At 46.2% G+C, this 72,089-nt stretch overlaps 1 protein-coding gene across 1 annotated transcript; it reads left to right on the forward strand.

Annotated features, from left to right (window-relative positions):
- The first annotated feature begins 14,690 nt into the window (after nucleotides 1–14,690).
- LOC144952333 (uncharacterized) lies at nucleotides 14,691–24,462 on the forward strand. The gene is made up of 5 exons (XM_078882701.1): nucleotides 14,691–14,867; nucleotides 17,345–17,834; nucleotides 18,359–18,427; nucleotides 19,972–20,091; nucleotides 21,855–24,462. The coding sequence occupies exons 2-5, from the start codon at nucleotides 17,357–17,359 to the stop codon at nucleotides 22,637–22,639; spliced, it is 1,452 nt and encodes a 483-aa protein (XP_078738827.1). The 5' UTR covers nucleotides 14,691–14,867; nucleotides 17,345–17,356; the 3' UTR covers nucleotides 22,640–24,462.
- The last annotated feature ends 47,627 nt before the right edge of the window (nucleotides 24,463–72,089 follow it).

The following is a 72,089-nucleotide window of genomic DNA, read 5'->3' on the forward strand; positions in this document are numbered from 1 at the left end:
CACAGCAAATCAAAACCGATCGTGTTTTGATAGCAGCGCCCGTCTTGTAGCGTCAGGAGTGCCCTGTTCATTCACGAGGAATTTTGATTGGCCAAAAGTAAATGCTTGCTCACTGTTAGATTACCTCTTTTTTATTTAAAAAAATGCGTCTTTTCCCCATTTGACTATAATTGTGCTATATTGGTATCATGTTAGAAGATCAAGAATCCATTTTTCAAGTGGCATTTTTGTCTTTGAAACAGCAGGACCGACACATTCTTACACAATCTGCTATGAGATTGTTCATCGCATGGCAGTCAAACTGATATATCCTGTATATTTATTTATAGAGCAGAAGTTTAGCCAAACTACATGCAAAACGAACTTTTCTTTTTTATTTTGAGTTGTTCTCGGTGACCCAGCTGACACCATCAGCTGGTTTAATCATAGGCGGCTGAAACCCATACGCAGGAATTTGGCGATTCCGACTCAATACTTTGATTTCTGCACCACTAGGCTCCCTCTGTTTGACGCCCTCATCCTGCAGTGGATTGACAAAAGTGTTTTGCACGTATGCATGCGAGTCCTCCATTGAGATATAATCTCACCATGTGAAGAGAGATTTGGGTCAAACAAGCGCCAAAGTGGAACAACCCTGTAAGTTCTGGCAAACGTGCATTCTGCCGCTGTGTATTGTTTAGCATGTGACTTGCAGTACAGGGCTCACCGGTTTCAACCCCCAGCTGTGCAGTAGAAACAACGAGGAAGTTTTTTTCTTTTTTAACATCCCCTCCTGTGTCCACCCGGAAGGAAAAATTGTTACGCAAGAGTTGATCGCGTGTGGGGAGCTAATGTGTGGGACGTCTTGCCATTGTTGAAGAGTAGGCCAATATAGCCTGTAGAGAGGATCTCCGCTGGCAGTGGGAAAGTAGTTGGTGAGCTGCCCCTTCATCTCATGTTCGCATAACTTTTGTACCTCGTAACAGAGCCTTTGTATCTATATCAACTTATTTTAAAATTTAATCACAGGTCCAATATTCCAAGCGGCCAGCCAAGGTATAACAGACGATAGTTAATATGGTTCTTCAATTGAACGAGGTTATAAGAACTTGGGAACAGAAATGATGGGAGGGGAATTTCAAAGTCAAGCAGTGTGAGGAAAGCGTCAAGGAGATACATTGTTGATATTATTATTATTAAATGATTTGTCCTACAGTACAGTGGTTGATCAAATACATTCTGACCGAGTCACAGAACATCAGATGTGCTGTATTAACGCCTTCACAATGGCAGTTTCCCCTTAAAGCGAGACAACCGGCCCCATGGCTGGAACCCAAGACATCGGGATTGTTGGCTCGAGCATTTTACAGTGGCTGCAAAATGTAAAGGAGCAGTCCTGCAATTACTTGTCCATGCCATTGCTGGGAGCTTTAGAGAGCCCCTTTCGAGAGTATACGGTCTACTCTTGCACGCTGTCCAGACGTTTTGAAAATTGTGGGAGTTCCGACACGTTACTCCACCGCACTCGACTTTGATGTACCCATTAAAACTGCTGTGTGGACAGATGCACGGAGATGAAAACAAAAGCATCCTATTAGTTTATCTGTCACACCTGGAGACGTAACCGTCCAGTGTGCTCACAATCACACTACGGTGGCATCCCCGGCGACCATGTTTTTATAACTCATGCTGAGCCCAAAGAAACACAACTCGCACTGAGAGCTCCTGCAGAGTGATCTCCCCCCATTTATGTGACAATAGTAAAACACCTAGGGGCGGTGGAGGAGAAGGAGTGGTGTTTGGATAAAACGGTTGTCATCAGCCATGAACTTATCCATCGCTGTTGGATGGAGGTCTCCCCAAATGGTCGCCGTAGCTCACGGTCCAGCGATGCAACAATCCATCTAGCACCCGCATGCGAGAAGATTTCATGGCTCCATCTCCCAGGTGTACGGAAGTATACATCGTTCATATTTATTAGTTTATTTTAAATTGAGTTTCACAGCTAAACGCAGTTGAATTTCAATGCAGCTCCAGATTTTGGTTGTAATTGCATTACAGTGCAGTTTGGCCAACGACAACCAATGTGGTTGAATTTCGATTTAAAGCTTTCGTGACTGCAGGGATTCATCTTCTTGGTTCTTTCAGTAAAGTCACGTAGAAGGGAAGTGATAAAATAAGAAAAATAAAACATAATAAAATAATTATCACGACGTTTCGGCCACAACGCAAGCAGCCGTCCTCAGGTGTGGTTGACCTTTTGAGAGACTGGCCTCCACCATAGAAATGTGGAATTGCCACAACTGCTCATTATCACCAATGGGAATGGGCACTGCTCAAAACTTGAGTATGGAAACTGTATTGTAGTGAACCATACATTTCAATTTCCTAAAGAGGAAAACATAATATAGCAGGTGACATTTTGGACAATGGCCGTTCTTAATCACCACGGTGGCGAGATATTAACTACATCGCTTGGTTTACAGGAGCTCGTGGGTTCGATCCCAACCCTGACACCTGATGTATATTTGGAGTTTGCGTGTCTCTCTCCCCGTGGTCGCGTGGATTTTTCTCCGAGTCTTCCGGTTTTCCCCTCTACATTTAGAATCACGTGTTTAGAGTATTCGGCTGCTGTAAATTTCCACGTAATAACCGATTTCGCTGAGCTAACATTTCTGACCAGGTCGCTTTTGAAAAGAGCTATATATCTTTACCTGGTAAAATAAAAAACATATAGTTTAGTTTAATCGCAAAGGCATCTCTAATAAAAAAAGGTATATTGCTCTCTGCTATAAAGAAAGGCTCATGTCCGAAATATTGTCTTAAATAACAGAGATATCTGCTACGAAGTAGAGCCATTTCCGAAAACGTTAGTTACTATACAATGTTTGCCTCGTTCGGGAAGTGATATTGATGAATGTGTTGAGTATCTTCATTTGCACTTGTGCACCACTGCCAACGAAGTGTCACTGCAGTGTCACAACATTTGTGACACTGCAGTTTTACATGTGAGAAGCAAAGTAAAAGTGTCTCCCTGCTCAAACAAGCATGGGACTGCTCATCTCTGTTGCCAGTTCCTGAGTAATTGCTGGAAATTCTAATTCCCATACGACAGGTTCCTTCTTGATAATTGGTCTTTTACCCTTTTATCTGGCAACAAAACTGACGCCTTTTTTTACAAGGGGTCATGTTTGCGTTGACCACAATACCTGCGGTCGGAATGCAAACAAAAAACACTACTCTGATAATGTATGCACTGTCCTTGAAATTGATTGGTCCACACCCAAGACAACTTTTCTTAGAACCTAGTCTCACATGGTGTTGGACTAGATGACGCCAAAACGTTCCTTCCTATGTATGGGACAGTGATACGTTATTAAACATGAAATAAAAGAAAGGGACAAAGTATGTATCATGATTCTTAAAATAGCAATTATTACTTTGAAATAACATTTCCTTAATTTTAAAACTTTAGATTGACATGTATTTTAAATAATTGGGCTCGTCAGCCCACGGAATAGAAAATGTAGACCAAGTTAGATCTGCAAAAAGGTAACCAAATGTTAAAATATGTGTGGGGGAATGGCTTGCCAGCTGTGTAAAGACGTTGTGTAGTTCATCTCGATCGCACACAAGGGGTGGGTGGCCAGCACCATGCCCAGCCGCCTTTATCTCCGTAGTGGCGATTTTTATACACTGCACCAAATACTCATTGGAGGCTGAGTCAACCTAGTGTGCCCAGGACCGATTCAAATAATCGTCCCTGTTGTTCGCTGTGAGCGGGAATCGAACCCAGTGCACCGGTCTTGTATCGCAGCACGCTAACCGCTGCACTATCGCTGTACACTACACGCAGACACACAGCCTGTACCACCAGCACCACGGCCTACACCGCTCTCTCTGCCACAAACACTCATGTACCCTCTTTCATGCACAAACACACCACCACAACCACTAAACCAAACATGACCATACCACAATCACATGCAATGGTTTTTGTTACACTGCCCACTGCTGACCACCACATAGCATAGCTTCGCAGTCGCCCTCTCTCCACAAAGGTCGCCCACACAATACACTATCCAGGTTCAAATATGATTAGCTTTTTTGTTATAAACCGGTGCAGTATGTGAAAATACAAACACACGTGTAGGTGTACACACTGCCCACCTGTCCATTCGCTGCGCTCATGCCGAGGTAAAAGCATCTCCTTACTCAAATGAGTTTGGGGAGGCGCTGATATATGTTGGCGTTTACGGCAATTCCATATTCCCATGACGGGGCCCAGTCTTAAATGGGATGATCGCTGTTATCTTCCCACAAAGTAGTGATAACTTTGTCAACTTGTAAAAGGATGATGGGTTTATTTAATCCGTGACTGCCATTTTAAACACATTTCTGCGGAGGGAGCTGGTAGGAACGTTGGGTTGCTCGGTCAATGGCCAGGGTCAACGGCGGCGTGGTGTATTCCGCAAATATGCCCGACTGTGAGGGCGGGCACATGCCGGCGCGAGTAGGTTAAACGTTGAGTTTTATAAGGGCACCACGGTGTGACCAGCCCCTCCCCACCCCCCACCCAGACCCACCCTCCCCACCCAGCCCCTCCCCACCCAGCCCCTCCCTGCACGACGGACACAATAATCCCCTATAGGCTGGTGTAACCAGGAGGTTCCTACCAGTACTTACGAGTCAATCCAGGCACAGCACAAGAAGGCCGAATGCACAGCCCAACAAGATTAGCAGAGGCCCATTTCTATAACCGTTGCCACAGAAGTAAAACACCTCATTCATGCAGTGATGCATCGATCATTCAAATATTGCAATTGAGAGACAAACTACCTTTAATAATGATCAGAGACACATTAAACCTTCTATCGCACCTCTATGAATTATTTTAGTGTAACAGAATAATGAACAGTTGAAAGGGCACAAGCAACATGACCAACCCCTATTTAAGGAAAGGGTTTTCAATCATCGACTACATACAGGGTGGTCACAAAGTCCCTTTGCCCTCCATTCTCAGCACACAGTTGGATTCGTGCCCAAGTTATCCTTGACATGTTCTTCCAAGTGGATGACTGCCCACTCTAAAAGCACTTCTGCACATCTGTTTTGAGTTCCTCAGAAGTCGTCATCTTAATTGTGAGATATTCTCCTTGATAATTCGAGGTGGGCCACATCATAACAGATCCTCTCTCAATTGATCGTCCACTGAAATCTTGATTCAAATATTCTCGAATTGCCGTAGCCCCATCATGCAAAATACACACTATAGATGAGATTATGGATTATCTGAGTAGACATAGTAGTCCATTGTTGATTAGAGATGTGATGATTGGACTCTCGGTAATATTTTGTGGTATTTTACTTAATTAGGGCATTCATCTCACTGAGCTATATCCTGTTTAATGAAAGGACATCGACTAACAGTTAATGAACGTGAAAGTTTGTCATCCTGTATGGCCCAGGAGTCACTGTGTTGAGTGAGCGACCGTTAAGGTGAGCGGTGCTCTGTGCAGCGATAAAAAATGTATGCAATACATTTAAGCCCCACCAGGGGTCATCAGCATAGTACAGTCCTGTTACGCATTTCTTTTGAACTACTGATTTTTATGTTTAGTTTGTTGTCCTTACCCCGCACATCTGATTAGCACGGTTGGCGACGTATGGTGTGAAAGAAGTTCAGCTTAAACGATTATCCGGCAGCTGCGGGGGGGAGTGTGTGCCGGATTTTAACAAACGCCGGATAATCACTAATTTAAAATAGCGATTAATGTTATTTAAACTAATCATTATTTAAAATAATCATTTAAAAAACACGAATCATTGTTTAAAATAGCTTATATTTGCACATTCTTGTATGACTTGTGTTTAGGTGTTATGTATACATTTTTTGTGTTTTACATATGTTGACTATATTAAATTCGCATAAACATACAAATAGACAGAATAAGAATCCTACTTTTAATGTTACTGTACTTACTGTACCGTACTTACTACTCCAATCTCGAAGACTCTGCAAGGGGTGATGCATATTGTGCAGCATTTTCATTGTTTAAGTTCTACGTAGTGTATAATGTACTCGATATCATATTTAGATGCTTTTTTGTTGTTACAGCCTTCAGAACGCGTTTTCCGGTTGGAAGCCGAATAATCGCACGCCAGATAAATATAATCGACGATCAACTCTACATACATATAGCCCTGGTGGCTGGTGGCCTGCACAATACCATTGTGCCTTGGTGTCACGGGTACAATGTAACCGTATCCACAGGTGTGGTTAACTTAAATGCAGTACATTTGATGTCTGTGTGTTGGTAGGGGGAGGGAGCTCTCTGACACTGTGGGTGACGGGCCAGTTTTGTTTCTGACGCCAGATGCAGTAGATCTGGGAGAACATTAAAACGGGCTTAAGGGCCGTCTATAAATGACGTCACGCACCCCGAGGGAGGGGGGAGGGGTCAGACATTTGTAACGATGTGTGACGAGGGGGGGGGGTTGGAGAAATGTGACGTCACATCAAAATGCGCAACTTTAAATAAATATAGACAACACGTTCTACTTAATTAAGTAGACGTTTTAATAAAGGTTTTCTCCTACAACATCAGAGTGCAGCGCCACATTAAATACGCACTACAATGACAATAGTTTAAAGCGATTTGAAGCATGTTTTATATTTTTTGGGGGGGGGGGGCAGAGCTTTGTGACGTCATATTTGAGGGGGGGGTCTATCTTTTTGTGACGCCGTGTGACGAAGTGGGGGGGGGTCAAAAATCGTCCAAATCGCGTGACGTCATTTATGGACGGCCCCTTAGGGGTGGCGGGGGCCTGTCACAGAGTTGCTGTAGAAAAAGCTCGGGCTGAACGATGAATCGATTTCAAATCGAAATCGCTGATTTGAAACAATGCGATTAGGAAATCGCAAAGGCTGCGATTTTTTCGATTTGAAAATTCCTATTCCTTATTGGAATTGTTTTAATATTATACCTTTATTTTACTTCACAATTGTTCTATGTTTGATTGTTCTCTTTCAAATAATTTGTTTTAATAAATACATGTTGGAAGCAATTCATATCTTTTAAGTTATCATCCTTGCATTAGAATATATAGAGCAGTTCATATTTTGATGGAATCATGTGGTAATGCTCCATCACATGTTTTAAATCTATTACACAGCGAATGTTGAACTGAAGCTTGACTTAAAACATTTTAATCGCAATATCTGTCAGAAAAATCGCAATTCGATATTTTCCCCAAATCGTTCCTCGTTCAGCCGTAGCAAATCTCCCCCTGGCAGCACCAACAGCAGTGAGCCGGACGGGCGGAGCCAACCGTAAGTGCAATGGGCAGCTCACACTCGTTTCACCATTTTTAAGATCTCGAAGTGTCGTGAACGGTGCGTTATTTAGTACGTGGAAGATGACAGTGGGGGTATCCTCCGCCATTTTTCTTTCTCACGGTGTCGAGCACTTTTGATCGGGGCAGCAAGCCACAAGTCAGGAGAGGCCACTCGGTAAAGCAGCGAGTGTCGTGTGGGTACCGAAGGGAAACGGGCAGGAGCAAGGCACCAGCCCTGGCCTCTCCAGTACTGCCAACTGAACTTTTTTGCACTTTTTGTACGCAGCATGGACGGGTGGTGCTTTTTCGGTAGGATTTTATTGTGATGTTTAGATTTGTGTACAATGAATTTTAGGTGTTTACAGCAGCCGCACCTTTACAGCAGCTGCACCTAAACAACTCTGGTACCTCCCAGTTTAACCAGTCTACACAACAAAGGCTCATTCCTAACAGCAGCCTCAGCCGCACCAACCTCACAATAATAATAATACAAAACTCCGATCCAGGTGCCTACCTTGGCTCTTCCCACCCTCAACCAGTATGTATACAAGGATGGGTCTCTTAGAATTTCTCTTACTTGATACAGCAATCGTGCTGTGACGGTTCCACCTGAAGACGGAAGCTTGTGTTGCCTCCGAAACGTCGTGATTTTATTTTACTTTTATTAATTTTAATTTTTACCTACGTGACTTTACCGAAAAAACCTAAGAATAATGATTTTAGGTGTATCTTGTAATTTTATTGCTTGTTGCGGTTACACCCAAATCAAGAGCCGAATGGCTCACAGGGTAAATCCTAATAAATTAAACTGAAAACTGAAACGTGCATGTATCGCTATTCCACTGCCATTGTATTGATATTGCACTGCCAGATGAGTGGGCTCGCTACGCAAGTGCAGATTTGTGGGGTTATTTTGTCCGTACATCACGAAGCTAGTCAGTGTGGGTGTTTGAAGGCAGAGAGCATCGGGACCCTACCGTTGCAGTGCTCCTCGTAGAGTGTCAGCCTCAAACCGCCACCAGCAGCTGCACACCGGCAATAGCTGCGACGCGTGTGGCGAAGACCTTCACAAAGTTAATTTGGAGCTTTCGTGACTGCAGGAATTACTCTTTGGTTCTTTCGGTAAAGTCACGTATAAAGACTCTCTGTGTTGCATTACATTACATTTCGAAATTTTGCTAGGTTGTTTAATTCAGTGTGTCTCTCTCCCTTCTAGATTTGAAGCTTTCGTGACTGCAAGGATTCATACTCTTAGTTATTTCGGTAAAGTCACGTAGGTAAAAAATGAAATTAAAATTAATAAAAAAATAAAATAAAAATCACGACGTTTCGGAGGCAACACAAGTCTCCTACGTGACTTTACCGAAAGAACTAAGAGTATGTCTCTCTCCCTGTCTCCTAATTTTTTCAAGCTTTTGCACCTTGCCACTCACCGTGCCACTCATTGACATGCTAATTTCTCTAACCCCTCCCTCTCTCTTCGCCCCCGCCCCCCTCTCTATTTAAGGCCTCGACACAGAGGCGTGGTTTCTCTGTGTGCCTATGCATGTGCCTCTCTCTATGTATCTCTGTGATATCTGTCTGCTTATATGTCTGTCTATATGTCTCTGGTTCTGTGTTTTATCTCTCTCTCAAATTTCGCATTCTCAGGAAGAACGTAATCAACCAGGTAGGGTGTTGACTGTTATGTTATCCGACTCTCTGTTATATTACATTACATTTCTAAGTATACTAGATTTGTGTTTCTATTTCATTTATACCTGATGATGATTGCTTGTGTTGCAATCGAAACGTCGTATGCTAGTATTTTAATTTATTATTTTCTCTTTATACGTGACTTTACCGAATGAACCAAAGAGTACATTCACAAAGCTCCACGGGCCTGTAACTTCCACCAGTGTCTCTGCCCCGTGGAGGAACATGTGTAGTGGCACTCTGGAGTCTGGGGAATTTTTTTCGATGCCGTCCTCGTTATATTCCAGCCGAGGTCATTCGTGCGTTGTGCTTTCGCATTCGTGGCACCATGTACCCAACGTTTCACGAAGCAATGGTGGGAATATTCTTCAGTTCGTGCACCTCCAGGTTGTTCCACGTGTTGTTCTGCATAGCGCGTGTTATTCAGAAGCTCCCTTCCCTTCATGTGGAGCGTAACGTCAGACATTGTGTTGAACAACGCGTAGTGGCACAACCAAAAACCAAACCAACATGCTCTGCTTTTTTTAAAAGCTAGAAATGTTGATTAGCCAAAAAGACATTCGACTACCTGGAAATTTAAGTTAGGAGAACACAAAAAACAGGCAGGGATGAGTCACCACTTCTCTGGCACGTCTGTAATTCTAGGTTCAAATCCGGATTTCAGTTTTAGTTTTGAAGCGGAGTGAATTACGGTCGTGGTCTGGTCACATTACTGCACAAGGGCATGCAAAACGTGCACGCCCTAGTGTGTGGATAAAAGACGGTCGCTTAAATAGTTCTCAGAAGTTGTTCGACCATATCATCTTTCGAGGGAAATCCGTTTAACATGGGTGATGCGCTTCTTTGCGATATTTTTAATGTGCTTTGTTTCATGACATACACTTATAGGAGTTTAAGTAAACAGATAACAGTTTTGAAAAACTGTTTAGAGCAGAGTCCAGGTTCAAGGTAAATGCACACATTGCCTTACACAAGAAGAACCTGTACCTTTGATTACAATCCAGTGTGAAAATATGCTATGAGCTATAACAGCACAGAGTTAAAAGTAGAGTGCCTGGAGAAACACATGGAAGCCTGCAAAGGACTAACACTCAAAACTATGCGTAGGCACATCAGCCTACTTGATGCCCTATATTCGGCAAATATCAAATTGATGAGGTAAAATTCAACTCACGATCGTGAGAGACGACGGCTTGGGGAAGTCTTTATTCAACATGGTTGCTGCTGATGATATCAAACTCTCAGGACGGACACTTGTATGTGTACATCAGGCAATACAAATCTGGTCAAACATTTGAAGCAACGCAAATGAGTGTCATCTACTGAATGGAATGTGACTGAGAGTGTGTTCACCGAGAAGATGGAGTGATGAAATCATTGCATGTGCAGACTTGGAATGTATTAGCTGCGTGAAAGGCGAACTGGAAAGGAGCTTTCACACGTTACGGTCCACCACACCACTTGCTCTAAGGCCACACACCCTTGCTCCCCACCTCCTCTACCTCCGCTTACCATGCGATCCATGATGAGGATCGTTGGGACCAAGATTGACGAGTTTTCCCAATGGCAGTGCTGGCCTCATGCCGTGCTTATGCCCACATTAGCCTATAATCCCCACGCAACTCAACATGTGCACAATATCAAATTCCACACTCGGGTATACTTTTAACGGCTTTTATTGTCATAATCATGCAGAATTTTACACACGCGATGCATTGATGATGCACCCAGGCCACACGAGCCACTCTTCGACTCGCACTATCTTATCGTTTCAGGAAAACAGTATTGTCCTATTCCAGAACTCCCTGCCCTTTCCACCTACTGCCCTTGCATGCCCGTGTCTCTGGGTGCACCATCACATACAGTCGACCAAACAGAATTAAAAATTTTCCTTAGAAAATGACCCGGATTCTCCTGGAGGTGGTCTCGCGTCAAACTCACCCTTGTTTATCACAGGGTCCGGGGGCCTCTATCTCACACCAAACTTTACCAATTCTCTCTCACATGGGAAACCCGTGGCCAGGTCACTCAATAGGTTGCCGGGATGAAAACTCAGGTGGAGAGGTTCGGTTTGTGAGTGCCATTTGACCTAATTGCAAGTATGTGTGTGCAGGTGGTGTTTGTGCAAGTGGTGTGTGCCGTGTGGAATGGCATATCCTGGGGTCTTGGGTCCGATCTCCGCATTCGTCCTCTCGTTGCCAGCATCCCCGGGGGTGTCACCTTTTCTGGGGAAAAAAACACAGGCACAGCATAGTTTATCAAGGGACCGGGTTCCCAAGGCATGGGAGGGTGTGTTTCTCATCAGCCCTGGGAACCATTAGTGCGACAGTTATCGTCCTTGCGATTTGAACCCTGCGACCCAAGTTCGATTTCTGATCACAACCAACAGCAGTGACAAATCTGTCATGCACTTCCTATGGGTTGATGTGCGATGTATAAGCACCGTGGTGCTGGCCAACCACCCCCTTCCTGATGAAGTGGAAAACTGCCCGGAAGTGTTGCTGCACACAGGCAAATCCCTGCACATGTCCCCTCACTGACCTCATCCTTGAAATGATGACTTATTCTCCTTCTCATCATTATCGTCATTCTCGTGATTTTCCTTGCTGGGAAGATCACGAGAATGACAGAGAGTGGTATCCAACCTGGAAGAGACAGACACACGTGCCATTGTTATGCCTTGTCTGCCTTTCCTTCATTACTAGCTGTGCTTATGCTTTCCCACTCCAATGCAACTCAAGAATCAAAGCATTTCCATGCTAAAAAGAGCAGTACGGTCAATGGTAGAAATTTCGCTTTCACGTGATGGGTCAACTTATATTTGGCGACCAATGTTAGAGGTTAATTGTAAGTTCATAATATTTATGTTGTTGACAGTACTTTGGCTATGTACATGTATTACATGAGAGCTGAGCTACTGTTAACAACAGAAGCTCAACACAAAAGCTGAGATTTGCATACATTTCTAAAAGTCTTCTCTAGCGAATTGTATATATAACAAAAAATATAAGCGCTTTTCAACATTCCGGTTTGCTGAAAAACCAAATAAATTAGCATTTTTGCCCATGTGACAATTTGATTAGATTGGGTCTGTCAGTTGGTGAAGGGTAAAGCTGAAACTTCGCATATACCTAGACGATATAACATTAAAGTGTTTAATAATAAATCACAACATTGATCGAGAAAGCCTACGTAACACATACAATGTTCACCTTGTAATGCGCACAGTACTCGCTCACACGCACAGCACGACTCAGTTCTGAGGCCCTCTATATTAAGGTGTTATTGGTCAATTAATGCGTGGGTTTACATATGGGAGGAAACTGGAGACCCGGAGAGAACCCACGCATGCGAGGGTTTATCATCAGCAATTGTTTCTTGCTGTGGTTGTCCCACCTGATGACGGACGCGTGTTGCGCCCGAAACGTCGTGATTTAATTTATTTTATACCTACGTGACTTTACCAAATGAACCAAAGAGTATAAATGAACGTAATTGGGAGAACAAGGCAAAGGGTCTCTGTGGCGGTCATCCTCCACACCGTCGGAGTCCTCACGACAACTCCACACTGCAGCCAGTGTGGCTCTATACAAACAACGTCGCGTGATTGTCGTTGATGGCTGTTCAACGACTTACATTTTTTTCGATTCAAAGCTTAAATATACGCTCCAAGCCTGGGGTGTTTCATTCAGACGCTGTCTTCCCGACAGACCTGTACTTCACCCGAGGACGGCTGCCTGCGTTGTGGCCGAAACGTCGTGAGAATTATTGTATTATGTTTTATTTTATTATTTTATTATTTCCCTTCTACGTGACTTTACCGAAAGAACCATGAAGATGTTCACCGACTTGTTAAGTGGAGCAGAGGTCTCCGTGCGAACTTACTACACACAACGGCCACCGGAGGTCGTTATCTTCACGGCGAATGTGCATTTGTGTCTTTCGTTAACATAAAAAAGTCCTGGCCACAAAAGCTAAGATTGTGGAGAATAATAGCCATTTTCTATACTTTTGAGGGATAAGCAATTAGGAAATAACACTTATTACCCAGTAAAAAATAATAAATTTGTTATACAGTGTTATTGATGGAGTGGATTATTAACTTTGCTTTTGTGTCCTGGTAACAAAAGCTAAGTTTGTGGAGAATAATAGCAGCCATTTTTGTACTTTTGAGGAATAAGCAATTAGGAAATAACACTTATTACCCAGGAACAAAACATAATCAATTTGTTATACAGTGTTATTAATGGAGTGGATTATTAACTTTGCTTTTGTATCCTGGTAACAAAAGCTAAGTTTGTGGGGAATAACAGCCATTTTTTGTACTTTTGAGGCATAAGTAATTAGGAAATAACAATTTTTTTTGTTACAAATTGTTTTTATCACCGCAACCCCCCCCCCACCCTTCCCATAAAGTGCCGTGCACGAACCATTGAATCCAATTATTTTCTCCCTGGATTTACAAAATGTGTGTAAATGTAACACTTAATAACGTGATTTAAATTACACAAATGACTTAAGGAGTTTAATGATTCCGATAAATACAGATTACCCACTGCACTTGTGAAGATTACTGAAGATGTCAACGCCCAGCCCATGACACTGGGCGCTGCCATCACGCGGTGACGCCATCAGATTGACATCTTAACCTGTCAAATAAATAGATATTTTTTAACGTTTCAATTCAACCATTTCACATTCTTCATTTTAAAATATTCAATCTTACTATGTCCCTCAAATATGAATTGCCTAACTGCGAATCCGCGCTGTGGTTGGTTACGCCTGTAAATAAATAACAGCGAATTAGCGAGCTAAGAGCAGATAGCGAGAGGAAATATAGATAGAGAATAATTATATTTATTTTTAAAAATCTTAATTCGCGTTATGTGTTTCCCAACATTTGAGCTGAGATTTCAGGCAAACCCCCTTGAGTTTATCTTCTTGGTTCTTTCGGTAAAGTCACGTAGAAGGGAAATAATAAAATAATAAAAATAAAACATAATCAAATACAATTCTCACGACGTTTCGGCCACAACGCAAGCAGCCGGCCTCAGGTGAAGAACAGGGCTGTCGGAAAGACAGCGTCTGAAGTTTGTCATGTTTGTGGGGTCCCCTTGAACCCTATATGGAGGGGGAATGAGGGGGCGTACTCGAGGGACGCCGGTATTGCACCACCGGTTGGCTACGTACGGCACGAAAGAAGTTCAACATTCACGCTGAGACAACAAACAGCGATTTAGCGAGATAAGAGCAGATAGCTACAGAAAAGCCAGATTACAAAGAATATTTTTTTGTTATATTCAATAGCGTTACGTGTTTATTAAGGTTACAATGGTTCTAGATTTGAAGCTTTCGTGACTGCAAGGAGTCATACTCTTAGGTTTTTTCGGTAAAATCACGTAGGAATTTTTGTTTTATATAATAAAATAAAACAAAAATAAATGAATTGAGTTATTTTCATTCATTATTATTTCGAGTTATCTTCATTTATTATTATTTTATTATTATTATTTTACCTACGTGACTTTACCGAAAAAAACCTAAGAGTATTACAATGGTTGCTTTTTTTTTAATAAATGCGGAGTCCCCTTGTTCCACTTGGGACCCCTTTGCAATTCACGGTCCGGGGCGCCGCGCTCTTCATCCACGGTCCGGGGCCCCCCGCCGATCTCATCCACGGTCCGGGGCCTTCGTCACTCCGAGGGAGTCCGCGAGAGGGGAAATCCGGAGGTTGAAACGAAGAAACGCAAAGGGGCCCATCCATCCCGCGTCTCGCAAACAACTCCACAGCCATCGCCACCGCCTCCTCCTCCTGCTGCTGCTACTGCTGCCACTGCTGCCCAGGGCCTAGCGACGTGAGTGGTAGACGCGGGGCCGAGGCGCCGATGTTAATAAACAATTCGCTGTTGCAAGGCGCTTCAGGGGGTAGTGAACCCGTAGATCGATGGGCCCCACCACACTCCACTGCTGGATGATGGGGTTTCGGGGCGGTCCCATACCCACGTCGTGTGGAGGGGGTGGGGGGAAGGGGGGGGGGTTGTTCGACCATACTTCACCACGTTGGTCCAGTGCGTGTTGGCTAAGGCGGGGGGAGTGTAAAAGTCCAGTGCGGTGTTTTTTGTTGTCAGATGTGTCTCTCTGCAGCGGTCTATAGCACCGGTATATTCCCTCCACACTCAGAATCAACGTACGTTTTAGAATGCTTGGCTGCTATAATTTGTAAATGTCCACATGATGAGCCGCTTCATTGAGCTATGGTTTGTTGGCCAAGAACGATGTGTATTCCTCAGTGGGCCCTATATGGTCAAATGTTTAAAAAAATACATTGTTTCATCGTGTTATAGTGTGTGGTGTGGTTTCCCTTCCAAACACTAGCCAGGCTTCAAATACTGCTTAGCTTCCGAGATCGAGTCTCGGCTATTGTGAAATGCAAGCGTGTTGATGATGCCTGCACAACACAAACCCGATTCGATTCAAATTCCCACTGATTCTGTGCCGCGCCTGGAGGTCATGTGGCCACATTTGGACGCCACCAAGTCCAGCATATAATCCATATATGTAGTAGGTTCAATGAGACGTGGACGACGTAGTCGGAGGCACACTTATTTATTATAACGTTTCACTCAGCACAGGCCAATGTATACAACACTCGAAGGGGTAACGGCCCCTTCACCCGTCTAACAGGGAGACCCCACTATCTCTAACCCGGCTAGCCTACTCCCAGGTTCTCCACTCGAGAGCTAGGGGAGGCTAGTTGATCCAGCTCTGGCCAAGCTAGGATCACGGCACCCTTAGTCACCAGACCGGCTCTTACAAGAGCATCGGCTCTGGGCTCTCGGGGCCACGCCACTGGCTTGCCCTGGTCGTGTCCTTAGAAGGACGGCGATCCAGGGGAGCCCCAGGGCCTATCTAGCCGGTCTTCACTCTTCTCTGGTTTAAGCTAAACGCTGAACATTTAATGGCACCGTCTCCTGCGTGGACGCTCTTTCGGACCCATTCCATTCCTTAGCTGCCACCGTGGTATTATTCTTGACCACCAGCCATCAACTGTTCCAGCGATATTTCCTGCCAAAGCTCATTTGGTTTTCTTCACTGTGTCAATTATATATTTAACCTGCGTGTTCTCGAATATATTTGTTTTATTTTGTTACTGGCAAATGAGGTTCCAATGGTGTAAATGCTTACCCCGAGCTCTCATACTCTGATGGTTCATTGTCCTTGAGTTGTGCGCCTTTTTGCGTCATCTGGTCCAACACCATGTGAGACTAGGCTCTAAAGAAAGCTGTCTCGGGTGTGGACCAATCAATTTCAAGGACAGTGCATACATTAACAGAGTTATGTTTTTTGTTTGCATTCTGACTGCAGGCATTGTGGTCAATGCAAACATGACTCCTTGTAAAAAAGGTGTCAGTTTTGTTGCTAGATAAAAGGGTAATAAAACAATTATCATTAACATTTTGTTTTGTTCTTGTGCATCTCTCCTTGCAGTGCATACTTTTTTACGTTTTTGATCCAAACAGCAGGTAATCCTCATAGATTAAAACAAATATTTTTCTTTACGTTATTTAAGACAAAGTTCTGTCTTCTAAAAGCACTCCAACATATCGATTTTATTATTTTGATTCTGATCAATAGCTGTACTGTTTACATGCACCAATATGTTTTATTGTTTCGCTCTGACAGATATCTCCCAATTGTTGAGTGAATTTGTGCGTGATTCCTGTTTTTCTCAAAGGTAATCTGATGCATTCTCTATTAAATTTTGCTTATATTTCCTGCAGTACATTGACTGACATTATAATTATAATCGCTATGGGAACCTCATTTGCCAGTAAAAATATGATAATTGTTTTTTTATCCTTCTATCTGGCAACAAAACTGACACCTTTTTACAAGGAGTCATGTTTGCATAGACCGCAATACCTGCAGTCATAATACAAACAAAAGAACATAACTCTGATAATGTGCACTGTCCTTGAAGTTGATTGGTCCACACCCGAGACAGCTTTCCTTAGAGCCTAGTCTCACATGGGTTGGACCAGATGACGCCAAAAGGCAGTGCACATTATCAGAGTTATGTTCTTTTGTTTGTATTATGACCGCAGGTATTGCGGTCTATGCAAACATGACTCCTTGTAAAAAGGTGTCAGTTTTGTTGCCAGATAGAAGGGTAAAAAAAAACAATTATTATAATCGCTGTTGTCAGCAATCTAAGGTGGACAATATTACCATTAATATTGATACCTCATCTTCGTATCTTATATAACCATGAATAACTTTGGCGACAGCATCTCACATAAGGCATGATTATATCCAAACCATCTCTCTGCAGCTGAATCGTAGCATGGCGTGCGTGGTGGCCACCCCGGCGCTGGAGCCAAGCGGGGACTTCCCGGCGTGGCTGGAGGCGCAGGGCGTGAACGAGGAGGTGGCCCGGGCCATGGACGCGGAGCTCGGCATCCGGGACTACGGGGTCCTGCGCGCCTGCGTCGGGGACGGCCTCGTGCGTGCCGAGCTGCTGGCCGCGGCGCGCGACCGCCTGCCCTTCGGCTTCTACGCCGTGCTGCGGCAGGTGGTGAAGGCCCTGCAAGGCGCCGAGCACCACGACGCTGGGACGTCGCGCTGGGACGCCCCAGGCGACGTGACGCTGGGAGGCCTGGTGGACGTGCTTCTCGCTCTGTTCAGCGGCTTGAGCCGGGAGCTGCTGCTGTCCGTTCAGAGGTTGGGAGGTGGCGGTGGTGGTGGTAATGATGATGGTGATGGTGGCGATGGTGATGATGGTTCTGACAGCGGTGGTTGGGATGGTGAAGATTGTGGGGATGGTAAGTACTCTAGTGATGTTGTAAGTGGTGGTTGTATGGTAGTATAAGCTGCATTGTTGATTATGGTGGTTTTGAGGGCAGTGTTGGTGACAGTAGTACTGGTGTAATAGGAGGCAATTATGGGAAAACAACGGATGTAGTTTTAATTCCTATAAAAATCACCACACTCATCATTGACACTTGCTTACAACAGAAACATATATAAAGTAGGCTGACATAATACAGCTTACGACCCTCACTACAAAGGCAGAACCTTCACGTAACACGATCTCCGTAACGCTATTGAGACATCGAAGTAAAAAGGACGTCACGATGAACAAGGGATTATAACTTTTAAATGAAAAAGGTCTGTGTCAACGCGCCCTTAGAAATTGCACACGCATTAATGCAATGAATATCACGTCGCGATCTGCTTTTCGCTTGCAAGTTTCAGATTTACTGCAATACACCCGTCATTGGACGGGCAAAAGGGGCTAGTAAATAAGGTTTATTTTTTTTGTCATCTCTTCGTGTTTGTTGTACAGGTCAGGCTGAAGAGGATCTGGTCGAGGCCTGGGACGAGATCAAAACTGAACATAAGGACTCGGATGAAGGTAAGTGTTCATTTTATAAATTCACTTTGTTATAGTACTCTACAGTTTACTGTAATACATAAATACATGATATTATATTGCACTGCACTGCAAAAGTAGTAAATGTATACAAGTTATTTACAGACCTTTATCAATCCACTTAGCTTGTTTGCCCGTTCAAGGACGAGTGTATATTGCAGTAAATCTGAAATATTAAATAGAAAAATTGTTCAGCTCTTGATTATTAATGAGGATTGTGGTTGCCCCATGTTGAGTGATGTCATCCGCTAATGGTTATTGGGGAGGGGTGCAGCATGTGGAGTGACGTCACCTGCTAATGGTTATTGGGGCATGTGGAGTGACGTCGCCCCCTCATGGTTATTGGGGAGGGGTGCGGCATATGGAGTGACGTCACCCGCTCATGATTATTAATGTGGGGGGGGGGGCTAATGTGGAGTGACGTCACGCACGGGACACACACACAGCCTTTCATGGCTCGTTATATTAGTTGCTGCGTTAATTTCTTTATTAGCTTAACTTTCCATAAAGAATGGTCAAAATTCTAGCTAATTTGCGTAAACAAATTTTCGTTTCCGCTCCACCTTCATGCTGAGTGACGTCACCCGTTCATGATTATTAATGACGGGGGGGGGAGGGGGGGGTCCATGTGGAGGACCCCACCTGTTCAAGATTATTAATGAGGGGGGCTGGTCGACGGCGAGTGACGTCACGCGCGTGACACACAGACATTCTTGGCTCATTATATTAAGTAACTATCTGTACTACCCGGCTTCGCCCGGGACTTGGATTCACGACGCCTGGCCGCCTTTGTCTCCCCAGTGGCGATGTTCACACACCACACCAGTTATTCGTTTGAGGCTGAGTCGACCTAGTGGAGGGCCCAGGACCGGTTAAAATAATCGTCACCGGTGGTGGCCATGAGCGGGAATCGAACTCGGGTTGCTAACCACTACACTACAATGCGTTATGCTTCCACGTGCTCGGGTCACATGACAGATGTGATGTCACAGCTCACTTGCCGTGCAAAAATATATGCATTATTGAGCTCCCCCTCCCCCCTCAAAAAAAACTAAAGTGTATTTTTTACATTTTTGCATGTGTACAGTCTGGAAAGTACCCACATGGCAAATTTCAAGTTTGTTGCATGTCGGGAAGTACGCTAAACATTTTGAACAGACACACATATTCACAACTTTTTACTTTTATATATATGGAGATTACTGCGTAAAGGCCTCCCCATGTCGTGCCGGCCATGCTGGTTATTTGTCCATACTTCACCACACTGGCTCGTGCGGGTTGGTGAAGGGGACACCCAGGACGGGGTCAGATAACACTCATCACACGACCCTACCGCCCTAAACGAACCTAGGGCGCCTCAACGCTCTTCTGTCTTCGCGCCTTCCTCAAATTTCCTTCTCCATCACCAATCAATGAGACTCACTTTGGAACCTTGACCCTGACTATAATCTTGAGCCCCTGGGCTCAGCGTTCAACCTCTCGGCGCTCCCAGTTGAGCTCACGGCCGCATTCGTTTCTGCCTCTAGGAGTGACCCAAGTGTCGGAGCAGCACGGAGCGAGACCCGGCTTCTCGGGGGCCCAGCTGAAAGGGGTGATGATGACGAAGACCACAATGATGGACGTTCCTGACGATGAGCAGCTCACTTGTGAGTGTGGCTGATGGTTTTTTATTGTTATCTTTTCGCCACAATTCTATCCAGATTGTGCTATAGACATCTCATGAGATGGAATAATCTTTCTGGTTCTCTCGCAGAACAGCAGAGAACGGCACACAAAACTAGATACCAGCATTTTTTATATTTGGTTCAGGTACACTCACAACATTTTGGACAGAAATACGGATATATTTTTGTATTGTTTTCCTCCATTCATCAAGGTAATATAAATTCTAATTATGCTGATGGCAGAACCTTTAAATACAAAGTAGCGAATGAACAGTAGGCTCAGTGCTTAATGTGATTTAGAATTTAGTAAAACTCCTCTTATCCGGGACGAAATGGGGGGCGATCTTCGCAAATCCTGTTCGTAACCTAACCAGTAACCAACGGGAACTATTCACTAGAAGGGCATCCCAACTTCCAAAGTGCAGCTGCATTCTTGTCACAAAGCTACCTCTGCAATCGCAATAGAGACAGCACTTTAGTCTTGGTAGAGGGCAGCACTTTCCCACAAAGGGTAATGTTCGTCATGACAGTCAAACCGATATGTTTCATTCTTAGAGATTGAATTTGGTAATACCGCAATTTTTATCGTGCATTTTTTATTTGAAAACATTTTAACCATAACGCCAGCGCACGTGATAACTTGCTCTTTTTAAATCGCATCACAAAATATTTTTACGTCCACTGCAGTATTGCAAAAACCGGCTGATATTTTACGGTTAATACACTCACAGTATTAACCAGGGCGGCCTGCCAAATTTTAACCTTGAAGCTCTACAACAAGTGGCATTTCTCCACCTAAATGCATTGCTATTGGATTTCATGTGACACCTTGCCGTTAAACTCGACTCCATACTGTGATCAACCCCATGCGATAATGTTGTTTTTTTACCTCTGTTAAACTTGCATTTGCTGTTTTCTTATTGTTCTGCCAACATATTGCCCTCATTGTATTTCCTGTTAAAGCACACAGCTTTCACTTCCACTTATTATTGATAATATAACTCCCCTTAAGTCCAGACTTGAGTGGTCTGAGAGCCATTTGGTTGTGAATCTGATTGCTGACGTGTTGATGTGCTGGATTGTCAGTTATAGGGTTCGTTTAACCATACCCTCACCACGCTAATCAATGGGGTTGGTGAAAGGGGGGTGGGTTGGTGGCAGGACCACTCAGATATCACTTGCCACTGATTTTAACTATGGCTGGAAATCCAGGTGTGTTAACCATTCACTACTCATACTCTTAGGTTTTTTCGGTAAAGTCACGTAGGTAAAACATTAAAATTAATAAAAATAAAATAAAAATCACGACGTTTCGGAGGCAACACAAGCTTCCGTCTTCAGGTGGAACCGATACAGCTGTCGTGGCTGTGACGGTACAGCTGTCGTGGCTGTGACGGTTCCACCTGAAGACGGAAGCTTGTGTTGCCTCCGAAACGTCGTGATTTTTATTTTATTTTACTTTTATTAATTTTAATGTTTTACCTACGTGACTTTACCGAAAAAACCTAAGAGTATGAATCCTTGCAGTCACGAAAGCTTCAAATCTACATTCACTACTCCACACGATCTTCTCTGAGACCTACTTTAAATATCTGTCACATTTCAGACTCAGCTGCCAGAGATTGGATTCTAGGATCATTGTCATCATTAGGCTCATCTCTTTGTGAAACTTTCTCTCAATTATCAGCCATGTCAAACGTGCCCTTCAAGACAGTCAAAATCCCTTCTGTGCTTTGCATCATCAGCTGAGAATGCGGAAGGAGAAGGAGGAAGCGGCGGTGACGACCTGGAGCTGAGCGTCAACGACAGAGAAAACCTTAACCTCCCAGACGCCCATTACAACAACGATGACGACAACAATTACAACAACGACGCTTACAACAATGACGACACTTACATCAACGACAATGCTTACAACAATGAAAATTTCAACAACGAAGACAATTACATCGACAAAAACACAGCCACCGCCGAAACGAGCAACTCGCAACCCGCTCTGTGCAGTGGTGGCCGCGATGGTGATGGGTCCAGCGACAGTCCGTCGCAGTCCCAGGCTCCTGAGAAATCCACGACAATAGCGCCGGCGTCGGCTGAGAAGGCGCGTCCACACCAGTGCCTGCACTGCGACAGCCGCTTCTTCAAGACCGACGACCTGAAGCGGCACATGCGCACGCACACGGGCGAGCGACCGTACTGCTGCGAGGTGTGCGGGCGCGCCTTTTCACAGTTGTGCAACCTCAAGAAGCACTGGATCACGCACACTGGCGAGCGACAGTACCGCTGTGCGCTGTGCGGCCGTGCCTTCAAGCACTTCTCGGGGCTGCGGTTGCACGAGCGTACGCATACGGGCGAGCGGCCGTACGGCTGCGACGTGTGCGGCCGCGCCTTTGCGCACTACTCCAACATGAAGGCACACCGCCGCACGCACACGGGCGAGAAGCCCTACACGTGCGATGTGTGCGGCCGCGCGTTCTCGCAGGTAGGAAACATGAAAATGCACCTGCGCATGCACCACGGCGGGCAGGTGTGACCCAGAGGTCGCAAACGGGTTTTGATTCCTTACCCGTACCCGTACCCGGCCGCACCAGGGTCGCAAATGGGTACCCGTACCCAGCCGGGTACGGGTACCCGTTCCCTACCCGTACCCTACCTGAAATGAGTGACAAACGGTTACTCACCAGTGACTCACGGCCTACCCGTACCCGTACCCAGCCGCACCAGGGTCGCAAACGGCTACCCGTACCCGGCTGGGTACGGGTAGCCGGGTATCGGGTAGGGTACGGGTATTGGGTACCCGGTTGCGACCTCTGGTGTGATCTGAGCTCACGGGGAGTCCAGTCGCCGGTACCGCAAAGGGAGGTTTGGGTTTTGGTATCGGCACGTGTCTTGAAATACTTAGTATTCTCGAGATGCTAAAGAGATAGCGCAGGTGTGAGGAGTCTTTGCCATATCGAGGGTTGAATAGATCTTTCGAATACAATTTGGAGGGAGTTGCCAGCACTGAGACGCCATTGGGAAAGGAGGAAGGGATTTGTTTATTTTCGGGATCTGCGTGCGTCGAGACACTTGGTTGGGATGAGCTGCCGAGGATGGGGAAGCTGTTCCTTACTAAGGGCCAAATAGGACCTGCAAATACCTTCACAGGTGGGCCACACATGAGAACACACGCCTCAGTCACGTTTGGCTCTTCACGAGGCCAGTTGTAGTTACAAGAAGTGACTTGAGTGCGTTTAAAATTATAGGGCTGTTTAGTTTTGTGGGGTGGCCCTCTTTGTATATTCAGTTCCTTCCCTTTACTGTATTTTTTTACCACCCCTGTGCAATGTCAAGCACTCTCCTGTTATTTATCTTGGTTTCTTCAGTTCCAGTGTTTAACTGTTATATATGCATTGCCAAGCTCAATCAAAAGTTAAAACAAACAAAACTAGATTTGCACAAATGGACACAGTGTTGCTATGGTTTTATTTTGCAATTTACTACAGTATTTAACTTAGTGCTTCAGTATATTGTGTTTCTACCATTATAAAGCAGTACAGGTGGTGCCCGATATGTCGTCTCGATATACCTCGTGTCGCACTCACGTCGCTGACTTTTTGAGGAGCCCAACGTAAAATTTCCCCGCACACAGAGTCGTGTTACGGCTTTTCCAACTAATTTCACCCGAGTTGAAAACACTGTCCAACTCGTATTTCGCACGTGCGCTGCCACCTTTCTCAGTCCCATCGTGTTCTCCAACTAATGTAGCAAGTGCTCCTTGTAATCGACGTGGACCAGAGGTCGCAAACGGGTTTTGATTCCTTGCCCCTACCCGTACCCGGCCACACCAGGGTCGCAAACGGGTACCCATACCCTACCCATACCCGATACCCGGCTACCCGTACCCGGCCGTGTATCGGGTAGGGTACGGGTATCGGGTACCCGATTGCGACCTCTGGCATGGACTTTATTGCAAAACATCATCGCGAACCTTCAACAACGAGTAGCACGCGTAGTGCTAGTGACAGTGCAGGTTGTGAGCATAAGAAAAAGCGCAATAGTGTTACGCTCGATGTTAAAATGGAAGTGATAAAGTGTTGTAGGAATGATGAACGGTGCGATTGATATCGGGCGCCATTCGAATCTTCCTCCCAACGAGTGTATGTACGACAGTGAAGAATGCTGATGAAATAGAAAGAAAAAGCTCGGAATGTTTTTAAAGCATTCGGAGGTTAAAATTACACGGCAAAGAAGTGCTATCGTGGGAAAAAATTAAACGATTGGCTGGCCTTGTGGATCAAGGATCTGCACAACGAGAATACGCCGTAATTCTAGATTTGAAGTTTTCGTGACTGCAAGGGTCCATACTCTTTTGTTTTTTCGGTAAAGTCACGTAGGTAAAAAAGAAATAAAAGAAATTAAATCACGACGTTTCGGAGGCAACACAAGGAAGACAGAAGCTTGTGTTGCCTCCGAAACGTCGTGATTTAATTTATTTAATTTAATTTTTTACCTACGTGACTTTACCGAAAAAACCAAAGAGTATGAGAATATGCCGATCAGCTTAGCCCTCAAACTTAATTTGGAGCTTTCGTGACTGCAGGAATTATTCTTTGGTTCTTTCGGTAAAGTCACGTATAACGATAAAAATAATAAATTAAATTAAATACTAGCATACGACGTTTCGATTGATGATTGCTTGTGTTGCAATCGAAACGTCGTATGCTAGTATTTAATTTAATTTATTATTTTATCTTTATACGTGACGTTACCGAAAGAACCAAAGAATAAGCTTAGCCCTCGTTCAGGAGAAGGCCCCAAGCTTGTATGAGGACTTGAGAAAGGAGTTGGGAGAGGAAAAGGCAACGAAAGAGAAACCATTCAAGGCCGCCCGTGGATGGTTTTACAGATTTCAGGCACGATATCGTTCAAGGACGAGAAAATACGGAGAGAGTCGGCCGGTGCCAACGTAGATGCTGCTGTGCTGATACGTTTACAGAAAAACTTAAGAAAATAATTTAAAAAAATGTGGGTATGGTCGTAGATGGGTGTTTAATCCTCTCCCAACACAACTCATCCACTCAAGGTAACAAAAACTATAGCTTAAGGTAAAATCGTGTTACAATACTGCTTAATATTGTGCTTTACGCAACAAAATGTTTTTCTGTTTAATTATTTGCTTTACAATGTCAAATACGTTTTCTATATGAAAAAAAATGATTCGTTACAAATATGTGTACATTATGTGTTGTATCGTACAGGTTATTCTGTACATGTCAAGTACGTATTTTGGTGGCTAGGTATGAAACAACATTTGCCTAAGTTACGGTCCCTATCTCTACCTTATTCCATTGTTTCTTATGGGAGAAATTGCCCTGCTTTGCATCACATAGTCAATGTTTACGCTCTTACAGTCCCTATCCCCCCCATTAACATGTATTTCTATGGGGGGGAGGGGGAAGTCCACGATATACATAATTTCGTTAGAGGTCGCATCTTTCTGGTCCCTAACCCCGACGTACATTGGGGACCCCTGCTTTCATTGGTTAAAAAAGTTCAAAGTTCATTTATTAGGTATAGCCCTGTGAGCCATTCGGCTCTTGAATCGGGTGCAACCGCAACAAACAACAAACAAAAACATGAACAACCCCAGCAGGCACCCTGGTTAATGCTGGTGGCGTATTAACCACATATACACTCTATGGGAACCTCATTTGCCAGTAAAAATATGATAATTGGTTTTTTACCCTTCTATCTGGCAACAAAACTGACACCTTTTTACAAGGAGTCATGTTTGCATAGACCGCAATACCTGCAGTCATAATGCCAGATAGAAGGGTAAAAAACCAATTATCATATTTTTACTGGCAAATGAGGTTCCCATAGTGTAGATGCTTGCCCCGAGCTCTCATACTCTGATGGTGCATTGTCCTTGAGTTGTGCGCCTTTTGGCGTCATCTGGTCCAACCCATGTGAGACTAGGCTCTAAGGAAAGCTGTCTCGGGTGTGGACCAATCAACTTCAAGGACAGTGCATATTATCAGAGTTATGTCTTTTGTTTGTATTATGACTGCAGGTATTGCGGTCTATGCAAACATTACTCCTTGTAAAAAGGTGTCAGTTTTGTTGCCAGATAGAAGGGTAAAAAAACAATTATCACATATACACTGTGCGCTGTCTGTTTCACAGCATATGTTAAGAGATCCTGTGACGTTCAAAAGGAGTAGGCCATATGTGCCGGAAATTTGCCATATTTGTAAATATTACTTGCAAATTACGAAATTGGAAAATAAACACGGCAACATCGCCCCCCCTACTTCCAGGCTAATTCCCAATTTGCAGGTCCGTGCTACTTAACACCTTGTGCCACACAGGGACAGCTGCTACTGGGGGGTGCCCTTGGCTAAACTATGAGGGCACTAAAATGGTTGAGATAAGATATGATTTAAGGTGCTTTGAATTGCTGAGGCATTTCAGCGCCCTGTAAGTGCAAATCCGTATGCTTACATTTCAATTTAAGATGCAATAATTGTCTTGTTTGGTGTTTTTTTTTATACTTTTTTTGTCCGAAGTCACAATGCCAAGCGGTCGGCAACAAACAGCACTATCAATGTAAGAGCTTGGGAAAAGTGAGGGTTGGGAGAGAATTCCAGAGTGGGGCAGTGCAAGGCAAGAAACGGAAGAAGTGTTGTCACCTGGTACATAATCACTACAGATAAGATAAACATTCTAGCATCAACCACTGCACCACAGGTCCTCGATATTGTTGTTGGACTCGATGTATGTACTTTGAAATTCTTTCGCACCGTACGTAGGTGCGGGAAGTTCAAGTTAACAGGAAAAGTAACCATGGTAGTAGTGATCGAGTGAAGATGAGGTGACTGATCCCTGGTTAGCGAATCGGTGAGTTCTGGATCATCAATACACCTGTTTGCTTTACTCGAAATTCTGTAACAGTTGCATTGAGGTAGGGACTGGGTGCTTCACCCCACAAATGACGGCGTTCTAAGTGAGGTCGAATACGAGTTTGTGTTGTAGTAATTGTTTAGAGTTAAGGATTTGGCGAGGAAGAGAAAATCACGCCTCTGCTTTTTCATCCATGCAATTTTCTGTGACTCACCTAAAGGAAATATGCATAGAGTAATTTGAAAATAATAAATTCTAACATGCACATTTTGATGATGCTGATAGGCTGCATATTGGCCGTTTTACGTGTGACATATATCGATTATTGACATTTAAATGTGTCAATTACCGTACTTGTATTTATTAATTATTATTGAAGAATGAACTGTGTCATAATTACTTATTTAATCTTCATTATTGATGCAACAATCAATACGGCTTGAGCCTCCAGCTGAGAGATGCCACTTGCTGGGATCTCGGGTTCCCGACAGGAGGCCTTCCAGCAGTGGGTTGACGTTGGCTAATAATGATGGTTCCCTAACACATTCCTGCGGAAGGAGCTGGTAGGAACGTTGGGTTGCCAGGGTCAACGGCGGCGTGGTGTGTTCCGCAAATATGCCCGACTGTGAGAGCGGGCACAAGCCGGCGTGAGTAGGTTAAACGTTGAGTTTTATAAGGGCACCACGGGGTGACCAGCCCCAGCCCCTCCCCACCCTCCCCTCCCCACCCAGCCCCTCCCCACCCTCCCCTCCCCACCCAGCCCCTGCCTGCACGACGGACATAATAATCCCCTGTGGGCTGGTGTAACCAGGAGGTTCCTACCAGTATTATACTCCTACAACAGTTACGCCAAGCACATGAGCTAGATATACCTCTGAATTTAACACGTACCGCACTCAGCGCCCAGGTAAACACAAGTCCGGTCATAGTTTAACAATTGAAGAAAGAATCAAACACAATTACAATGTCGTCATCGAACTTGATTTGGCGCTTTCGTGACTGCAGGAATTACTCTTTGGTTCTTTCGGTAAAGTGACGTAGAAAGAGAAAATAATAAATTAAATAATAGCATACGACGTTTCGATTGCAACACAAGCAATCGTCATCAGGTACAAATGAAAGATTAAACAAAACCTAGTAAACTTAGAAATAGAATGCAATACAACACAGACAGTCGGCTAACATAACAGTCAACACCCTACCTGGTTGATGACGTTCTTCCAAAGATTGCTACATTTTATTATTTCTCTTTCTACGTGACTTTCGTAATGTCGTCATCGTCATTACCCATGGGCAATCCACTGCTGGATGAAGGCCTCCCCATGCCGCCATCTCGCGATCCTGTGATGTCTTCGCCGATCACCTGCAAATAAGCTAATTCCATTTCTCATTAGTGGATGTTCTCTTTGATGCATTCCATTCCTTGGCTTCCACTCCATTATTATACTTGACCATTGACTGGTATCTATTGTAGCCTACTTTCCTTAACAGGTTGAATGATATTCTTGGTTCTTTCGGTAAAGTCACGTAGAAGGGGAATAATAAAATAATAACAATCAAACAATAAAATTCCCACGACGTTTCGATTGCAACACAAGCACAGCAAGAAAATGTTCTTGCTGTGGTTTTCACACCTGATTATGATTGCTTGTGTTGAAATCGAAACGTCGTGTGAATTTAATTGTTGTATTTTTAATATTTAATTATTTCCCTTCTACGTGACTTTACCGAAAGAACCAAGAATATGAATCCCTGCAGTCACGAAAGCTTGAAATCGAGGTTGAATGATGGCATAACCTGGGCATGTTCTCTAAATCGCGTTGTCCTCTTTCTGTCTCAAGGAAATTCCAAGCATCTCTCCATGCTTTGTACAATTTTTAAGTTTTCTATACCTTGTCAATGACCATGATGTTTCCCAACCGTGTGTCATAGCAGACAGTATTACCTGTTTATGCATATGTTTTAATGAGTGCGAACTTTAAGCACATTGCTATGTTACTTTGTATAATCAAGTTCATCTTGACAAAATCACGTGAACCATGGGCTCTATTATTACGCGTGTTTACTGAGAAGATCCTGAGTCTCGTAAATATTTTTGCAGGTTTGTCTTCCAAAGTTTTCACAGTCGGGGTTGGTGATTGCTACCTATATTACAATTGAGTCATCTGTGGGTCATTTTTCGATTTTGGACCATGACATTTGCCAATGATTTCCCGAGGTCTTTTTAACGTTCAATGTGAAGCTGAAGGAGCGTAGTATTTATGGTTAATACCGCAGTATTAATCATGGCGGCCGTTGGAGTCGAACCGTGAACCTCTGCATCGAGCGGCGGCCATGCTACCGCTATGCAAAGCTGAAAATGTATGTACGTATGTTCAACTTCTTTGGCACACTTGCTTGAAGGCTGAGCAATTTACTTCTACAAATCTCATAGGACATTTATTTGAGTAATTTTTCATAAACTGCTTCGTTTATTCCTCATTCCTATTCTTAGATCTACATGATATACATTATAACACGCATAGCATGTTTCCTGCTACTGTTTAAATTTGCATTTAATGAAGGTGTGCGGTCACGTGGTGCCTGGGACCCATGACAGCGCGTTCGGTAATATGTACCGCAAAACAACGAGTGCGCAGTTTTTTTTTCTTTTGGAATAAAACTGAAAGTCATTTCGTTGAAATGATTTTTGTTTGCGGAAGATTCTGACCAGGAATCTTTTTCTCGTGTTTTGTACGACGGTTATCGTGCGGTCGTTCTATGTAACGTTGCAGTTAAGTGCGAGGCTCTAGTTCGGTGATTTTTCTTACAACCTGTGGTCTGCAGGGCCACTGGTGGTCAGCAAGAATGTGGGAAGTGCTCCGGCGGATCCGTTACGGGTACGATTTTGTTCACAAAGTGCCATACTTTTTCTTCTTGGTTCTTTCGGTAAAGTCACGTAGAAGGGAAATAATAAAATAATACAAATACAACATAATAAAATATATTTTATTATTTTCCTTCTACGTGACTTTACTGAAAGAACCAAGAAGATGAATCCCTGCAGTCACGAAAGCTTTAAATCAAAATTTAACTGCCATACTTTTTTTAACTGCATTGTTGTCCGCGAACATTTTTTTTTTAGGATTGACTTTTGTTCGCTTGTACACACATGTTGGGAACCGCCGCTCAATGTAATGCTCACCCTATTAAGTTTTGATTGATAATTGCGAAGTATTTACGAACATTATCGTACTCGTTGCTGAACGAAAATGTTGCATTTTACCTCCTTGAAAGCACATTTTACTTGCATAGTGTCAATGTTGGAGAGCAAATCACTCGACCTTATCTGGAGCGCTGATCTCTAGTTTGAAGGTAAATGTAACAGTGCAGCCCTGCAATTGCTTGCTCATGCCACCGCTGATGGAAAGGTCTCCAACTAGGGGAAGCTCGTGGAGAGCTCCTCTAAGATGGTATTTGTCTTACTGTTCCACATTGGCTCACGCTTTCCCGCACCACACGTGACCTGCCTATCGACTAACTGGTGTACTCATTTATACTCATTCATCCACTCACCCCACATACTCACCCGCCCATTCGCCCACGTATTCATCCGCACAGACATTCGTGGATTTTAGAATCTTGTACCATTGTTTTAAGGGCAGGTCTCTGGATTGCAAGTCCAATGTGCTAACCATCATGACACCACAAGCAGCGTGCCATATCTTGAAATGTAAACAGTGCTGTATTCTAATGGGTGAATTGCTACACGGCTCGTACACATGCAGACTACTGTCATGATACTAAATTTGAAGCTTTCGTGACTGCAAGGAATCATACTCTTAGGGTTTTTTTCGGTAAAGTCACGTAGGTAAAAAATAAAATAAAAATTAATAAGAGTAATAATAGAAATAAAATAATAAATCACGACGTTTCGGAGGCAACACAAGTCTCCGTCATTAGGTGGGACCGTCACAGCCAGATTTACTGTATCAAGTGAGGCCTCTGTCATGATGGCTCTGAGAGTAATGATGGCTCTGATAGTAAAGTCTTGAGATCTGAAACTAATTCTTTCGATTCGCATTCGCTGACACCCCACCGGCCGTTGTGTGTCGTGAACTGCTCGATTATTACGGTTTCCACCTCTGAGGTACAAAAAATAAAATATCAGAAGAGTGAAGAAATTTTGATTTAAAGCTTTCGTGACTGCAGGGATTTGCCTTCTTGGTTCTTTCGGTAAAGTCACGTAGAAGTAAAATAATAAAAATAAAACAATAAAATACAATTCTCACGACGTTTCGGCCACAACGCAAGCAGCCGTCCTCAGGTGAAGAACAGGGCTGTCATTCGGACGCTGTCTTTCCGACAGCCCTGTTCTTCACCTGAGGACGGCTGCTTGCGTTGTGGCCGAAACGTCGTGCAAATTGCATTTTATTATGTTTTATTTTTATTATTGTATTATTTCCCTTCTACGTGACTTTACCGAAAGAACCAAGAAGACGAGTGGAGAAGTATGCATGTAAATACAGTGTCTTCAGTGGTGTGTTTTTAGGAATTTTGACAAAAGCCCGGACGGAGCCGTGGTGGCGGGAAGCAGGAGGTCGTGGGTTCGTTCCCGACTCTGACGCCTGCTGTATATTTGAAGTTTGCGGTGGCTCTCTGTCCGTGGTCGCATGGATTTTTCTCCGGGTCCTCCGGGGTTTTCCCTCCATATTTAGAAACATGCATTGAAGTGTGCTTGGCTGCGATGCATTATTTCCGCGTGATAAGTCACTGCGTCGAGCTATCATATGTTGCCAGGTCGCTTATGAAAAAGAGCTACGTAGCTCAGTGGGCCATACCTGGTCAAAACACATTCCTCCTGCGGAGGGAGCTGGTAGGAACGTTGGGTTGCTCGGTCAATGGCCAGGGTCAACGGCGGCGTGGTGTATTCCGCAAATATGCCCGACTGTGAGGGCGGGCAAAAGCCGGCGTGAGTAGGTTAAACGTTGAGTTTTATAAGGGCACCACGGGGTGACCAGCCCCTCCCCACCCAGCCCCTCCCCACCCTCCACCCAGCCCCTCCCCACCCGGCCCCTCCCCACCCAGCCCCACCCTCCCCACCCAGCCCCTCCCTCCCCACCCAGCCCCTCCTGCACGACGGACGGACACAGTAATCCCCTGTGGGCTGGTGGAACCAGTGGGTTCCTACCAGTAAAATAGCTATATAGCTCAGTGGGCCATACCTGGTCAAATAAACATAATTTACGGGTTTTTTTTTAGAAAACTTCCGCATTGTTTCAACTGCCGCGCCTGGAGAGGTGAAACCGACGACCTCTGGTTTGCAAGTCCGCTGTTCCAACCGTTACACCACGTCAGTGTCACTTATGTAATTACTAGAATCAATTAAAAGCTCATCAGGGCCAGCGTTTCCCCAGTGGTGGCGCTAGACATAATCAAATTAAGCAAAAAGCACGTGGCCATAAATAGCTCAAGGCGCCCCGCATTCATATATATCCCGTATAGAGATGCACCAAATGTCAGCTCGAATTCAGATCCTACTAAACAGTACGAAAATGGAGCCAATTAAAATATCATTCTCGTCTGCAGCGCTATTCTCATTTCACCACAACTTACATTGCTCTGCGATCTGCATCGCTATTTTTTTACATCTCAACTCACCACGTCTATGTCCTGGCGGGTGCATTGCCTAGCGGAAGCGCTTCTTGTAGATATTCACGGTTGGAATCTAATGGCTGCCCTGCTTAGTACTGCAGGTGCATTAACCGTAAAGATAACACTCCATCATCTACTTAAGGTGGACATCAAAGATCCGCTGGCGTCATTCGCAAGAGTAGGCCATTGTGTGCCAATGTAAGATTCCGCATTTGAAAATTACCCGTAAATTATTAAATTGTAATGATACATAGTAGTTATGGCCCCCTATTGGGAGACTGAATCCCCATTTCACTCTTGCAAATGACTCAAAACTTGTCAGTTCTCACCTGCTTTGACAAAATAAAGTTGAACTCTTTGTCTGTATCCCTTTTGTCATCTGACTCAGAGTTGAAATGAAGATCGCCAAACACAAAGTACCGATGGGCAGCAACCACCACTGTCAAGAGACGCTATCAGTGCAGTGGGGGCGGGGGAGGGCATTGCACCCCCCCCCCCCCCCCAAATATTTACACCACCCAGGCCAGGGGTCCCGAAACGTGCGGCTCTTGAAGGACAGCTTCATGACGTCATTAAACACATTCCTGCGGAGGGAGCTGGTAGGAACGTTGGGTTGCTCGGTCAATGGCCAGGGTCAACGGCGGCGTGGTGTATTCCGCAAATATGCCCGACTGTGAGGGTGGGCACAAGCCGGCGTGAGTAGGTTAAACGTTGAGTTTTTATAAGGGCATCACGGGGTGACCAGCCCCTCCCCACCCAGCCCCTCCCCACCCAGCCCCTCCCCACCCGGCCCCTCCCCACCCGGCCCCTCCCCACCCGGCCCCTCCCCACCCGGCCCCTCCCCACCCGGCCCCTCCCCACCCAGCCCCACCCTCCCCACCCAGCCCCACCCTCCCCACCCAGCCCCTCCCCACCCTCTCCACCCAGCCCCACCCTCCCCACCCAGCCCCTCCTCACCCTCCCCTCTCCACCCAGCCCCACCCCTCCCATTTTTGGATGCACGACGGACGGACGGACGGACGGACACAATAATCCCCTGATTACTGGTAGAACCAGGTGGTTCCTACCAGTAACCAGGACCGTATCGCATTCACGTGTATTGTGGCTCTTTAAATCGTTTTTTTTATATATACCGATTTTCTTTAGAAAATTGCTTTTTTTATTTTGGTTTCCCACTTGACCCAGGCGATGCCCCCACGGTTGATCTCATCGGCACCTCTCGTCATCTCACGTCGCGTTTATAATTCTCAGTGGTGGTGGGGGGGGGGCAATTAGTTTCTACTTAGTATCCCCAGTAGACCAGTACCACCATGCACTTCGTATTACTGTGAATACTGGTAATATACAGGTTACATCAGTTTTCATGCCGTTTATACACAAAGGCGCTTGCGAGCCGTATTTCTGATCACAATAGGGCCAAGCAGTGTTAGCGAGCTCCTATTAAGTTTTATACTGAAGTGCTGTACTCAGGCTAGGGATGGCATCCATATGTATGAAGGCGGTGTTGTTGTGGCCAAGCATCTCACACCCAGCACCGTCCTGCTCCTCGTTACGGCTGAGTTCACCTCGATGATTTCCAACACACTACCACCAATATCGCTCACATCCCACGTGTGGCTACTCAATAAAAGACAACGATCCCTCGTGCAGTTTGTTAGGGCAAGTGCTGTGAACCAATGCCCTGAACGGCACACCAATGGGTGGGTGGCCAGCACCACGCCCGGCCGCCTTTGTCTCTCTCGTGGTGATATTTACACGCCGCACTAGTTACTCATTTTGAGGCTGAGACGACCGAGGGGAGGCCCATGACCGGTTCAGATAATCGTCACTGGTGACCGTGAGCGGGAATCGAACTGGGGTCACCACCACTATCACCAACACAACGATCTCGAACAACCACCATCACCAACTACTCACTACGACCACCAACACTACCACCGCCAATACCACCACCAACACTACCACTACTACCACCAATATATCACCACCACCAGAATCAATGACCAAGTTCGAAGGTTTATGAACCGATTCCAATGAGAATATTTCGGGACGAATGCACTGATTGGCACACGCGTTCAAACCGCACGGCGGCAGTCATAAAGGTAAATCATTCAGTGCCATCCTTACAGTGTGTGGTTAAATACAAAGGTAAAGGTGGAGCACTGCAATGGCTTTGCTCACGTAACTTCTGTCGGAAGGGTTAGCAGCCTTACTCTTCCGCACCGGGCCAGACGTTTTAAACTAAACTTTTTATTTGATCAGGTAAGGCCCACTGAGCCATATACAGTAGCTCTTTTTAAGAAGCGACCTGGCCACAAAAGATAGCTCAACGAAGTGGCTTATCGTCGTGTGGAAATGTAAAGCAGCCAAATACTCTAAACGCGTGGTGTTGATTCTAAATGTGGAGGGGAAAATCCGGAGGACCCGGAGAAAAAGACCACGGGTAGAGAGACACCGCAAACTCCAAATATACATACTCTTAGGCTTTTTCGGTAAAGTCACATAAAATAAAATTAATAGAAGTAATAATTTAAAAAAATCTAGTATTACTTCTATTAATTTTATTTTATGTGACTTTACCGAAAAAGCCTAAGAGTATGTATATTTTGAGTTTGCGGTGTCTTAATAATATTTATATTATTACTTCTATTAATTTTATTTTTATTTTTTTACCTACGTGACTTTACCGAAAAAGCCTAAGATGATGAATCCTTGCAGTCACGAAAGCTTGAAATCCAAATATACTGCAGCAGGCATAGTCAGGGTCGGGATCGAACCCACGACCTCCTGCATACCAGGCGAGGTAGTTAACATCTCCTAGTCACCGTGGGCGTACCCACACTTTACCCCACCACACGGGACGTGCTGATCCGACTTACTGTGGTGTCCGCCATTCATTCTGCTGGGTAGACGCACTGGAGGATGTTTTATTTTATTTTATACGCTTTCTATTAACTCACTCTGTTGTTGTCGTTGTATCCTCAAATCTTGTAACTCAATTTTAACCCACTTCCCAATGTGGTATCGGCTGAAAACTTGGTATACTTATGTCATACTGATGACAATACCATATTCTATCATTAAAAACAATTTTACACGATCTTTTTACACGATTTTTATGAACTCACTCTGTCTGTTGTTGTTGTATCCTCAAATCTTGTAACTCAATTTTAACCCACTTCCCAATGTAGTATCGACTGCAAACTTGGTATACTTATGTCATACTGATGACAATACCATATTCTATCATAAAATAAAATAAAAACATGTAACGATATTTTTACACGCTTTCTATTAACTCACTCTGTTGTTGTATCCTGAAATCGTGTAACTCAATTTTAACACACTTCCCAATGTGGTATCGACTGCAACTTGTTATACTTATGTCATACTGATGACAATACCATATTTTAGCATAGATTTTTTTTTAAATATATATTTTTAAGCATTATTTTTTACATGTTATGTTTCGGCTTGGGTCTAATTGTCCACGCTCAACTGACGTTGGCTGTAAATCACCACGGCCCCCTTACGTTATGGCAAGCTTCGGGGGCCACTTCCTGGAGTCGTGGAGTTCTGCCATTACTCGTACGGTACATTTCATTAAAGCGTGTTTAAAAAAAAAGTATTTTTAAATATTACTTTTTTTTTTTAAAGGAGAGAGATAGAACAGTGTAGTAACCATTACACTACTGTGGCAAGTCCTCTTCGTTGCTCAATGAAAAATGTAGAAATGTTGTTATGTTGTGCTCAATGCTGGACATTTCTACACGTGCGGGCAAAAATCGATGACCGATATTTTTTGTTGTGCCGGGTTCTTTTTCTTCATCTGGTTACTGGTCGATACAAAACGATGTTGGCAAACACTTGTTGCAAATGAACCAACCATCGCAGTCTTCATTTACACCAATTTGGATTTTATAAACACGTCTGAGCTGATGTAACTTCATACGTAATGGATTTGAAAAGCCACGGCACTCATCGTCATTGTCAGCCGCGGTCAATTCACCGATGGCTGAAGGCCTCCCCATTCTGCCATCTCTCACGCACCTCCTGCGATATCATAAATCCACCTCGCCGATTAAGCTTGCTAAAGATGTGAATGCCGGACTACGGTGGTGGATAAAGCACGCGCGTTTTTTTGTTTGTTGGTAAACGTGCATTTGGTGCGCTGTACGAAATGTTCGTTTGAACAGGTGGCAACATGCCCTGTGTAAGGATTCCTATAAAACGCGTGCCACATTCCGATAATTGGAATGTGGCACACGTTTTATGAACGACCCGTGCGAGAATGAGCGATGCACCCAGAGCCAGGACTTGAACAAAAGATCCCATTCGGCAGCTGACTTAGTGACCTTGGCACAGCCATTATGAACCTGGTGAGAGACAGACACCCAAAACCTGTGCTGGAACTTAGCAGTTCCTACCGGCTTAGCAACTGGCAGAGCCATTATGATTCTCCCGAGAGAATGAGAGTGAGTGAGTGAGAGACACCCCAACACGGGGCTTGAACTCAGGCTTTCAGAGTTGCCGGTCATTTGCCCTGACCCAGCCATTATAAATCTCCTGAGAGACACAGAAAGAGAGAGAGAGTGATAGAGACACCCCAGAAGCCAGGGCTTGAACCGGGGTTCTCAAGAGGTGCCAGCTAATTGCTCTCGCACGGCCATTATGAACCCCTTAGGAGCTGCGTCGCTGGCTTTGCAGTTGATTAAGCGTGCCGTGGATGAGGCCCCGCAGCCCTTGAATGTCTCTCCGACGATTGTTTGCTACCATATGGCCCCGTGGTAATGAAGCGCGGATGAACTTTGAAAAGCAAACAGCAACACAGATTGATAAATGTTCATTAAACACAAACATCTGCTGCCTGCCAAGAGGAATGCAGGATTCGTTGCAGGGAATACATCACAGGCTGCGTGACCCCACGGGATGGTAATTTTCCGTGCATTTTTCTTTTTTATTTATTTGAGCAAATTAATGTTTTTGACAGCCCCCAGAATTAATTGACAGCAAGCCGAAATTGCGTCCCTCCTCCTATCACGTATATACTACACCTTGTACGATGTTGCGTTGAAATGTTTTGTATGGTTTAGATACACGTGAAAAAAATCGGAATGAGTTTCAGATAAAAAAAAACATTTCAGACTGTTAAGGTCAATTTCAGATTTATTTTTGTTCTCCGATTTTTTTGGATTGCTCAAATCATTTATATTGTTCAACTGTTTCATGCGTGTCCATGCCAACAAAATTGACATCGCCTCATGCCAAACAGATGCCAAGTGTCAGGAAAAGCATGGATGTGATGTCATGTCAGTGATGTCACTTACCGTGACGCCATATTTTCGGATCATTCCAAAATGAAATATATATTTTTTCGGATAAACATCAGTTTCATATTTCGGCTAAATTTTTTTCTAAAATGTTTGGATTAATAAAACAAAAATATAATAAATACAGCCCTAGTGTGTGTCATTGGTTTTGCACATTTCTATATTGAGACCAGGGGTCAGTAACGTGCGGCTCTGGAGCCTGACTATGGAAGTCCAGTTCACCATGGAAGTCTAATTCACTATGGAAGTCCAGTTCACCATGGATGTCCAGTTCACCATGGAAGTCCAGTTCACCATGGAAGTCCAGTTTACTATGGAAGTCCAGTTCAACATGGATTTCCAGTTCACCATGGAAGTCCAGTTAACCGTGGAAGTCCAGTTCACCATGGAAGACCAGTTCACCACAGAAGTCCAGTTCCCCGTGGAAGTCCAGTTCACCATGGAAGTCCAGTTCACCACAGAAGTCCAGTTCACCATGGAAGTCCAGTTCACCGTGGAAGTCCAGTTCACCACGGAAGTCCAGTTCACTATGGATGTCCAGTTCACCATGGAAGTCCAGTTCACCGTGGAAGTCCAGTTCACCACGGAAGTCCAGTTCACCGTGGAAGTCCAGTTCACCACGGAAGTCCAGTTCACCATGGATGTCCAGTTCACCATGGAAGTCCAGTTCACCATGGAAGTTCAGTTCACCATGGAAGTCCACTTCACCGTGGACGTCCAGTTCACCGTGGAAGTCCAGTTCACCATGGATGTCCAGTTCACCATGGATGTCCAGTTTAACATGGAAGTCCAGTTCACCATGGAAGTCCAGTTCACCGTGGAAGTCCAGTTCACCGTGGGGGTCCAGTTCACCATGGATGTCCAGTTTACCATGGAAGTCAAGTTCACCATGGAAATCCAGTTCACCACGGATGTCCAGTTTACCATGGAAGTCCAGTTCACCATGGAAGTCCAGTTCACCATGGATGTCCAGTTCACCATGGATGTCCAGTTCACCACAAAAGTACAGTTCACCACGGAAGTCCAGTTCACCGTGGAAGTCCATTTCACCGTGGAAGTCCAGTTCACCGTGGAAGTCCAGTTCACCATGGAAGTCCAGTTCACCACGGAAGTCCAGTTCACCATGAAAGTCCAGTTCACCGTGGAAGTCCAGTTCACCACGGAAGTCCAGTTCACCATGGATGTCCAGTTCACCATGGAAGTCCAATTCACCGTGGAAGTCCAGTTCACCATGGAATATGTCCAGGTCACCACGGAAGTCCAGTTCACCGTGGAAGTCCAGTTCACCATGGAAGTCCAGTTCACCATGGAAGTCCAGTTCCCACGGATGTCCAGTTCACCATGGAAGTCCAGTTCATCATGGAAGTCCAGGTCACCACGGAAGTCCAGTTCACCGTGGAAGTCCAGTTCACCATGGAAGATGTCCAGTTCACCATGGAAGATGTCCAGTTCACCATGGAAGTCCAGTTCACCATGGAAGTCCAGTTCACCATGGATGTCCAGTTCACCATGGATGTCCACTTCACCACAAAAGTACAGTTCACCACGGAAGCCAGTTCACCCCGGAAGTCCAGTTCACCATGGAAGTCTAGTTCACCGTGGAAGTCCAGTTCACCATGGAAGTCCAGTTCACCATGGAAGTCCAGTTCACCATGGAATTCCAGTTCACCACGGATGTCCAGTTCACTATGGAAGTCCAGTTCATCATGGAAGTCCAGTTCACCATGGAAGTCCAGGTCACCACGGAAGTCCAGTTCACCGTGGAAGTCCAGTTCACCACGGAAGTCCAGTTCACTATGGATGTCCAGTTCACCATGGAAGTCCAGTTCACCGTGGAAGTCCAGTTCACCACGGAAGTCCAGTTCACCGTGGAAGTCCAGTTCACCACGGAAGTCCAGTTCACCATGGATGTCCAGTTCACCATGGAAGTCCAGTTCACCATGGAAGTTCAGTTCACCATGGAAGTCCACTTCACCGTGGACGTCCAGTTCACCGTGGAAGTCCAGTTCACCATGGATGTCCAGTTCACCATGGATGTCCAGTTTAACATGGAAGTCCAGTTCACCATGGAAGTCCAGTTCACCGTGGAAGTCCAGTTCACCGTGGGGGTCCAGTTCACCATGGATGTCCAGTTTACCATGGAAGTCAAGTTCACCATGGAAATCCAGTTCACCACGGATGTCCAGTTTACCATGGAAGTCCAGTTCACCATGGAAGTCCAGTTCACCATGGATGTCCAGTTCACCATGGATGTCCAGTTCACCACAAAAGTACAGTTCACCACGGAAGTCCAGTTCACCGTGGAAGTCCATTTCACCGTGGAAGTCCAGTTCACCGTGGAAGTCCAGTTCACCATGGAAGTCCAGTTCACCACGGAAGTCCAGTTCACCATGAAAGTCCAGTTCACCGTGGAAGTCCAGTTCACCACGGAAGTCCAGTTCACCATGGATGTCCAGTTCACCATGGAAGTCCAATTCACCGTGGAAGTCCAGTTCACCATGGAATATGTCCAGGTCACCACGGAAGTCCAGTTCACCGTGGAAGTCCAGTTCACCATGGAAGTCCAGTTCACCATGGAAGTCCAGTTCCCACGGATGTCCAGTTCACCATGGAAGTCCAGTTCATCATGGAAGTCCAGGTCACCACGGAAGTCCAGTTCACCGTGGAAGTCCAGTTCACCATGGAAGATGTCCAGTTCACCATGGAAGATGTCCAGTTCACCATGGAAGTCCAGTTCACCATGGAAGTCCAGTTCACCATGGATGTCCAGTTCACCATGGATGTCCACTTCACCACAAAAGTACAGTTCACCACGGAAGCCAGTTCACCCCGGAAGTCCAGTTCACCATGGAAGTCTAGTTCACCGTGGAAGTCCAGTTCACCATGGAAGTCCAGTTCACCATGGAAGTCCAGTTCACCATGGAATTCCAGTTCACCACGGATGTCCAGTTCACTATGGAAGTCCAGTTCATCATGGAAGTCCAGTTCACCATGGAAGTCCAGGTCACCACGGAAGTCCAGTTCACCGTGGAAGTCCAGTTCACCATAGAAGATGTCCAGTTCACCATGGAAGTCCAGTTCACCATGGAAGTCCAGTTCACCATGGAAGTCTTTTACGATGTTATTTTATTAAGGAACGTCTCGTATTAACATGCATTGCAGCTCTTCAAATATAGTTTTTTTGTTTGTCACCGAATTAGAAAATAATGTGTCTTCTTCTTGTTGTTTCGGTTATTTAGAGCAATGATTGAATGTCTATTGTTATCAAAGTTTACTTTCTCACTCAATAATTTCCACAATGCTGATAGGCCGATTTGCAGTTGGAATTATCGATGTGTGGCACGACCACGAACAGTACACCATGCGCGAATAATCCTAGATAATAAGTGTACCCTATTTTCCCTCTAATCCCATGAACAGTTATGGGACAAAATGAGGCGAGATAGATCTGGCGTCAAGGTCTGTTTTCCGCCCGATTGTCATCAAAACATATGAATAAATACAGATCGCAAACAATAGAGGCCAGGGTGTAAGAGAGTGCTTCTGAGGAAAACTGAACTTTCAAACAGCAGAGGGAGCTCTCACTATTCGATGGAAAACTCGAGTCTTGTGACAACATCATCGTACAGTATAACCTTACTGTTTCCCGCTCTGGAGGATTGCCCTCGGTGGGCCGAGGCGTTAATTTGACGACCTGCGAAAAGCACATGCAGGAAATAATCGTTCGTGTCGAGGTTTTTGAGAGAATGGTGACTGAACAGATAAGCGGACAACAGTCGATGCGTGGTATCTCCTCCACGTACCTCTGTCCCTCAACATTAATTTTTTTGCATTTCCTGTCAACCGCAATGCGTTCTGGAAGTGCTGCTTTATTTAATGTACATATACAGCACTGTATGTTTGTGAGGCAGGGTGGTGCAGTGGTTCACAGCAATAAGGGCCTGAATTTTCATCCCGGAATCGCGTGCCTTTCTGCGCGAATTCTCCCGTTTCCTGCCATAGGCCAAACAAAAAAGAAACGCACAATATAACTTCCACGAGCCAAACATCGAAAATCACCTGCAAATTACTCAATTGGGATTTTATACATGTCAAAATCACCGCCACCCCCCCCCCACACACCCCACCTCTACGACAAAAACTTGGCAGGGCCCTTCTGAAAGAGGCTCGTGAGACTGAAGCCGTCTTGGCTAAACAATCGGAATAACAATACAGTAATTACACTCATACAGAGTACTCACTTTCACCATTTCGGGGTTCCCACGAAGGTTCTTGGGCCGACAACTGCTGATGCAGAACGCTCATGCAACCCTCATCCCGTGAGCACATTACCACCCCTGCGATAACAGCGCTGCATTGGCTTCCAATTAAATTTGGGGTACAAGTTCAAGTTCATTTATTAGGTATAGCCCTCGGCTCTCGAATCGGGTGCAACCGCAACAAACAAAAAACAAAAACATGAAAACATCTTAAAGTGAATGTGACTAAGTGCAAACAGAAAATCCAAGAAAAGACAGCAAAATATTGCAGAAAAAACACCATACACCAACGCTGTGTGCAAAAATCCCAGTAGGATGCAAGTCAAACAACAACAACAACCACAAGACAACTTAGATTAAGGCCATCAGTCTTACTCCGTACTACAACAAACAAACATGGCCAAACCAGTAAACTTTTCGAAATCACCAAAATAAAGCAATGAAACAGTGATCATAGGAACTGACAGAATTTTCACAATAAACAACAAACAACATGTACCACCAAAACCCTGCAGCCATAGCTGGCTGCACGAGTCACTCCACAATAGCAGGAGCATCAATCGGAGTATTATAATTTTTCAATGCACCTTTGAGATCAGCACACTAAATCAAAACACAGGTCATACTTTGCAGCGATCATCCGGAGCAAAACATTTTATTTTAGGCCACTGAATAGCAGAGGTGGGACAAAGTCATTGTTATGCAAGTCCAAGTCGAGTCGCAAGTCATCAAATTCATGACTCGAGTCTGACTCGAGTCCAAGTCACATGACTCGAGTCCACATCTCATAGGTGGGACAAAGTCATTGTTATGCAAGTCCAAGTCGAGTCGCAAGTCATCAAATTCATGACTCGAGTCTGACTCGAGTCCAAGTCACATGACTCGAGTGCACACCTCTGCTGAATAGCACTGGCAGCTAGGGGTGTACAACTCCTCTAGAGCAGTTTTGAGTGAAGATCTCATAGGTAGTGACTCAAGTTGCAATGTATTGGCAATAGCATTCCAGACCCTGGAGGCATCAATAGCAAAGGCCCTTCCTCCAGTATATGTACGGCAATAGGGAATATGAAGCTGGTAAATGAGTGTAGACCTTAGGTCAAATTTGTTCTTTAAAGTAATGCTGCTTCCATACAAGGGCCTTCAACGGCCTTGCACCATTTTACATTCGACAACTCATAGACCTGCCGCACACACCGTCACGAACTCTCCGATCCACTTGATTTACATCTGCTCCATGCAAGGGTGGCACAGTCGGGTTTTTAACAATCGGGTTTAATTGTCGTTTTAAATCCTTTATATTAAGTTCGCTTGCTTGCTTGCGTGCTTGCGTGCTTGCTTGCTTGCTTACGACCGTGCAAATCTTTCGGTCGTTTTTTAACCCACTTCCCGTGATCCAATCGAGCTGACATTTTCCACACAGACTCGTTGTGCGTGACAATTAATTTTCGTGAAAATTTTTTTTCCAAAATATTACATTGTTTAGGGAAATTTTTTAAAATATTTAATTACCAATTGCTTAATGCTGGCAGACAATCATCTGACCCATAGGTGGCATCCATCTCAAGCCAGAGGACGAGAGGACTCTAGCCGCCACGCATATTAAGGATTTAGAGTGAAAAACTTTGTTTTTACGGGTTATTTTTTATATTAAACCCGATCATCTGAGATTGGGAGAAATCCGGTTTAATTGGTTCTAATTGCGGCATCCGAGCGGAACTTCTCAACGATGGGCTTCATCCATTCCAAGCTAAGGAACTCACTGGCGCCCACGATTGTGGAGGAGAAGCTCGTGTTCATCAAGACCAACCTGCCCGCCGCATTCTACGACTACCCCGTGCCCGACGGCCCCCCCCCGAGTACGATAGCAGCACCGACGAGGAAGCAGCCTAAGCCTTGGATCAGAGTTTCGTATTCATTAAACCAGGTTTTAATTCCCCGAAATCGGGTTTAATTGTATTAAAGAAAAAACCCGATGCCTGCCGCTGGAAAAATCGGGTTTTTGCCACTCATGGCTCCATATGCCGAGAATGAGACTCTGCACCTAAAGTGACCGATCTTTTGCATGTGCTGCGCCAAGGCTCCAGAAGTGCCTGCCACTCGTGATTAGACAGGCGAGGTCACTCGCCCTGTTTAGGTCTTCTCTAAAGACTCACCTGTTTCCTCCTGGGGGCCTGTCCATAAATGACGCCACGCACCTAGGGGGGGGGGAATGGGGGTCAGACATTTGTGACGATGTGTGACGAAGGGGGGGGGGGGGGGGTTGAGAAATGTGACGTCACATCAAAATGCGCAACTTTAAGTGAATCTAGACAACACGTTCTACTTAATTAAATAGACTTTTTAATAAATGTTTTCTCCTACATCATCAGAGTGCAGCGCCACATTAAATACGCACTGCAATGACAATAGTTTAAAGCGATTTGAAGCATGTTTATTTTTATTGTGGGGGGGGCAGAGCTTTGTGACATCATATTTGAGGGGGGGGGTCTGACTTTTTGTGACGCCGTGTGACGAGGGGGGGGGAGGGGTCAAAAATCGTCCAAAATCGCGTGACGTCATTTATGGACGGCCCCCTGGCCGAGACTTCCCGTGTACAAGCAGTGGACTCTGGACTTTATGCATGGCCCACTTAGATCCCTGGATGAAATGCGCCTTATAAATGTAAATTAACACATTCCTGCGGAGTGAGCTGGTAGGAACGTTGGGTTGCTCGGTCAATGGCCAGGGTCAACGGCGGCGTGGTGTATTCCGCAAATATGCCCGACTGTGAGGGCGGGCACAAGCCGGCGTGAGTAGGTTAAACGTTGAGTTTTATAAGGGCACCACGGGGTGACCAGCCACTCTCCACCCAGCCCCACCCCTCCTACCCCCCACCCAGCCCTACTCTCCCCACCCAGCCCCTCCCCACCTAGCCTCTCCCCACCCTCCCCTCCCGACCCAGCCCCTCCCCACCATCCCCTCCCCACCCAGCCCCTCCCTCCCCACCCAGCCCCTCCCTGCACGACGGACACAATAATCCCCTGTGGGCTGGTGTAACCAAGAGGCTCCTACCAGTATTATTTCCACTCACTATCATCTTTGTTCCCTAGCTTGTATCTATTGCAACTTTGACAACGTTGCTGTTCGTTGCTGGTCACTTGACGTTTCGGTCTGTTGGGGTTCTGTGCCCGGCAAATGTAAACAACAACAACAACAGTAACAAAACATCGCGCGCACGCAAAAAAAATAACTCGAAAGTGAGAGCGATTTCCTGCTCACGTAAGCTGCTCGCGTGGCCAAACTCCGTCCTTTATTTGTTTCGCCAATTCCCAGGGCTCGTACTCAAGAGGGCCGTGCGTTGGGCCGCGTGGCCCAATTCCCCGGCGAGTGTTTGTGATGTGTGCAGCTGTCACGTTTGCTGTGTGGGGTTGTCACGCTGCGTGGGCTTCACACGCTTCCCTCCCCGTGATGAATTTCCTTTCTTCGCCGCATAATTGGCCCGGTGGCATTTAGAATAATGTTGTCCCACGGAACTGAGAGACGGGTGATAGGTTTTTATTAAGCATGCGGCAAATACTGCCGCTGCTGTAATGTATGCGTGTGTGTTTGTGCGTGTGTAGTTGAGCGGTGGTGTAGTGGTTAGCGCGCTGCGCCATGAGCCTGGCTACCCGGGTTCGATTCCCGCTCACAGCCGACACCGGTGACGATTATCTGACCCGGTACTGGGCTTCCCCTAGGTCGACTCAGTCTAAAAATGAGTGCCTGGTGCGTGTGTAAACATCGCCACTGGGGAGACAAAGGCGGTCGGGCGTGGTGCTGGCCACCCACCCCCTCGTTCGTGTACCGTTCCGGCCTTCATCGGTGCTCGCTAACAGCACTTGCCCCTACAGTCTGTTAAGGCTATACGGGGGATCTTTGTCTTTTGTAGTTGTTTGGGGGAGCGGTGATGCAGTGGTTAGCGCGCTGCGCCATGAAGCTGGCTACCCGGGTTCGATTCCCGCTCACAGCCGACACCGGTGACGATTATCTGACCCGGTACTGGGCTTCCCCTAGGTCGGCTCAGCCTAAAAATGAGTACCTGTTTCGGTGTGTCAACATCGCCACTGGGGAGACAAAGGCGGTTGCGCGTGTTGATGGCCACCCACCCCCTCGTGTACCGTTCCGGCCTTCATCGGTGCTCGCTAACAGCACTTGCCCCTACAGTATGTGAAGGCTATACGGGGGATCTTTGCCTTCGTGGAGTTGTTTGGGGGAGCGGTGGCACGGTGGTTAGCGCGCTGCGCAACGAACCCGGCGACCCGATCTCAATTTCCGCTCACGACCAAGAACGGCGGCGAATATTTGAAGAAGTGATCCGGGGTCTCCCCGAGGTCAATTCAACCTTAAATGTGTACTTGGTGCGGTGGGTAAACATCAGCATTGCGGAGACAAAGGTGGCCGGGCGTGGTACTGGCCATCCACCCCCTCGTGTGCCGTACCGGCCTTATTAGGTGCTCGCTAATAGCACTTGCCCCAACGGTGAAGAAGGCTAATCATCAGAGGATTTTTTGGCTTCACGTATATATATATTTGATAGTGTTCATTTTCAACAAAGCTTAACTCGAAAATGAGTACCTCATTTAACTACCCCAAGGCAGGTCGTGATGGGCTCAGTGAAATCCGGCCCAGGATTATTTCGTTGGTTTGAATTTAAATTTGTGGGGTTTTTTTTACACTAATTTCATCCTTACTCTTTGTTTTTTTCGGTAAAGTCACGTAGGTAAAAAAAATTACTGTATCAAGTGTTGTGACGGTGCCACATGAAGACGGAAGCTTGTGTTGCCTCCGAAACGTTGTGATTTAATTCATATTTAATTTTTTACCTACGTGACTTTACCGGAAAAACCCTTGCAGTCACGAAAACTTCAAATCTAGAATCAATTTCATCCTGATTGATTTATCAGCATCACGACACGAGACGAAAGAGTCATACGGATCTCTCACAGACCAGCGCGCAACACTCCGTGCTTAGATAACGCCCCACGGAAGTGGATATAGCAGAGCTTTCTCTGAGACCCCTTCAAGTGACCTCTGCCACTGAGAGTAGTATTCATCGCATGACATTCAAACCCAAAATATTTTTTTTCTTTTCATTCGCAGAGCTGCAATTTAGCCAAAGCGAATGCATAACCAAATTTAATGGTGAGATCTTTACGCAGCCATTGATTGGTGACCGGGTGGAGACCTTTTTTCGATTTAAAGCTTTCGTGACTGCAGGGATTCATCGTATTGGTTCTTTCTGTATAGTCACGTAGAAGGGAAATAATAAAATAAAATAAATACATTTTTATTATGTTTTATTTTTATTATTTTATTATTTCCCTTCTACGTGACTTTACCGAAATAACCAAGAAGACGGGTGTAGACCATCAACTGGCTACACTTAATACAACCGCATCGGCTTTTGTCGCTGTTCTACTTATCATTCAGCACGGTGTCCGACGTTTCACTTCTCACGCTGAGACCTTTTGTAGATTTTTTTTAACGAAGAGACAATTTGGTTCCCGGAAGAAGCTCCTGAAGAAGCTGCCCACCATGTGAAGCGAAACGTCAGGGACATCGCACTCGATGCCAACGTTCGAGAGCCGACTTGATTTAATGAGGAGCGCCTGGAACCTGGATTCACACCCAGGACCCTCATCGTTACCGGCTCAGTGCCTCCGTCAAGATTCAGTATCGCATTATTATAATTTGTATCTCCCCGCGGCACCGGGTCACCTACGCTATTATATCATAATTCCTATCTTGCTTAAGCAACGCTTCTGCATTTATAAACATTTTGTTTTCATTACATTCGGACCGCTGTGTGTATCCCCATGGGGACATCTGCTGGAGAATCCTTAATGATAACAAATGAACGAATTTACAAAGCAGAGAGAAAAAAAACCCCATTGGCGCCGCAGCATTAGCGCGGCGATAATAAGAAACGGACATTTGTCACATGACACTAAATTAGTTCTCTAATCGCCGAGGCTCGTGTATCTTGTCCAAATCTGTTAATTCACAATGGCGAGGAGGCTGCGGCAGGAGCGGTGGCGCAGTGGTTGGCGCACTGCGCCACCGCTAACCGCCGCCCGGTTCAACGTTGAACGTTCGATCAGCGGTGGGACAACGCTTCCAACCAGTTCCGAGTCTCTGTTCGCTGGGGACATGCCCAATGAACGTGCCAACGTTCGGCGGGTTTATTTGGTGTGCCAACATTGATTTCCTGCCACGGCTAAGATGCGACCGTTTACAGCGAAAGAACATTGCATATGAGCCGGAGGTTGTTAGAAATTGCGGGGGGTTTTTTTGTTGCATTTTCGATAACCGCATACAAAACCGAAAGAACGTCTACCGGTTTACCCGTACGTACAGAAATGTCGAGAGCCATAACCATAACATATTTTGCTTTTTGTAAGCCAACCGTTACACAGTGGTGTAATGGTTGGCTTACAAATGTAGATGTCGCTGGTTCGATTCCATCTAACGCGATCATTGGAAACGCTCTTCCTTCCCATATTTAAAAGCCGCTGGAGCTATGAACTTTTTTTTTTTAAACAAAATTGAAAACTCATTTCTTTACCACTACTTTTTGTGTTTAGTTTTTTGTTTAGCCCTTCCCCGCACCTCCGATTAACACGGTTGGCTAAGTACGGCGCAAAAGAAGTTCAACATAATACACACATCTTCCAGCGTGGCAGTTGAAACAACGGCACCATTTTCATACTCTTGGTTCTTTCGGTAAAGTCACGTAGGTAAAGAAAATAATAAATAAAAATAAAAGATAAAAAATCATTAAATTAAATCACGACGATTCGATTGCAACACAAGCAATCATCATCAGGTGTGAACACCACAGCAAGAACATTTATTATTTTTCTTCTTGGTTCTTTCGGTAAAGTCACGTAAAAGGGAAAAAATAAAATAATAAAACATAATAAAATACAATTCTCACGACGTTTCGGCCACAACGCAAGCAGCCGTCCTCAGGTGAAGAACAGGTCTGTCGGAAAGACAGCCATTCACACGCTGTCTTTCCTGTTCTTCACCTGAGGACGGATGCTTGCGTTGTGGCCGAAACGTCGTGAGAATTTTATTATGTTTTATTTTTATTATTTTATTATTTCCCTTCTACGTGACTTTACCGAAAGAACCAAGAAGATGAATCGCTGCAGTCACGGAAGATTTAAATCGAAATTTATTATTTTCTTTACCTACGTGGCTTTACCGAAATAACCAAGAGTATGGATCCTTGCAGTCACGAAAACTTCTAATCTAGAAGGCACAATTTTCTTGAACCCTCCGCCTCTAACCTCCAACCCAGCAGTATGAATGGGTACACCACAATCGATTGGCATGTTACTTGTGGTGAGGGTAAGGTGCGGGTAACGCCCACCCCCCCCCCCTTCAAGACCCCCTGGCCAGCGTGCAAGAGCAAGATCATATTCCATCGGGAGCTTCCTTTTGTCGGGTGACGCCTCTGCCAGCAGTTGGCGTGAGCGGCCCGTTGTAGGGCCCTGCCTTTACCCCTTAACTGAGAAACGAGGGCAAACATGTCACGTGGTGACTTTTCCGTACCGTTTGTACGTCCGTGCGTGCCGATGGGTGCATTAATTTATATTTTTAAAAAAATTCCACCGTTTAATAGTCACTCTTTAGTGGTTATCGCACTGCACTTCGAACCCGGCAACACAAGTTCGATTCCCGCTCATGACCAATATCAGCGGTGAATATTTGAACTGGCTTTGGGCCTCTCCGAGGTCGGCTCAGCCCTAAATGAGTATCTGGTGCGGTGTGTAAATAGCAGCACCGGGGAGACAAAGGCGGCCTCACATAGTGTTGGCCACCACCAGGTCCACCATGCCGGCATTCAAAGGTGCTCGCTAACAGCAATTGCCTCAACAGTCTGTTAAAGTCTTCTTGGTTCTTTCGGTAAAGTCACGTAGAAGGGAAATAATAAAATAATAAAAATAAAACATAATAAAATAATTCTCACGACGTTTCGGCCACAACGCAAGCAGCCGTCCTCAGGTGAAGAACAGGTCTGTCGGAAAGACAGCGTCTGAATTAAAAACACTTTTTTCGAAACGTCGTGAGAATTATTTTATTATGTTTTATTTTCATTATTTTATTATTTCCCTTCTACGTGACTTTACCGAAAGAACCAAGAAGATGAATCCCTGCAGTCACGAAAGCTTTAAATCGAAAGTCTGTTAAAGGCTACACGGGGCATATTTGTATTTGTATATACACGTGGTGATGAGCAGTGGTGCAGTGGTTAGCGCACTTCGCGACGAACCCAGCGACCCAGGTTCGATTCCCGCTCAAGGCCATCATTGGTGACAAATAGCTGAACCGTTCCTGGATCCTCCCTAGATCAAATTGGCTTTTTTTTTAAATGACTACCTGGTGCGGTGTGCAAACGTTATCATTGGGGAGACAAAGGTGGCCGGGCGTGGTGCCATGTTGGTCTTTAAAAAGGTGCTCGCTTAACAGCACTTGCCCTAACGGTCTGTTTAAAATATCCGTACGGGGGATCTTTGTCTTTGTTTGAATGTACAAGTGAATGCGCGCGTGTGTATATGCGTGTGTGTACACGCATGCATGTGTGTGTGTATATATATAGCTGCAGTGGCGTCATTTTGCGGTGATTTATAATTGATGCGCTCCTTAATGGAAGGAAAAATGGGGTCTGTGTCAGGCCCCACTGAGGGTTGTCCTCGCCTGACTCGAACCCAGCGCACACACAGACACGGGGCCTCTCCACAAGCGTATCATCATCATCATCAGCACCATCAGCAGCAGCACCATCAGCAGCACCATCATCAGCAGCAGCAGCACCATCAGCAGCACAGGAGTAGTGGCGCCATCAGCAGTCGCGGTAGCAGCAGTGCCAGCAACATGCGGTGCCAATGTCAGAATCATCATCAGCATCAAAGTCATCATCATCAGCATCAAAGTCAGCATCATCGTCATCAGCGTAAGCATCGGCAGCACCATCATTTATGCTAACGTAAGAATCAGCAGCGGTATCAGCAGCATCATCATGAATTTTAATGTAAGAATCAAATGATGGGCTTTGTAAGAACTTTTGTTACGTCTAGAGCAGGGGTCGGCAACCTACGGCTCCGGAGCCGCATGCGGCTCTTTACGGGCTGCTTCTTGACGATATGTACGTATGTACAGTATGTACTCAGATGCATTGCGGCTCTTGAAATACTGAATTTTGAACCGAATTGGAAAGAAATGGCTCTTCTTGTTATTTTGGTTGCCGACCCCTGGTCTAGAGAATGATCTGTGAAGGAGACATTGCTTATCTATTTTGGCACATATCGTCACGTCACTTCCAGTTTTCAGATCACTCTTAAACGAAACAAAAAAATATTTGGATCATCTTAAATTTCGTAACAAGATAAGCGGACGATACGTCTCCTTCACATATCCATCTCTCCACGTAATTTCTTTAAAACAGCATCCTTAACACAGCCCACTTGCCCCACGGCCTGCCGGTAGACGCATCATTTCATCAGCAATGATTGGGTACCGGTAAAACTCTGCACCGGTTTTGACATACAGTGTCTCACCAGCAGAGCCAGGTGTTTGTCAGTCTTCCATTTTGTATGCAGGTCTGCGTCATGGATTTCTCTAGATTACCATGAAAAAAAATCTGGAACATATCTCTAATGCAAATCGACAGAGAGCACTGGGGGAGACATTGGCGGACGGGTGTGACACTGGCCACTCCACCACGCCGCATGGGCCCCGTTATCTGCCCAGCTTAATAGGCGCTCGCTAACAGCCACAACACTTTAACAATCCCTCTGGCTATTATGCAGCAGGCCTTTGCGAGTCTATGCATACTCGCACGTGCATGCGTAATTGGACGGGGAAGGCAAGCAATTGTTTTGACCATTAGGTGATTTAATTGGCTTGCAGTTGGTGGAGACATACATTTTAATTAAGGTCTTGGGAAGAAGAAGAAAAAATCTTAATAAGAATCGGGATGTATTAGTCAAGATGAGGGCGGCGATGACTGTGGGTACGAATATTAAGCCACTGATTGTACAAAGGCACCCGCTTCCTCCCCACTGTTGATAACCCACAAAGTGGTACCTGCTTTAACCACCCCTGAGGATCATTCATCATCAAAAAAACATCCTCATTCGTCGACTGATGATGCTATGCACCTCACAACGTATTTGTTTGACTTCCAGTTGCCGAACGAATGCATCTTGAGGTCGCACTCAGTATACACAAAGCGCTCGCCACAAACGAACCACACCAGTGCCTTGTTGATCTCGTCAAGGAGCACGAATCATCATCACGCGAACTCCGATCATCCTCGCAGCGGCTTTTGCCTGCTGCCGTCGAACAAAGGACGGTCACCTGAATCACGCGGCGCTTTCAGATGCGCTTCCGCGGCCGTCTGGAACGCTCTTCCTTCCGATATTAGGAAGCCACCCGAAGCTGTGCGCTTTGAAATCGTCTCGATTGAAAACTCATTTCTTTAGAGCTGCTTTTTTCTGTTTAGTTTGTCGTCCTTACGCCGCACATCCGGTTAGCACGGTTGTTTACGTACGGCGCAAAAGAAGTTCAACATACGCACACGTACATTCAAGTTTAATTTATTAGGTATAGCCCTGTGAGCCATTCGGCTTTTGAATCGGGTGCAATCGCAACAAACAAAAAAAACAAAAACATGAACAAAAAAACATATTAAAGTGACTATGTGCAAACAGAAAATCCAAGAAAAGACAGCAAAATATTGCAGAAAAAGCACCGTACACCAACACCGTGTGCAAAAATCCCAGTGGGATGCAAGTCAAACAACAACAACAACAACAACCACAAGACAACTTAGATTAAGGCCATCAGTCTAACTCTGTACTACAACAAACATACATGGCCAAACCGAAAAACTTTTCAAAAATCACCATAATAAACCCAGAAAAGCAATGAAACAGTGATCATAGGAACTGTACATACAATTGCGGCTCCCAGACAGTGGATACAGACACAATCTCATCGTCGTCGTGTTGAGATGTTGTCTTTGTTCGCAGCTGCTGAGCACAGGGACGTGAGGCCCTAATCGTCGAGCGGCCAGCAACAAGCAGCACTATCAGAGAGGCATTATACGAGTCGACACGCTGCCTCGCGTTGAGCAACGATATTGATGAGAGCTTTGTAAAAAAGGGACGGACTTCATAGGTGCTGCTCGCCAACAGCACTTGCCCCAACAGTCTGGTTCAGGCTTTACGGGGGATCTTTGTCCGAGTGGGTAATTGAGTGGGTGAGTGTGTGTGATAGTTGATTGCTAGAGTGCTTTCTGACCACAGTGAATTGTATATAATTTACCACCACTATCATCATCATCGTCGTCGTCCTGCTGTAGGATATAATCTATGTGTACATGCACACCACTTTTGTCGGCTGGATGAGGACTTCCCCATGCCCTGTGGGTCGTGGGGGGGGGGGGCGGGTAATTTGACCATACTTCCCCACGCCCGTCGTCAGTGCGGATTGGTGAAGGCGGGGAATGGTGGAAGTCGCCCCTGTGAACGGACACCACCTGGCCGTGCATGGTGGTCGCTCCCGATCCGAGTGCAGCACAGCAAAACCCTTGGCCATCGCGGGTCTGGTTACGTCCATGCAAGTAACCGCAAACGGCAAAAATCCGCAATCCGCAAACTCACAGGCAAATAGGGAAAACTAGGGGGGGGGGGTTGGTTCGCGGTTCGTAACACGACACCCCCCCCCCCTCCTTTTGATTTATGTTACCCTGCATCAAACCAGCGGTTAAACAGGAAGTATTTTTTACATGGGACCTTTCTTGGCAGTATCAAAGTATAAGAATAGGTTTGAGCCTTTTTGGCAAATAAAACAGGAGGTACAGTATTAAGATCTTCAAACACCAAATAGGAACCTTTCGCAAGCAATTATGTGCTGCATTAGCCACACACGATACTTGTCGTGGACATGCAAACAAACATGCTCTGACAATACTGGTAGGAACCTCCTGGTTACACCAGCCCACAGGGGATTATTGTGTCCGCCCGTCCGTCGTGCAGGGAGGGGCTGGGTGGGGAGGGAGGGGCTGGGTGGGGAGGGCTGGGTGGGGAGGGGAGGGTGGGGAGGGGCTGGGTGGGGAGGGCGGGTGGGGCTGGGTGGTGGGGGGGCTGGGTGGGGAGGGGCTGGTCACCCCGTGGTGCCCTTATAAAACTCAACGTTTAACATACTCACGCCGGCTTGTGCCCGCCCTCACAGTCGGGAATATTTGCGGAATACACCACGCCGCCGTTGACCCTGGCCATTGACCGAGCAACCCAACGTTCCTACCAGCTCCCTCCGCAGGAATGTGTTATATGAATTGTCTTTAAAAATGATTGGTTCACATCAGAGACAGCCTTCTTTAGGGCCGAGTCTCAATCAGTGTTAGACCAGAGAACGCCAAAAGGCAAACAGCTCTCATAGGAAGTGTTTTGAATACAATATACGATTAATATATATTGTGTTAAATGTAACTTGCGCCGTAAATATATAGACTGAAATAAATAGAGTGTACAATACTGTACAGATATACATGTAACGACATTCTAAGTTACGACTCTAATTCATTTATCTGTTGTGTACGGACAATCCTGTTGAGCCAGTTACCCAGCTAGTGTGCCAGGGAGACTGGGGCTGAACGATTTGGGGAGAATATCTAATTGCGATTTTTCTGACAGATGTTGTGATTGCGATTTGATTTGCGGTAAAAAAATTAAGTCAAGCTTCAGTTCAATATTCACGATGTAATAGATTAAAAACATGTGATGGAGCATTACCACATGATACCATCAAAATATGAACTGCTCTATATATATTCTAATGCAAGGATGAGACCTTAAAATATATGAATTGCTTCCAACATGTATTTATGAAAAAAAATGTTAATTAAAATAGAACAATAAAACATAGAACAATTGTTAAGCAAAATAAATAAAGTTATAATAATAAATAATAAAACAATTCCAATAAGAAACTAATAGGACTTTTCAAATCGCAAAAAATCGCAGCCTTTGCAATTTGCTAATCGCATTGTTTCATGTTGCGATTAATCGATTTTAAATCGATTTTAAATCGATTAATCGTTCAGCCCTAAGGGAGACCCGTGCTGCATCAGCACAGAAGGAGAACACGATACTCTTTGGTTATTTCGGTAAAAGTCACGTAGGTATCAAATAAAATTATTCTATTTTACGTGACATTCCTGCAGTCACGAAAGCTTCAAATCAAGGAGAACACCATCAAGAGTGATCCGCACGGAGGAACGGGCAAACATGGGAGCAGAACAAGTCAGAGGTGCACGCAAAAGATATGAAGCGTGAAGAACAAACGTTAACAACGCTGACAACATAAACGAGAGGGATATTGCGGGCCTAAAATACGGACAATTGTATTTAATGGTTGGAGAGGAGATGAACGCGGACACTAATGGAGGGAACGAGGATGGAGGCGGAGCGATTAAAATCCATCCGTGTGCAGGTGCCGGATGGAATGTTGATGATGGCAACGGGTTGGGGAGAGGGGGGGGGCCTTGGTCCAGCAGTGGATTGGTCATGCCTGGCAGAGATGATGACCGTGATGATGAGCAAACTACGCTTCATGCGCGTTATCAGATGGAACGCGTAGTCAGTTTAAGAAATTAATCGATTAATCAACTCTTTTCTTTTGTTTTTAAGTGGGAATGTAGTTGGGGGTTCGGTAAAACTCCAAAGCATCATTTGGATCTTGTGTTTGAAATTTTTTTTTAAACCCTACCAGGGTATGTTTTAGCCGACAGGAAACGAACAAGAGGGAGGGTGACGCAGACCAGAAAGGAATGTGATTTTTTTTCATCCGCTTAATGAACATTTGTGGGGTAAAAAAAAATTTGATGTCGTAATTTTTTTTCCCTTTGCCTCGATGTTCAGGAGCAACCTGGAGGTCAAAATGAGAGCACGTGAACACGTCCACCGAATTCTCTCCAGATTATGAGACTCTCCCATAAAAATAAGGGCGCCACGGTGGCGAGATGTTAACTACCTCGCCTGTTATACAGGAGGTCGTGGTTTCGATCCCAACCCTGACGCCTGCTGTCTATTTGGAGTCTGCGTGTCTCTCTCTCTCATCATCATCATCAAGGTGGTGAGATGTTAACCACCTCGCCTGGTATACAGGAGATCGGACGATGCCTGCTGTATATTTGGAGTTTGCATGTCTCTCTCCCCGTGGTTGCATGGACTTTTCTTCGGGTCCTTTGTCTCTTCTCCCCCTCCACATTTAGAATCAACATCACGAGTTATTTGGCTACTATACATTTCCACGTAACAAGCCACTTCGTTGAGCTATCATTTGTGGCCAGGATTGCTTTTTAAAACGAGCTATATAGCGCAGAGGGCCTTGCTTGGTAAAATACAACATTGTTTAGTTTTAGTAAGGGGCCGTCCATAAATGACGTCACGCGATTTTGGACGATTTTTGACCCCCCCCCCCCCATCGTCACACGGCGTCACAAAAAGTCAGACCCCCCCCCTCAAATATAACGTCACAAAGCTCTGCCCCCCCCCCCCCCCAAAAAATAAACATGCTTCAAATTGCTTTTAACTATTGTCATTGTAGTGCGTATTTAATGTGGCGCTGCACTCTGATGTTGTAGGAGAACACATTTGTTAAAAAGTCTATTTAATTAAGTAGAACGTGTTGTCTATATTTATTTAAAGTTGCGCATTTTGATGTGTCGTCACATTTCTCAAACCCCCCCCCCCCTCGTCACACATCGTCACAGATGTCTGACCCCCCCCCCCCCAGGTGCGTGACGTCATTTATGGACGGCCCCTAAGCCACAAGTGTCAATAAAGTTCACACAGATCTCAACAACGTAAACAGCCGCCATTTTACCATTAGCTGGTGGTGACATCACCAAGGGCCTTTGGCCGTGCGAGGTGCACTTTGAGGCCATGTGGAGTGTTGAAGGCTGGCAGCTGGCAGGAGGTCACGGGACGGACCCTAGTGCCGCGGGTTCAGTAACCCACTGACTGAGATGACTGGCAGATGTAACATCTGTGCTCCCTACTGTGCCAACTTTATCCCACGCGCTCGCACACAGCTACCAGATTATAATACGAATATCCCAAGCATAATTTAAATAAATACGTACAAGGAAATGAGTGTGCGCCTTATAATCACTCATAATCGTTTTTTTTTTATTGTTTTTGCTGGTCTGCCCATACAATTTGAAAAAGGATATTCGTAGCTAATCGGATTCCTCGAGTCTAAAACATTCCTGCGGAGGGAGCTGGTAGGAAAGTTGGGTTGCTCGGTCAATGGCCAGGGTCAACGGCGGCGTGGTGTATTCCGCAATTATGCCCGACTGTGATGGCGGGCACAAGCCGGCGTAAGTAGGTTAAACGTTGAGTTTTATAAGGGCACCACGGGGTGACCAGCCCCTCCCCACCCAGCCCCACCTCTCCCACCCCCCACCCAGCCCCACCCTCCCCACCCAGCCCCTCCCCACCCTCCCCACCCAGCCCACCCAGCCCCTCCCCACCCAGCCCCTCCCCACCCTCCCCACCCAGCCCCTCCCCACCCAGCCCCTCCCCACCCTCCCCACCCAGCCCCTCCCCACCCAGCCCCACCCTCCCCACCCAGCCCGTCCCCACTCTCCCCACCCAGCCCCTCCCCACCCAGCCCCTCCCTGCACGACGGACGGACACAATAATCCCCTGTGGGCTGCTGTAACCAGGAGGTTCCTACCAGTATGAAGATTCCGATTCTGATCCGAAGAATCGGGGAGTGCTCATATGCAGTCGCGAGCGACTGACGTCACATCCCAATGATGTTTGAGGAGGGCTCGAGAGACGAAGTCTCTGTTATCGTCGTCGTCATCATTATTGTCACGTGCATTTCAAATGCCATCATCATTGCCAAGCATCGTTATCGTCATCAACGCCAGCGTCAGTGTCGTATGCATTATCGTCAATGTCGTATGCATTATCGTCAATGACAAATGCATTTTCATCAATGTCACACGCGTTATCGTCAATGTCACAAGCGTTTCACCAATGTCATATGCATTTTCATCAATGTCATATGCGTTATCATCAATATCATATACATTATTATCAATGTCATATGCATTATCATCACTATGACAGGCATTATAGTTATGATCAATGCCATATGCATTATCTTAAACGTCATCAGTGTCACATACATTGCTATTTCACAATTTATATATTTTAAAAAATCACTAATCATCCATCTACATGAACAATCGTACATCCTGTTGTTCTAACCCATTTGCTAATAGTTCCAATTTTTTTCCCCCCCACAGTCAAACACTGCCAGTCTGTCTATCTTTGTCTCTGTGTTTGTTTGCTGTGGGGGGCGGTCGTGTAGCGGTCAGCGCGCTGCGCTACGAACCTGTCGACCAATTTTTGATTCCCACTCACGGCCAACACCAGTGACGATCATCTGAACCGGTCCTGGGCCTCCCCTATATCGACTTAGCCTCAAATAAGTACCTGGTGTGCTGTCTAAACATCACCGCTGGGGAGACAAATGCAGCCGGGCATAGTGTTGGCCACCCACCCCCTCATGTACCACGAGTGCCGACCTTCGTGGTCCTGTTAAAGTCTGTTGAAGTCTGTGCGGGGGGGGGGGGAATCTCTGCCCGTGTGTGTGTGTGTGGCCAATTCCGTGAAACATTTCTTTAATTTCATCTCACGACACGCAGCGTGGCAGCTCCGCGAAATACCTTGACACCGGTCAAATTTTTTCAGCCGCTCGGCACACATCTGCCAAACAAACTTGGCCGAAAAGTAGTAGTTGGCCGAAAAGTGCCTTTGCTTGGCCGTGCGAGTGCTCAGGAATGCGGCGGCCCCGTGTCTCGGCAGAGTAATTCTCCGAGGGGCTCTCACGTTCTCGCTTCGAGCAGCCCGCGGCACGATAGGCATCTCTGGCTAAGTGTGTTTGTTGGGGAATCGAACCCGAGCTGTTTGAGCTCTCAAGGGTACTCGTCTGTATTGTTTCCTACCTCCCCGCTACTCGATCAAATTATGACGAGCACATCCTTGTAAGCGTGCATGCTGTTGTGCAGCCGCTATTGTCCACAGACGGTGTGTCATCTTGCGGAGTGATTGCAAACAAATGTACTTCGTCTTCTTGGTTCTTTCGTTAAAGTCACGTAGAAGAGAAACAATAAAAATCAAACATAAAATTATATTATTATGTTATTATATTATTTTATTATGTTTAATTTTTATTATTTTATTATTTCCCTTCTACGTGACTTGATCGAAAGAACCAAGAAGATGAATCCCTGCAGTCACGAAAGCTTTAAATGGAAAAATATACTTCGATTTGACCAAATGGTAATTTGGCAACAACAACAAAATGGCGTCGTCAAACCTTCCGCCAACACGACATAGCTGGACAAATGGAAGCGTCACGTGCGCAGGCGTTTAACATGGCGATTGTTACAAGAGATGGTGGCGGGGACTCTGCACGTGGCTTGTAATCCAGCACTGAGGACGCGACGGTTGGCGGATCACACACAGATGGGGTGTTAAACTCCCTTACCGTGAGCGTTAAGGAGGTCCCATACCTTGGCTCGCCAGGAGAAGGCGGCACGGCAAGTGGACTGATGACCATCTGTTTACATCTGTACGGGGTTCGAGCATTGCCCCTCTCACGCAAGGCGTGGGTTTTCTCCGGGTGCTCTGGCTCCCTCCCCACTTGTGTAATAAGTTGTCTTGTGGTTGTTGTTGTTGTTGTTTGACTTGCATCCCACTGGGATTTTTTGCACACAGCGTTGGTGTACGGTGCTTTTTTACTGGAATTTTTGCTGGGTTTTTTCCCCTGGATTTTAAGTTTGCACATAGTCTCATAGTCACTTTAAGATGTTTTCTTGTTCATGTTTTTGTTTTTTGTTTGTTGCGGTTGCACCCGATTCAAGAGCCGAATGGCTCACAGGGCTATACCTAATAAATGAACTTGAATTTGAACACATCTTAAAATAAAAACAAACAAACGTAGGATCCTCCTGAAAGAGAGTCCTACAACTCGGTGTGGCTACCCTGGATAAATACATACAACTAATACAATTTGGTAGAATTAATTAATAATTCTAATGTACAAGTCACAATTTGATTTGTTTGGCTGGGTCAGGTTCGCAGAGGTTTCCATGACAGAAATCTGGCCAGATAATCATGTGGCCCATAACCCAAAAATGAAAGCACAAATCGTATGAGTTGATTACAAGAACCCACCACGGGTTCAAGTCATTCTTCCGCTAGTTTGGCAGGAGGCGCGGTGATTGTTACATGTTTTGCAGCCGAGTAGAGTAATTTGCCGGTAAGTTTGCCAATTTTGTACCGTGACGTCGGCATGCTTGGCCTACTCCTCTGCGAGTAGCGTCACGGGATCTTGATTGTTCACTCCGAGGCGGGCGGCGCGTCTCTGTGGTTGACGTACGCACAGTCCTGAACCAGCCACCGACTTCTGTGTCCAGGAAACGTTCATCTCATCTCGCCATCCATTCGTTCGTCTCTTCCGAGGATACGTGTAAAATGTTTTTTTACAACGTTAACAAACCCACTGAAAGGAATCGCTGTGGAGATCACCACACAGCTCACCCCGATGTTTACAGATTTTTTCGTAAGTCTTTTTGTTGACAATGAAATCGGCCTCATGCTGCATACAGCATTATGTGTGGGTGTAAGTAAGAGCGTGTGGGGCCGTGTGAAGTGGAGGCTCGCTTAATGGATTGGGTTGTCAGTTTGTACTTTCTCGTCAAGTTGCAGCCAAAATAGTTTATTTTGGCACCTTGGGGTTTCCCTTTCACACCGCATCTGTGATTTCTCAAATTCAGTTTACATTACCCTGCCTCCCCCCCCTCCTTCCTCATCCTCCTCCATTTATGTCTGTCCCTCCTCCTCCTCCTCCCAATCTCTCATTCCTCCTCATCGCCACATCTCCCTCCCTCCACTTCCACGGTCTCCATCTGTCCATCCACTCTCCTCCTCCTCAATGCTCTGCCTCCCACGTCTTCCTCCCCAAAACGTCTCCCCTCTCCCATTCGCCGTGACACTTCCTACAATGATCTCATACACCCTGGTGCTGTTTTGGTATGGTCAACAAATATATGTATCATTAATTAATGGTCTGTGTTGCTAGGGAAAAAAATAACCCAGGTGTTAATTGATGCACGTGTGAATTAATTGCACCTTGCGTACTGTTATTATTGCGGTGTTATTAAATATCCTCCTTCCTCATGTTTCCTAATTTCGCCTCCCCTTCCCCCCACCATCTTTCTCCTTCTCTGTCCCTGACCCTCTCTCCGTCCCTTCTCCTCCCTCCCACCTCTTTGTCTCTCTGTCTCTTGTCCTCATCTCTCCCTCCCTTGTCCTTCCGCCTTTTTCGACCACCTCCGAGATGTGAACTACCTCGCCTGGTATACAGGAGGTTGTGGGTTCGATTCCGACCCTGACGCCTTTACATTTGGAGTTTGCATATCTCTCTCTCCCCGTGGTCGCGTGGGTTTTTTTGTCCAGGTCCTCCGATTTTTCCCTCCACATTTAGAATCAACACGCGTTTAGAGTGTCTGGCTGCTATGCATGTCCACGTGATGATAAGCTACTTCGCTGAGCGATCATTTGTGGACAGGTCGCTTCTGAAAAAGTAATATTACAAAAAATGTTTTAAAAACACGCTTTCATGAAATGTACTGTACTCGTAATGGCAGAACTCCACGACTCCAGGAAGTGGCCCAGATGCTTGCCATAACGTAAGGTGCCGTGGTCAAATACAGCCAACGTTAGTTGAGCGTGGACAATTAGACCCAAGCCGAAACATAACATATAAAAAATAATGTTTAAAAATATATATAATTTATATTTTTAATGATAGAATATGGTATTGTCATCAATTAGTATACCAAGTTTGCAGTCGATACCACATTGGGAAGTGGGTTAAAATTGAGTTACAAGATTTGAGGATACGACAACAACAACAGACAGAGTGAGTTAAATAAAAGCGTGTAAAAAAAATTGTGTAGCATTTAGTCCGTCACCTCTCTTCCTCCTCGTGTCACCTCCTCGTGTTGCTCCTCCTTCGTGTTTGGGCCCAGGTGCATCATGTCTGTAGCAACAAAAGAAATATCTAAAAAAAAATAAACATCGTCGTCGTCTCGTCAGTTTGGCTTTGGGGTGTTTGAGCAGCATCACCACGACACAATCGTGACACAACCTCACGGAGAGCAATGGCAGACACCAGCCATGACAACGATACTGATAATAATACTTCTGACGGTCTATCAACTGCTGGATGATAGCATCTCTGAGTCGTCGCTATTTCTCACGAGCCTGCGACGTCGTAATGTATCCAGTACCCTGCACACACACACACGTGTAGAGCTCATTGCCGTAGCTCAGAGGATGAGACCAAAGAAAGATGCAAACACATTCCTGCGGAGGGAGCTGGTAGGAACGTTGGGTTGCTCGGTCAATGGCCACGGTCAACGGCGGCGTGGTGTATTCCGCAAATATGCCCGACTGTGAGGGCGGGCACAAGCCGGCGTGAGTAGGTTAAACGTTGAGTTTTATAAGGGCACCACGGGGTGAACAGCCCCTCCCCACCCAGCCCCACCCCTCCCACCCCCCACCCAGCCCCACCCTCCCCACCCAGCCCCTCCCCACCCTCCTGATGCTATTTAATTAAGTAGAACGTGTTGTCGATATCTAATTAAAGTTGCGCATTTTGATGTCTCGTCACACATCGTCACAAATGTCTGACTCCCCCCCCCCAGGTGCGTGACGTCATTCATGGACGGCCCCTAAGAGAATGATCACTTAATCCACAGGGACCCATTATATACTACCGTATAGACCCATAGGCCTACATAGAGACCCATCGACTCACATAGAGACCCATAGACTGACGTAGATACACATTAATGTGCATAGAGATCCATAGACTCAATTGGAAACCCACATGCATAGAGAACCATAGACGAAGGAAAAGAGCCACAGACTCACATAGACACCCATTAGACTCAAGTTGATACTCATAGGCTAACATAGAGACCCATCATTTAGAAATAATAACGTTACATTTGTAACGCGTACAGATATCGTTTACTTCCTAGAGAAAGAAAATGGCTGAGAGGCGTGGAAAACCATAGTGGCCAACTGCAATGGTCAATGAGTGCTAACATACGTGGGAGTAAACCGGAGTAAAACCCATGCGTACTAGGGGAGGGGGGTTGAACACTCAATCCCCGTACCGATGGAATATAGATGGGAATGAATCCCCTCGTTGTCCTGACATAGCCTGGCAAGCCAGGAGGTGGCGACTTCGATGCCCCTGGTGAGGGAGTTTCACGATTTTGTGTTCAATCCACCGACCCTCGCTGCTGCCTGCAACACGGCTGGATTAGAGGCCACGTGCATAGCAAACAGGGCCCGGCCAGGTCTACCTGAACTATTTCCACTTGTGCCTTACAGCAAAAAGGGTCCTGGGTTCGATTCCTGACTCGGGCACGTCTCTGTGCGGAGTTTTTGTACTCTCCCTCTGTTCTGCAGAGTGTGAGTGAGTGTTAGAGTGTGTAACTTTGTGAGTCTGAGTTTGTGTGATCTCCCCCTGTTCTGCAGAGTGTGAGAGTGAGTGTGAGCGTGTGAAACTTTGTGAGTCTGAGTTTGTGTGTTCTCCCCCTGTTCTGCAGAGTGTGAGAGTGAGTGTGAGAGTGTGTCACTGTGTGAGTCTGAGTTTGTGTGATCTCCCCCTGTTCTGCGGAGTGTGAGCGCGAGTGAGTGTGAGAGTGTGTTACTGTGTGAGTCTGAGTTTGTGTGATCTCCCCCTGTTCTGCAGAGTGTGAGAGTGAGTGAGTGTGGGAGTGTGTTACTGTGTGAGTCTGAGTTTGTGTGATCTCCCCCTGTTCTGCAGAGTGTGAGAGTGAGTGAGTGTGAGAGTGTGTAACTGTGTGAGTCTGGGTTTGTGTGATCTCCCCCTGTTCTGCAGAGTGTGAGAGTGAGTGAGTGTGAGAATGTGTCACTGTGTGAGTCTGAGTTTGTGTGTTCTCCCCCTGTTCTGCAGAGTGTGAGAGTGAGTGAGTGTGAGGGTGTGAGCCTGTGTGAGTCTGAGTTTGTATGGTCCCCCCCTGTTCTGCAGAGTGTGAGAGTGAGTGAGTGTGAGAGTGTGTAACTGTGTGAGTCTGAGTTTGTATGATCTCCCTCTGTTCTGCAGAGTGTGAGAGTGAGTGAGTGTCAGAGTGTGTAACTGTGTGAGTCTGAGTTTGTATGATCTCCCCCTGTTCTGCAGAACTACTTAATTTTACCAAGTGAAGCAACTCAGCATTTAGTTCATTTTCAGAGTATATCAGGTCACACACGATAGCTCAACAGAGTGGTTATCATCATCATCACATGTGTGAATTAATAGCAGCGGCCAAATTATCTAAATGCGTGTTTCTAAATGCGGAGGATGGAAAAAGCGGAGGAATCCACGCGACCTCTCACACTCATCGGGGTCCGGCATCGAACTCATTCTCCTCCTGCGTACCAGGCGAGGCAGATCACACCTGCTTGCCACTGCGGTGCCCTCCCACACAAAAAAAACATGTTAATCGTTTTGGCCAAAACATCACAATTCTTACAACAAAAAAACAATTCCCTCAAATAACTCAATTGGGATGACACAGCAGCAGCAGGAACATCGTTTTCTTATTTTTTGGGTTTTTCGGTAAAGTCACGTAGATATGTTGAAAGAAAATAACAAAAAACTACGACGTTTCGATCGCAACACAAACGGTCATTTTTTAGTTTTCCTGATGACGACCGCTTGTGTTGTGATCGAAACGTCGTAGTTTTTTTGTTCTTTTCTTTCAACCATCTTTGTACGTGACTTTACCGAAAGACCCAAAGAATATGAATTCCTGCAGTCACGAAAGCTTTCAGTCAAGACAATTTAACATCGTTTTCTCTTTACGAACACTTGGCAGGACCTCCCTGAAATTGAGTTTTGAGACTCGGCGATGCTCTGCTGGGTAAAAAAATCGTGAAGAAAATAGTAACAACAAACAACGAACAAACAACGCGTCTGCTGTGCCAAGGTTGAGTGCGGCAGTGGTCGGACCAATCAGATGATTGGTTCGCGTGACGCGATTCGTGTCACGCGCCTCGCTGCACAGCAGTCACAACGGCCAGTATGGTCGTCTTGACGCGTCACGCAGTCACGTGGCCCCACGTCACAACACACGCAGCTCCCCCCCTCCCCCCTACCACCACCCTGTGTGGATACGTACGCGCGTGTGTGTCTGTGTGTATGTATGTGTGTGAAGGACGCTACTGGGCAGTTGGAGGCAGTCGCCCTCCAACAACAACGGAGGGCGGAGGAGCGACGCTCACAACAACGAGCGGAGCGCCGGGTGGCTACAGCACAGCAAGTTGGCACAAAGGCTGCGTGGTGCTGGCCACCTACCCCCTCATGTGCCATTCCGGTCTTCATAGGTGCTCACTAACAGCACTTGCCCCAACAGTCTGTTAAGGTTATGCTGGGGGTTCTTTGTCTTTGTGTGTACTGACTGACAGCAACTTGCCCCAAAAGTCTGTTGAGGCTCTATGGGAGATATGTGTCTCTGTGTGTCTGTCATAACACACGCATCTCACACTGCCCCCCCTCTGTGGGTGTATCTGTGTGCGTCTGCAGTGTGTAAACATCGCCACTGGGGAGACGAAGGCGATCAGGCGTGGTGCTGGCCACCCATCCCCTCGTGTACCGGCCTTAATAGGTGCTCGCTAACATCACTTGTCCCCCCAAAAATAATTTAGGCTATATGGGGGAACTTTGGCTTTGTTTATTTCTCTATGTGTGTAGATATCTCTGTGTGCCCGTGTGTATGTATGTGTGTGTTTCTCTTTGTCTTATCTGTGTATGCGTGTGCCGTCTTTCCGTATCTGAGCAATCCGTGTTTATTTTTACTTCAATTATTCAGTTATGCAAATGAAAGCGAACCCCGTGCAATAAGGCAAAATCCATGTTTAAAATATACATTAGCAGTCAAGTGTTCACAAGCCAAGGATATTGCACATTAGCCTTGTGTGTGTGCGTGCACGTGTTTGCGCGCTGGGATGTGGAGAGCGGTTGAGTCGTGGTGAGCGCATTTGGCTCTGAACTTTGGTCAGCCTGAATTCGGGTCCCGCTCACAGTCAACATCGGCGACAATACGTGAACCGATTCCGAGCCTCTCCTAGGTCAGCTCGGCCTGAAACGGCGCGACGGAAGTTCAACATACCTCTGGTGCGGTGTGTAAAAAAAGCACACGGAACGAGACCGCGAGCGGTTCAGGCTACACCCACCCCTGTTATGTTGCGTGCCGTGTTGACACGTGTGTCTATATCCGTGCCTCTTCTATTGGGTCAATGTACGTACGTGTGTGTGTGTAAATATTTTGGGGGGCCGGTAGTGTAGTGGCTAGCGCGCTGCGCTACGAACCCGGCGACCCGGGTTCGATTCCCGCTCACGGTCGACACCAGTAACGTTTATCTGAACCGGTCCTGGGCCTCCCCTAGGTCGACTCAGCCTCAAATGAGTACCTGGTGCGATGCGTGGTAAACATCGCCACTGGGGAGGCAAAGGCGGCCGGGCGTGGTGCTGGCCACCCCCCACCCCCCTCGTGTGCCGTGCCGGCCTTCATAGGTGCTCGCCAACAGCACTTGCCCCTACAGTCTGTGAAGGCTACACGGGGGATCTTCGTCTTCATCTTCGTCGTGTGTATATATATATGCACATATAGATGTGCAGCCCTTGGATGAGGGCCGCTCCCAGGCTGCTTTTGACCGTACTTCACCACGTCGGTTCTCGCAGGGTGGCGAAGGTGAGCAGCATCGATGCGGGGAGCGCAGTGCAACAATCCATTGTGTTGCTCTGCCGCCCGCGACAACGTTTCACGGATCCGAAGCGACCTATGCCAACTTAACACGCGTGGCTCTTCAAAAACCGGCGACCTGCTATTGCTCGCTCACGCCACTGCTGCCAGAAGGGGCTCCTCGAGAGGGCATTTGCAGTGCAGGATTACCCCAATGCTAGATTTGAAGTTTTCGTCACTGCAAGGATCCATACTCTTTGGTTCTTTCGGTAAAGTCACGTAGGTGGAAAAAAATTGAAATAACTAAATTCAATCACGACGTTTCGGGCGCAACTGTTTTTGCTGTGGTTGTCCCCACCTGATGACGGACGCTTGTGTTGCGCCCGAAACGTAAGAATTACCCCAGTTGCAAAAGTCGTTACATACGCTACGGGCCCCGCACTTTCAAGGGGCCCCCCGGCGCTAAACGCTTTCAAGCTGTCAATTCAGGTTCAGTGATTCTGCACTTGCTCTATTACTATAGTACTATACCGCCTTCGACTTTAATGAACGACTGGGTGTTTTAAGGTTAGCGATTTGGCTGCATAGCAAATGAAAAAATACAATTACTTTACTGTGCAAGTAAAACATTTGTGTTTTAATATTTCTGTGTGTTTTATTTAGGGCACCCTTTATAACATATGCTACAAGCCCCGCACCAGCTTAATCCGGCACTGCGTATTTGGTCGTATCTGTGTGTTTGCATGTAATTTTGAACTTCTATCTCACAATACGTAGTCAACCGTGATAACCGGAGGTGCGGGGGGGACACACAACAAACTCAACACAACGAGCAGTTCTCAAGAAATGAGTTTTCAATCTAGATGTTAAAAGTTGCATAGCTCCAGCGGCTTCCTAATATCGGAATAGAAGAGCGTTCCAGACGGCCGCAGAAGCGCATCTGAAAGCGCGCGATGCAGCGACCGTCTTTGTTCGACGGCTCGCTGATAGTCGCTGCTGTGAGGATGACCGGAGTTCGCGTGACGGTTGATCCTCCTTAACGAGCACAGCAAAGGTATTGTGGTTCATTTGTGACAAGCGCTTTGTGTGTGATGACAGTGACCTTTGTAATGTATTCGTTTGGCAGCCGGAAGCCAATGAAGCTCTCGGCGAGCACTGAACAGACACACTCTTCCACGCTTGCCACCAATGCCGAAATAAGTGAGCGTACCCACACTCTACCCCACCGTACGCGACCTGATGATAGAATAACCACGATGTACCCATTCGTACTGATGCTGGGTGGACAGAGGTGGGGGGGGGGGGTTATGAAACTTGCGAGGTTGTTTTTCACTGCCGCGCCGAGAGATCACATCGATCCGACGACATCTGGACTGCAAGTCTAGCTCGCTGCTGACCGTTATATTACCGTTTGCCCGCTCCCTTAGTTTCAATGGCGAAGCCAGTGGGGGGGGTGGCACGTGCCCCCCCCCCCCCCCAATGATCCGATCGAAATCCCTAATTTCGATCGGATCATTGGGGTTTATTAGTAATAAATCGGCATTTTGCGACCCCTACTGGCAATAAGTAACGGCAAAGCAGTTATAAGTGACTCAGAAAATTGTGCGCAGTTGCGTATACGGTACACGACTTCCCTGAAGGCAGCAACACCTTCAACGAGCGCGATGCCGATCACACGCGGTTAGAATTCGACCCTCGATCGATGGCCGCGCCATCGCCGCACACGCCTCTAATAAAAAGCAAGGGGCAAGTCCTTACTTACTAACAACTCCTCTATCATTTTTCATTGCTGGAGGGGTTGCCCCCCTACCTGAAAATCCTGGCTCCGCCATTGCTTAGTTTGTCAGTTAAAAAAGGTAAACGATCTGTGTCATATTCTTAGGTTTTTTCGGTAAAGTCACGTAGGTAAAAAATTTAAATTAATTAAAGTAAAATAAAATAAAAATCACGACGTTTCGGAGGCAACACAAGCTTCCGTCTTAAGGTGGAACCGTCACAGCCCGACAGCTGTATCAAGTAAATGAGAGATTACAGGAGATACCACTCCGTATATATAATGGTTGAGGGGGGGGGAAGGGCCAGGAATGGCCCACTTTTTATTATTATGGTAAGGTGCGGTTTGAGACTATGAATAGACTGATATTTTTCCTGGAAGAATCCGATGAGCTATAAAACTCTTTTTCACTCTGTTTATTGCTCGAGACATTTCGATCTGTGCAGCACTTTCATGCAGTAACCGGTGATGCAAACACAAAAGAAACAACTTCAGCAAAATCCAATTTTCTCATCGTTTTTTTTTACTTTCCTACAGAAAGCGTTGGATTTGGATGTCTCAGCGGTGCCAGATCTGATCTCGGAGCTCGGAGCCGCACGGCCAACTCCGTGACCGCCGTTGCCAGTGGCAGAATCTGCGGGATCCGACCTAAAACCTCGAAACAACACAGCGATCTTGCGGTCAAACAAAACAAAAACAACTCCACAGAATCTTCACGCCTCGTCGCAGTACCAACCCCGCCACGGGCTTCACCGGTTATACATTTGTAATGCCGGCGTTAACGGCCTCGCGGATATGACGTAACAGGGGGGAGGAGTTGGGTCACGTGGGGAGAAGGGAGAGCTCTTAAGGGCGGGAACCGGAAGAGACGGGAGGAGAGTGTGAGAATAAAGACGGGAGGAGGCCACGCAGGGCAGGAGGTGGGAAGTGGCGTGATCGCCACAGGACGGGACTCGGCACCGTTGGCCAGCGGTGTCCGGGCACGGGGGAGACGGAGAGCAGCGGTGGGGCTGCAGAGAGAGCAGCCGAGGGGCTGCAGATCGGGGCGGAGAGGCTGAGAGAAAGCCAGCAGCGGAGCTGCATCGGGAGCCAGCAGAAAGGCTACGGGAGCGACGGCAGCAGAAGGGCTGCCAAGCGGGAGGTGGAGAAAGCTCCGAGCGAGGAGCCGTGCGGGAGAAGTTGTACGAATCCAAATAAAGGACAACGGAGACAGACACAGTGAAAGAGTCCTTTATTACACATTCAACGATTTGTGGCTACGAACGGCCAGAACCGAATGCGACTGAGAGGAGATCACTTGCGACCTTCACAGCGCACTTGGTGCTAATTTAAGGCCGAGTCAACTTAGAGGAGGCCGCAACAACCGGCTTCGAATATTCGTCACTGTCATCGGCAGTGGCTCCAAATCGAACTCGGGTCGCCGGGTTTGTAGGGCGGTGCGCGCTAACCACTGCACCACTGCCCCATCCGCACAAAGACAGGAGATCATCCCGTGTTACCATAACAGGATTTCGGGGCAAGTGCTGTTAGCGAGCACTTATGAAGGGGGGTGGATGGCCAGCAAACATGCCGGGCCGCCTTAGTCTCCCCTGTGGTGATGTTCACACACACCGCACCTTTGTACTTATGTCACGCTGAGTTGACCTAGGGGAGACCCAGGACCAGTTGAGATAATATCCACTGGCATTACAATCGCAAATTCGGCAGTTGCAACTCGTAGTTGCAACGCGCGTTTGCGCCCGATCTCATCAGATCTGAAAACGCGAAGCAGATTGTTTTTTAGGGCTTCTGATGGGTGTCCACTGTGCTGTGCACAAAACATGTATGTTTGTTATAGGGGCCGTCCATAAATGACATCACGCGATTTTTGACGATTTTTGACACCCCCCCCCCCCCTCGTCACACAGCGTCACAAAAAAGCAGACCACCGCCCCCCCTCAAATATAACGTCACAAAGCTCTACCCCCCCCCCCAAACCATATTTCCATTTTGAAAATTAAACATGCTTCAAATCCCTTTAAACCATTGTCATTGTAGTGCGTATTTCATGTGGCGCTGCACTCTGAAGATTTATTAAAAAGTCTATTTAATTAAGTAGAACGTATTGTCTTTATTTATTTAAAGTTGCGCATTTTTACGTGACGTCACATTTCTCAATCCCCCCCCCCTCGTCACACATAGTCACAAATGTCTAACCCCCCCCCCCCCTAGGTGCGTGACGTCATTTATGGACGGCCCCATAGACTGCTGCTGCTGCTGCTGCTGCGGCGGCGGCGTTGTGGGCCAGTGCTGCGTCGCACTGTACTCCTTTGCTCCGATATTGAAAATCTCTCTCCCCGCGACCCCCACGAATCTGCGGAGAGGTCCTCATGCAGCGGCGGCGGATTGACAGAAGGACCCCGTGCGTGTGCGGTCACGTGTCCACACACACACGCGCACAGCCGTGGCCTGACGGAGAGACGGGCTACCCGAGGCTGTCACGGGAATGAGGAATTTCCACCGCTGGCCTCGGAGATGAATGTCGCAACGTGGCGCTTCGTCGTCACGGAAATAACTTTAGAATAATTTTTTTTCATTCCCTTAAAAAGAGAATATAGTTCGTGGGTAGAGTGGAGGCGCAGTGGTTAACGCAACTTCCACCTCCAATATCTTCGCCAACCCCGCAGTGCGGCCAGCGTGGTGAAGTACGGTCAAACAAAACCCATGACTGAAGATGTTGTGGGGGTTGTGGGGGCAGGCGGCGGGGGAGGATGCCATAATCCAGCATGAGATCGAGAGAGGGGCCGTGCATTATTTTTTTGTATTTCATCTTTGTTTAAATGTTCTCGCGGGTCTCCGTGCCGCGGCGGCAGATGTGCATTTGCGATGGCAACAATTTGGCATGAATTTTTTATCGCCGGGTTCTTTCCTCCCCCCCTCTCTCCCTCTCTCTCTTCCCAAAAAAATTATATTCCCATTCACGTACGAGGCTGTTCGGCTAACGAAGTTCATCATTAATTCATTACGACTCAACTTCGCTTTCCCTGCCGCGCTCGTTACGTGTTCATAAGGCTCGCAAAGGCGACCGCATTCTCTCGATTATAAGACGCGCCGGAAAGTAAGACGCACAACCCCTCTCCTCCCCCCTCCCAAATGGCTTGAGCCCCCCCCCCCGGTGATAATCGGGGTCAAAGGTGAGATCTTGCTGAAAAGAGCATTGAGGCATTGCCGGTCATCTC

This window comes from Lampetra fluviatilis, chromosome 3, assembly GCF_964198595.1.
Source record: "Lampetra fluviatilis chromosome 3, kcLamFluv1.1, whole genome shotgun sequence".
NCBI lineage: Eukaryota > Metazoa > Chordata > Hyperoartia > Petromyzontiformes > Petromyzontidae > Lampetra > Lampetra fluviatilis.

Excerpts from the sequence above, each read along its gene's own strand:
- LOC144952333 (XM_078882701.1), top strand. The coding sequence starts at position 17,357 with ATGGCGTGCGTGGTGGCCACCCCGGCGCTGGAGCCAAGCGGGGACTTC. Across the intron at positions 17,835-18,358 it reads TGGTGAAGATTGTGGGGATG|GTCAGGCTGAAGAGGATCTG; the intron begins GTAAGTACTCTA and ends TTTGTTGTACAG. Across the intron at positions 20,092-21,854 it reads TGACGATGAGCAGCTCACTT|CTGAGAATGCGGAAGGAGAA; the intron begins GTGAGTGTGGCT and ends TTGCATCATCAG.